Source organism: Garra rufa, chromosome 13, assembly GCF_049309525.1.
Source record: "Garra rufa chromosome 13, GarRuf1.0, whole genome shotgun sequence".
Lineage (NCBI taxonomy): Eukaryota > Metazoa > Chordata > Actinopteri > Cypriniformes > Cyprinidae > Garra > Garra rufa.
The window spans coordinates 4606086-4678174 of NC_133373.1; the positions used below are offsets into that span (position 1 = coordinate 4606086).

The window sequence follows — 72089 nt, forward strand, 5'->3', positions numbered from 1 at the left end:
TATGCTAAAAGTGATATCGCCAGAACAGGAGAACGGCTGAATGGATTTCAAAATGATAAAACTCAACTTATTAACTTGGGGGGAGTTGGAGAATGAATGAGAATTTCCAAAAAAAAAAGTGGAGTGTTCCTTTAAATAAGCCATCATTTTAGTTTTCATTGCGCACAAAATGTGTTGTTGTAGCTTTATAAAATTAAAGTTGAACCACTGATGTCACACTGACTATTTTTAACTAGGGCTGAATACTGGTTATGGAATCAATAGGATTCAATTCCTCACTGTTGTTTTCAACTCTTTTTCGATTCTTGTTTTTTAGATTGGAGGAACCTAATTTTGCCATGACTGCAGGATATAAAGGTCTTAGAAAGTAGCCTTTTCATAATATGAATCTTTTTGAAAAAAATTACGATGTCTGTATTTTGAATTGTAATTTTGTCAGCATTGCCCATTATATTAGTCACTGTAAAAAATGACAGTGAATTTAACAGTAAAAAAACTGTTAAATGGTTAACAGTAAGTTCCCCTACTATATGGTGAAAAACTGTATTGGATATTGCATGTAATTTTACGGTAGTATACCATTTTCGGAAGTGAAAAAGAATATAAAATTTACAGTAAATAACCATAAATTGACATTCCCAGAATTCCCCGTATTACAGTTTTTACATTTTATGTTTGTTTTTTTTTTTTTTTTTTTGTTTTTTGGTTGGTGGTGGTGTTGTTGTTTAAATAACTGTTTCTTCTTAGTTTTTGTTATCAGTTTTGTACATTATGGTTGTATGTCACATCTAATGTTGTTTTATTAACCAATGATAGAGTTTAGTGTTTGTGTGAATGACACTATGCACCTTCTATATATGTTAATATTTTAATGTTAATGTTAATGTTAATGTTTAAATATTAAAAGCTTGTGATGGGGTTTGGTTCATCATATGACTTTCCCATCACCGCCTGCTTTTGGCGGTTATCAGTGTATTACAAAGGTAAAAAACAGATTTCAGTACTTCAATAGGTTGGTACATTAACATTATATCAGTTATAAAATTACGGTATTAAAACTGTAAAACTTAAAACATTGCTACCGTATTTTTTATGATACATTTCTGGCAACTACAGCTGCTGTTTTTATGGTAAATTTTACTGATTTTTTTTACAGTGTAGCCCAAAGCTCAGCAGTGGACATGCGTTTTGCATGAATGGAACAAGACATGAAGTGTCTAAAATACATGTGCACAGTTGCACTTTGACAAACTGTCTACTGAAAAAGATTAGCCAGAACATTAACAACAACACTGATATGTGTGGTTTATCTGTCAATCAGATGTGCTCTTGGTGTTTACTTTCAGAATCATCATTGGCTAAAAGAAAGGTTAAAAAACTAGTATTTTATTTAAGATGGAAAAAAGACCAAGACCTTTGATGACATTATGATCTATTCTGTTGTGCAGTGCTCAAAATTGTGGACAACATAAGCCAGTTCCACTCTAAAATAACTGAATCTGAAAACTGAAAAAGACATGATTAATGGAAATGAATCAGACTTCTAATCAATATTAGCGAGTAAGAGACAAATAAAAAGGTGCATAACAGAAGACTGCAACCTCAAACTCAGACAAGCTCAGTACAACACTCATTTTCATTCCTTCAGTTGTTGTGAATCAACGTTAAGCGATGTTTGATGACGTAGCAGCTGAGATATGCAGCCTTTTGTTTGAAAGGCACCTATAGATAATCTTTGTTCAACTGAAAACAGCTCTGAATGAGGAGTCGATTCCCCTTGATGGGATCGATTCCAACCTTTTTTCCAATTCTTTTTGGAATCAACTCCCAGCCCTAATTTTAACAATGTCCTTACTACTTTTCTAGGCCTTGAACTGGATAGTTGTGTTGCTGTCAGGGTCAGAAAGCTCTTAGATTCCATCAAAAATGTCTTAATTTGTGTTCCAAAGATGAATGAAGGTCTTACGTTCTGGCACTACTTACACTTCAAAGTGTCATAAAGTATTGCCAAAGTAAGCAAAATGTGACAAAGAAACCTGGTTCATACCAGTCTGAAAGAACAGTCTGGCATCGATCCACAGATGAGGTGAGGTGAAAAGTGACAGCAATCACACTGAGTCAGATGAATTTTTGTTTTGTCCAGAAAAATGTAAAAAGAATCCTACATAATTCAGCTCTTTCATCAGTAACCAGTGACCATTTTTGTGCACAAAATGTATTGTCACAGCTTCGTAAAATTAAAGTTGAACCATTGATATCACATGGACTGTTTTAACTAAGGCTTTTGGAATCGAGTCCGATTCCGATTGCTGGTTTTAGAATCGATGAGATTTGATTCCTCACTGTTGTTTTTGATTCTTTTTCAATTCTTGTTTTTTAGATTGGAGGAATCTAATTTTGCCATGACTGCAGGATATAAAGCTCTTAAAAAGTAGCTTTTTCATAATATGAAGCTTTATTCGTTGAAATTGCGATATATTTCTGTATTTTAAATTCTAATTTTGTCCGCATTGCCCATGAAATAAGTCATAGCCCCTAGCTCAGCAGTGGACATGCATTGATGCATGAATAAAACAAGACATGAAGTGTTTAAAATATGGTTTATTTTAACTGTATGATTTGCACAAAATGAACAAACTGTACACTGAAACAAAATAACCAGAACATTAACAACAACATTGATATGTGTTTATCAGTCAATCAGATGCACTATCAGCCACTAATTTGTGCTCTTGTCATTTTCTTTCAGAATCATCATTGGCTGATAGAAAGGTTAAAAAAAAGCATTTTTTTAAAGATGAAAATTAGATCAAGACCCTGGGTCACATCATAATCTATTCTGTCAGGCAGTGCTCAAAATTGTGGACAACATAAGCCAGTTACACCAAAAAATAACTTCTGAATCTTTATTAAAATGATCTATCCAAAAAGGGCATGATTAATGGAAACGAACCAGACTTCTTATCACTATTAGCAAGCAAGAGGCAAATTAAAAGGTGCTTAATGGAAGACTGCATCCTCAAACTCAATACCAACTCGTTTTCATTCACTAAATTGTTGTGAATTGACGTTCAGCGATGTTTGATGATGTAGCGGCAGAGATATGCAGCCTTTCGTTTGAAAGGCACCCATAGATAGTCTTTGTTGAACTGAAAACGACTTTAAATGAGATGATTCCCCTTGATGGGATCGATTCCCAGCAATTCTAACAATGTCCTTACTACTTTTCTGGGCCTTGAACAGGATAGCTGTGTTGCTGTCTATGCAGGCTCAGAAAGCTCTCGGATTTTTTTCAAAAATATCTTAATTTGTGTTCCAAAGATGAATGAAGATCAAAGTGTCATATAGTGTTGCTGAAGTGTGCAAAATGTGACAAAGAAACCTGGTTCATACCAGTCTGAAAGAACAGTCTGGCATCTGTCCACACACATATCCAGTCTGCCCACAGCTCGATCTCTGTTAGAGAGAGATGAGGTGAAATGTGTGTATATGTCTGACAGCCATCCACTGAGTGAGATGAATTTTTGTTTTGTCCTGAGAAATGTAAAAAGGATCCTACATAATTCAGCTCTTTGTTCCGTCAATGACCTGGAGAAGGTCAGAAAGTGTTCTTCTCCATTTACCAGCAGACTTCAAAGGGCTTGTGTGTGTTTGACAGAGAATATGTAAAACTGTGGGTTGAACTGGATGAAAGCGATCATCATTCATGTGAGAGAAACACAAAGGGACAGATAGAAGGAGAGCGAGCAGGAAAGAAGGAAGTATGTTTCTCTATTAGAGACAGTGAGAGAGTTTATTTATGCGATGCCTGGTCCAAGCTGGTTTGCACTAGCTCAGTGCTGGCGTAGCTAGTGAACAATGTCTTTCTGATTTATTTTTCTGATGAAACTGGATGACAAAGTATACCAACATCTTATGCTGTAGCATCTAAAGCAACAAAAGAGCTTGTTTAAACACTTGTTGTGGCACCCCTTGATGAAGGGTAGTAGTTTTTCACTGCTGTGTTATCCAAACACATCTTGTCATTCCCCTCTGAAAAATGTCCAAGTCGTTTGGCCCTGGAACCCTTTTCCTCAGGAACAGTTCTCTCTGCCAAAAAAACAAAAAACATGTAGCTCTGCCTGGATGTGGCCTGTACTGTCCAACCCTGAACCACATTTCACATCTGGGTCACATCAGAGTATCAAGACGTAGACCTGGCAGACGGCCGGCTGGCAGTCTGTTCAGATTCAATCGCATTCCTGTGAGTATGGCTCAAATCTTAAATCCCTCCATCCATGGCACAAGCCAAAAATAGATCACAATGTTCTTGTTTGGGTTTAAATTTCACAGGGTTGGAACCAAAACACATTCTGTGTTGTTTGTGGTTCTTGCACATGGACTCTTCTGATAATACAAATAAAATACAGAACTAGATTACTCTTGACAGATATCACTGCACTTAATGGCACCACAAGAGCCTGATTCCTGAATGAATGTCTCTAATGACACACAACTATCAGTGTAGGTACTGACTGATTGTTTACATGGCACTGAAAAAGAAAATCATGGCCAGTGTTAGGTATGCTACTCTAAAAAAGTAATTAATTACTAGTTATTAAGTACATACAAAATCCAAAATGTAATTAATTAGGGGCCAAGCATCAAATCTGTTGGCGTTCTTATTAATCTTCTTCCGCTTTTTCTTCTTCCGTTTCTTCCACTATTGAGTCTATGGTATCCAATAGAACCGCTTGCGGGAAAGGTGTGTAATTTGGCACACTGATAGAGGACAGTCTCAACATTAACCATAGCAAGTTTGGAGTCTCTATCTCAAACTCTCTAGCGCCACCACTTGTCCGAATTTTCACTCATGTTTATGCTAATAACTTTTGAACCGTAAGGCACAGAAGGAAATTTTTTCTCAATCCTCCGAGTCAAATTAAACAATTTTTTGCCATTTTTAATGGCAGACGGTTTGTCTGATTTTTTACCAAAATTGTCTCAGATCATCTTCAGACCATGCTGGTAAAAAGTTATGGAATTTAAAATTGATTTGATTAGTCAAACCGTTCTCGGAAAAACGGGCAAACAAATTCTACAAAAAGCGCACAAAAATGGATGTAAGGACACAACGGTTAGGCATATTGACACCAAACTTGGTGTGTGTGTTATAACAAGGTACCTAAGGCTACCTGCAGTGTTTCGGCAGGAGATATGAAAAATTGCTATTTTTGCTTACTTGTGAATTGTTTGGCCAAAAATCACAAAACTGGTCTCTTTAGATTTGATGCATCATGTTGAGTCGAACCATACCCAATTTTCCCATATCAGCCATTTTGGGCATCACCATTTTGAATTTTGCCAAAAAAAACAAAACAAAAAAAAAAGCTTTATTTTACGAACATATAGGCGCATCATTACGAAACTTGGGATGTGTCTTTGGCACCATGCCCTGGCAGTACTCAAAAAGTTTTGGGGCAGTGCCACCTTGTGGTCAAAAGTTATAAAGAAATTTCCAAAAATACTAATAACATTTAAATAAATTGGGCTATTGTAATAAAATTGGTCTCAGTATATTCTTTAAGTCATGCTGAGAACATTGATACCACTTCCTGTCCGCCAGTTTGATTTATGTTGAAAAACTACTTTTTCCAGACCATTTGTCTGATTTTCACCGAATTTTGATTGCATTAGCCTATTGTAATGATCTCAAAATATTCCTTGGGTCATGCGACGACATAGATACCAATTGTGCCAAAATTGGCTGAACTTCCTGTCCGCCAGTTTGATTTATATTGAAAACCAACTTTTTCGAATTCCTCCTAGACCGTTTGTCCGAATTTGATTTGGATCATCTTCAGACCATGCTGGCCAAAAGTTATGGATTTCGTGTCAATATACAAAACGGTTTTAATTTAGACCATCAACGAATTTGGTGGTGAAATGGCAAACTGCATCTGAGGCTGTATTGTGCAAAGCTTTGACATACTGACACCGTACTTTATATGTGCTATTTTCGTCTCACACTGACTACGCCACATAAATTTGGTAACAGCGCCACCTATTGGTCAAAAGTAATAAATAATCTATTAACCATTAATAATAACATTTCCAAAAATGTTAATTACTTTTTATTGCTTTAGCCTATTGTAATGATCTCAAAATATTCCTTGGGTCATGCCGAAAACATAGACACCAATTATGCCATAGTTGGCCAAACTTCATGCGCCTTTTTGATTTATGTTGAAAACCTTTTTTCAAACTCCTCCATGACCATTTGTCTGATTTTCACAGAAATCGAGTCAGATCATCTTCATACTTTGCTGACAAAAAGTTATTTTAGATTAGGGTCCAATTCTCTAGTTAATAGTGAGAATTAAGTAAATTAAGTATTAAGTTCTATTATAAAAAAAATAACTAATTAAATTACAGAAAAAATAAGAGTAATCCCTTTCTTTACTTTTTCAAGGGAAAACCTAATTAAATTACAGCAACTAATTACTTAATTGCATTTATTTATTTTTTATTATTTAATTTCTTATTATTAAAGTTATTTGTATTTTCAAATATGTATAGAAGTAGTAAAAGATTTGTTAATAGACATCAAGGAAATCGAATTCTCTTCCTCGTGTTAGTGAAGAGCTGAAGTGGCTAAATAATTAATAGAGCTGCGTTCACAATGTTTAGAAGAACAAAATCCACAATGGTTTATAATTAAGGTCCATTACTCAATCGAGCCAATTGAAAACAACATGTACTCAGACACAGTGTTTCCAGACTTTCCATCTTGTTTGTGTTATTTTTAAAGTGATTCACAAGTAGCCCACAGCAAGTGAAAACCTGCCAATCATGTCATGCTTAAAGACCATTGGATCATTCTGTAACATCCAACATTAGCCACATCTGCCCATCACTAACCCTCTGTGGCAAGAAATTCAAAATGTTAGTATCATTTTTTTTATATAATGAAAGATGCCTTACTCTTAGAATAGTTGTCTTCCTGTGTGGAGACATGCTGAATCTTCATGTATTTGTTTAAAAAAAAAAAAGCCATTGTTCTCTCCCTTTTTAAAATTAAGTAATCTCCATTAGCATTCATTTTTTAAATGTAATTTTCTCTTCCTCCTGTCTATTCCCTCAATCTCAAAGAAATTCTTAAAGCATAATTGTAAAAGAACCTGTCTGTGTAATTGAACCATTAATCACTTCTGTGCCCATAAATTGCACTTAATTCTGCGTGTTAGATAACCAAACTAGTGTGTCATTCAGTTATGCAGCCATCAGTCCATTCTGTGTCGTTAGTCATAGCTTCCTCTAGAAAACGTGCGTCAACACAGAATGAAGCATGCATATAAATACATTATGTTGGCTCTGTAATCAAATTCATTGAGAATGAATAATGTTATTTAACATGATGGCCCTTGTTTTCTAGAATTGTACTATAGTTGGAAAAAGCCCCCAAAACCAGTCTTAAGTAGCACCGGTATATTTGTAGGAATAGCCAAAATACATTGTATGGGTCAAAATTATTTTTCTTTATGGCTAAAATCAATAGGATATTAATAGATCATGTCCTATTAAGATATTTTGTACACTTCCTACTGTAAATATATCAAAACTCATTTTCTGATTTGTAATATGCATAGCTAAAAACACCATCTGGACAACTTTAAAGGTGATTTTCTCAATATTTAGAATTCTTTTTTTTGCACCCTCAAAATTCAGATTTTCAAATAGTATCTCAGCTAAATATGTTCCTAACAAATGATACATCAGTGGAAGGCTTATTCAGCTTTCAGATGGTGAATAAATCTCAAATAAAAATTTAAAAAATTTGATTTTTTACAACTGGTTTTGTGGTCCAGGGCCACATATGGTTTGTGCAGTCCACTATTAGCAGCTTTTTTTAATGGTGCCAGTTACTGCTACATTAAGCCTGACCCCAAAACAATTGAACAGGTGCAAAAGCCAAACATGTTATCTCTGCATATTGGGTCTAGATTACAAAATTTAATAGAACAGAAAAACAAGTGAGTATCTTTCTTTATTGCCCACAATCAATGCATAATTCTCAAAACACAATACATAAACATGGTTTACAAACAGAAACCCCACCACTCATTTCAGATGTTCTCCAAGCATGGCAATAACATTAGATCTACTCAAGTTGCATCACTGCTGAGGAACAAGCCACTATTCACAGAATACGTGCACTCCAAAATGAAGCCATCATTGGAATCTGTTAAGAGAGAGGAAAAACCTTAATTCACTTGAAATTTAGACAAAACAGGTAACATGTTACTTAAACACTGCCGACAAGATACAGGCACAGAAAAAAGACTGCTGACCAAAGTTTTAGCAAGAGTAGCCCTCTTTACCCCCTAATATGGCCACTAGAAACACTGTTTCTCCCGACAGGATCCGAAGCACAGATTAAGCCAATACTTCAGGTTTTTGAGAGAATTCATCTACCCCTCTCCTTTGATCGTTCAAGACATGGTAGGACTTGAACGTGCACTAAAGGGGCTGACAAAACTAGAAAAATACTTTGCAAAAGCAGCTCACTTTACAGTCCCTCCAGGATTTCACGATTTTTTTTTGTGATTTTTGCGATGAAAATTATAAATTTTGTGGTGGCAAGTCCTAGAAATTTGCGAAAAATTTTGCGATTTATTTAATTATTTAATTTATTTATTAATAATTAGGACATCACATTTACCATATTAGGTATTATGTTAGAGGCTCAATTATCATTATTATTATTATTATTATTATGTATGATCCTTTTTAAGAGCTGCACAAGTAAAATGAACAGAATGAGTGGGGTTGGACAATGTAAGGTAGAATTTTAGGTCATAAAATGACATGATTTATAATTCAGATACAGATTCACACAAAAACAATATCTTATACAATGGCATTTCAGCCTTTATACCATTAAAAGGGATAAATAAAGTATATAATTTATCATATTTATTTAAAACATAAATATTACTGTCTTAATTGTTTAGATTTTTTAGAAGGCACATTAAAAACCCTATGTGTTTGCTGCATAAAAATAAACAGCTGAAAAATGTATTGGAAAAAATTCTAAAAAATTAAAATTAAAATTCTGTCACAAGGGGGCGCTTTAGGAGCGCTGAAATATTATCGTTTCCCTAGTAATGGCTGTATACAAATCAGCATTAACGCTGTTTTATCAGGCATGAAATGAAAATGCCAACGACACGTTTCTGAGGACAGTCGGTTCTACTCAGATACATTCATTTAAAGACATCAGTGCTGCGTTTTGACTTTGAAATGTGCAGGGCTCATATTTATTCAATGACATCATTGCCTTTAGATTCGTCTTTCCGTCCCTAGCTGACTTTTAAAATTATAATTAAGACTTTTCTTATACTATTTAACAAATTCAAAACTTTTATGGCGTTCCATTTGCAACAACAGAAGCCCTCTACTTTACGATAGCGGGTCGGCTGGCCAGTGAAACATTTTGGTAGCTCGACTGAAAAACACAATAGCCCACGGGACATCGATCTTGCGAGCCCTGCAGACAGACACATCACGTGAGCAGCGTCTTTATCAACATGAGATATATATATATATATATATATATATATATATATATATTAAAATCTTTTTATTATTGAAATATTTGAATAACCATTTTTTGCGATTATTTTGCGGTTAAATGACAAATTATGCAGGATCGCAAAAAAATGCGACATTTTGTTGATTTTGCATTAAATTCAGCGATCGCAGAATCGCGAAAAACTGGAGGGACTGACTTTAGCCCCCTACTATGGCCACTAGAAACACCAATGGCCTTCAGTAGGCAAAGCATAGGAAGACTCAGACTTTGTGATCGAGTTACTCACCTCATGACTGTAGTTCTTACATTCTCTGGCTTTAGCTGCAAAATACAAATTTAGACTGATTAGCGATTATCTTAAAATCTAATTGACGAGGCCAACAATACAAAAATTGTTTCTCCCGACAGGATCCGAAGCAAGGAATATTAGGCCAATACTTCAGGTTTTTGAGAGAATTCATCTACCCCTCTCCTTTGATCATTCAAGACATAGTAGGACTTGAATGTGCACTAAAGGGGCTGATAAAACTAGAAAAATACTTTGCTAAGCAAAGGTAGCTCACTTTACCCTGTTGATATGCCTACTAAAAACACCAAAAGCCTCCACTGGGTAAAGCATAGGTGGAAACATGTCTAGAACAGACTAGTTGTATGAAAAAGCATTAACATGATCGAGTTACTCACCTCATGACTGTAGTTCTTGCATTCTCTGGCTTTAGCTGCAAAATACAAATTTAGACTGATTAGCAATCATCTTTAAATGCAATTGGCAAGGCTAACCATTACAAAATTGTTTCTCCCGACAGGATCCGAAGCAAGGAATATTAAGCCAATACTTCAGGTTTTTGAGAGAATTCATCTACCCCTCCCGTGTCGATCATGCAAGACATAGTAGGACTTGGATGTGCAATAAAAGGGGCTGACAAAACTAGAAAAATACTTTAAGCAAAAGTAGCTCACTTTTGAGTAGACTGTAGTTTATGAAATTAGCTGCATCACTGCTGAGGAACAAGTCACCAGTCAACGAATGCATGCACTCCTAAATGAAGCCATCAATGGAAACTGTAAAGAGAGAGGAACAACCATAATTCACTTGAAATTTAAACAAAACAGGTAACATGTTACTTAAACACTGCTCAGAAGATCCAGGCACAGAAAAAAAAGAGACCGCTGACCATGGTTTTAGCAAGAGTAGCCCTCTTTACCCCCTAATATGGCCACTAGAAACACTGTTTCTCCCGACAGGATCCGAAGCAAGGATTAAGCCAATACTTCAGGTTTTTGAGAGAATTCATCTACCCCTCCCGTGTCGATCATTCAAGACATGGTAAGACTTGGATGTGCAATAAAAGGGGCTGACAAAACTAGAAAAATACTTTGCTAACCAAAAGTAGCTCACTTTACCCCCCAGATCTGGCCATTAGAAAACCCAACAGGTTGTATGAAAAAGCATTGATATGACCAAGTTACTCACCTAATGACTGTAGTTCTTACATTCTCTGGCTTTAGCTGCAAAATAAAAATTGACTGATTAGCAATTATTGTAAAATGCAATTGGCGAGGCTAACCATTACAGAAATTGTTTCTCCCGACAGGATCCGAAACAAGGAATATTAAACCAATATTTCAGGTTTTTGAGAGAATTCATCTACCCCTCCCGTGTCGATCATTCAAGACATGGTAGGACATGAATGTGCAATAAAAGGGGCTGACAACTAGAAAAATATTTAGTCAAGCAAAGGTAGCTCACTTTGACCCCCTGATTTGGCTACGAAAAACAGCAAAAGCCTCCACTGGGGGAAGCATAGGTGTAAACATAAGACTAGACATATGAAAAAGCATTGATATGACTCAGTTACTCACCTCATGACTGTAGTTCTTGCATTCTCTGGCTTTAGCTGCAAAATACAAATTTAAACTGATTAGCAATTATCTTAAAATGCAATTGACAAGGCTAACTATTACAAAAATTGTTTCTCCCGACAGGATCCGAAGCAAGGAATATTAAAACAATACTTCAGGTTTTTGAGAGAATTCATCTACCCCTCCCGTGTCGATCATTCAAGACATGGTAGGACTTGAATGTGCAATAAAAGGGGCTGACAACTAGAAAAATATTTTGTTAAGCCAAAGTAGCCATTTTTACCCCCCTGATTTGGCCACTAAAAACACAGAAAGCCTCCACTGGGGGAAGCATAGGTGGAAACATGAGACTAGATCAGACTGGTCGTATGAAAAAGCATAGATATGACGAAGTTACTCACCTAATAACTGTAGTATGAAATTAGCTGCATCACTGCTGAGGAACAAGTCACCAGTCACAGAATATGTGCACCCCAAAATGAAGCCATCAATAGAATCTGTTAAGACAGAGGAAAAACCTTCATTCACTTGAAATTTAGACAAACCAGGTAACATGTTACTTAAACACTGCCGACAAGATCCAGGCACAGAAAAGAGACCGCTGACCATAGATTTAGCAAGAGTAGCCCACTTTACTCCTGACATGGCCACTAGAAACACCAACAAAAACTGTTTCTCCCGACAGGATCCGAAGCAAGGATTAAGCCAATACTTCAGGTTTTTGAGAGAATTCATCTACCCCTCCCGTGTCGATCATTCAAGACATAGTAGGACTTGAATGTGCAATAAAAGGGGCTGGCAAAACTAAAAAAATACTTTCCTAAGCAAAACAAGCTCACTTTACCCCCCCCCCCCAGATCTGACCACTAGAAAACCCAACAGGTTGTATGAAAAAACACTGATATGACCGAGTTACTCACCTAATGACTGTAGTTCTTGCATTCTCTGGCTTTAGCTGCAAAATACAAATTTAAACTGATTAGCAATTATCTTAAAATGCAATTGACAAGGCTAACTATTACAAAAATTGTTTCTCCCGACAGGATCCGAAGCAAGGAATATTAAACCAATACTTCAGGTTTTTGAGAGAATTCATCTACCCCTCCCGTGTCGATCATTCAAGACATGGTAGGACTTGAATGTGCAATAAAAGGGGCTGACAACTAGAAAACCCAACAGGTTGTATGAAAAAACACTGATATGACCGAGTTACTCACCTAATGACTGTAGTTCTTACATTCTCTGGCTTTAGCTGCAAAATACAAATTTAGACTAATTAGCAATTATTGTAAAATGCAATACAAGGCTAACTATTACAAAAAATTGTTTCTCCCGACAGGATCCGAAGCAAGGAATATTGAGCCAATACTTCAGGTTTTTGAGAGAATTAATCTACCCTTCCCGTGTCGATCATTCAAGACATAGTAGAACTTGAATGTGCAATAAAAAGGGCTGACTAGAAAACTAGAAAAATACTTTATAAACTACTTACCAAGTAATGGTTAGAGAAGGATTCTTCAGCACAACTGTGACTTAAGGACCAATCCAAAATATGAGTCTAGACATGAAGACTTAAAAAAAAAAGAGAGACAATTAATTAAAATATACACAAACATATGCTTATCTTGCTGCTTCAGAGCTGAGCTTTCCTTTAAACAAGACTTAGAGTAAAAGCAAATAATTTCTCCACCCTCATTTGTTACTTAATGAGCATCTTAAGATAATAAACGCTTCCTTACCTTTATATCCAAGACATCATAGAAACTGTCAAGTTTCTCTTCAGTCAGGGGGTTCAGGTGGACAATCTATTTATAAAAAATAACAAATAAAAAGATGCAATCAACATCTCCAGACATACAGGCCGCACATTCCTCACGTGGGTTCTCGAGCCACACGTGGCCTTTCTTCACAACTTAATATTTCGAGAATATAATCATGACTTGGAAGCAAGCTATATATCATGTTTTACCAAACATCTTTTAGTTTGGTCTAAGAACTATTTTGCCATCTTCCTATACACTTATAAAGTTCACTGTAACTGTTCTGGTAAACTAAACTCGCCGTTTTACGTTGCTTGTGCATATTTTCCTGTATGTATAAATGTAAAATGAAGCATAGCTTCAAGTATATAAGAAATTAAACAAGTGCACAAATACCTTAATAAAACCACACTCACCAACACCCATAGTGTGTGCATTCATGCTGTCTCCAACCGATCTGCGAACTCTGTACAAGACGCAAAGAGGCACGTGTGAGGTGTGACCGGTGCGAGGAATCATGGGATATTTAAAGAGACCACCTTCAGTTAATTTCAGCAAATCGGCTGTTTCAAACAGTTCATTGAAAATAAAAACGACTTCTAAAAACGCTCAGAGAGTTTCGGAAGAGATACAACTCAAAAGAACTATTACTGACTAATGGAAAAAAAGACACTATTTATATATTATTGTTATGCATAAATGTATGAAATGCACAGAAATACTTTAGGTTAACAGAAAATGTGTTGTTTCTCATTATAGTGTTCTCAGACTTCATTTAAACTTCATTTAGGCTTTGAATGCACGGTTGTGGACTGTGCATTGGAACAACCTTTTGGTCTCGCACTCTCTAAAACAAATTCTATTGGCCACAAGGAAAATTCGAACGCATGTTTTCGGGCATTCATTGGTGATTTAATCTGTCAATCAACCGAGCAGCGTTTCGTGTCGTAAGAGCAAATGCACCAATCGCGTCCGAGTGGGCGGGGTTTGACCGCTAATCCAGGATGTGAATGTTTCGTTCAGTCCGTGCAATTGGCAAAGATGTTTACAATAAATGTATCCCGCATTTGTAGTCTTAGTTGCAGTGACCATGAAGAAAACAACTAGATGAAAGCCGTAGACGTTTATCTGTCGCTTTGTTTGCTCTTGGCATGAGCAGTGGGGATTGAATGGTCACTGATTGCTGTCCTCGGTTGGGATTGCAGCTTGGCCTGTCAGTGTACTGCTGTTACAATCATGTTTATTTCATAAAGATGGCAACCAGGGGCACATTATAAACTAAATGACTGTCAGAAACATCGCCTCCATTTGTAATATGGTGAGTAGAAGTGTGTGGATAGCATGCTGGCTAGCTCTTACGTAATGATGATGGTTGAATGGTTTTCCTCACAATCAGGTGCATGACCTCATTTATGAGCTGATGTATGCATTGATCACCACTGTCATAACTAGACATATTTACATGCTGCTTTAAAGGAAAATATAACAGAATAAGTGATGTCCTCTTTATGTTCAGATATGTTGAGCATTTGTGTTGTTACTCTTGCATTTTTAAAGCATAAAACAGTCTCAGTGATAAAGAAGTTGGCTAATTTGTGTTTAAGGGTTCTCTCTGTAAATTTGTGTCTTTTTAAGATGTAAATGAGTGAATGTGTGCTTTGCATAGACGTTTGTGACCCTGGACCACAAATCCAGTCTTGAGTAGGCAAAAATACACTGTAATGCTCAAAATGATCGATTTTACTTTTATGCCAAAAATGACTAGGAAATTAAGTAAAGGTCATGTTCAATGAAGATATTTTGTACATTTCCTATTGTAAATATATCAAAACTTATTTTTTGATTAGTTCTATGCATTCCTAAGAACTTAAATTTGTTTCACCCTCAGATTCCAGGTTTTCAAAGAGTTGTATCTCGGCAAAATATTCTCCTATCCTAACAAACCATACATCAATGGAAAACCTATTTGTTCAGCTTTCAGATATATAAATATTATTTTTTTTAAATGTACCCTTATGACTGGTTTTTGTAGTCCAGGGTCGCATTTACTGTCTCTGTCTCATTTATTGCTCTGTTGTAAGCTTATCTAAAAATGTAACCTGTTAAAAGATTGTCTAATATGGAGCTGCTCTTAAAGGGATAGTTAACCCAAAATGAAAATTCTGTCATTAATTACTCACCCTAATGTTGTTTCAAACCTTTAAGACCTTCGTTCATCTTAGAAACACAAATTAAGATATTTTTGATGAAATCCAAAAGCTTTCTGACCCTGCATAGACCGCAACCTCACATTCAAGGCCCAGAAAGGTAATAAGGATATTGTTAAAATAATGCATGTGATATCAAGCTACGAGAATGCTTTTTGTCCACAAAGTTCATTTTTGGCTGAACTATCCGTTTAATAATGTAGATCCCACAAAATGAACATTGTTGTAAAGGAGGTTGCTTCTTTTTATGCAGTTCAAATGAATGTGGACTGGATCTTTAAAACTTCATAAAAGATTAAACAACACCAAGAAAGTAGCCAGTATAGTCTTGTATGCTAATACAGCTTTGTAAACTGCTGGAATGGGATTGAGTTGAACATAGAAACTGGGCAAGTCTTTTTTTATTCTTGCTTTTGTGAACTACACATGTTATTTTGAGTGTTATTTATATACTACTGTAGTATTTATTCATATTTAGAATTAGGTTTTACTTTTATATTTTCAGTTTATTTTCACTGTTCTTCATTTTTAGGGTTGCAAAAGTGTGGGAAATTTCCAGTAAATTTTGGAAACTTTCCAGATTTTTTTGGAATCTTCCTGAGATTTTTGGAAGGTTTCCGGAAATTTACTGTAAATTTTCCACCCCTTTGCAACCTTAGTAATTTTTTAGTAATTTGTCAAGTGCTTTTGTCATTTTTATTACTGAGGTTTTGTGACTTTTATTAGTTTTTGTTTTTTTTCCTATATTTTTTCTATAATATAAAATATTATTCATATTATAGAAATATATATTAGTGCATCAACTTGCACTTTATTTAGCAAGGCATCATTTGTTCATCATTTTCATCTAACATTTGCAGAAAATGCATAATTTTTTAAAAATAATTTTAGTTAACCATAGCAACAGACTTAAAGGATTAGTTCACTTTCAGAACAAAAATTTACAGATAATGTACTCACCCCCTTGTCATCCAAGACTTTTGTGTCTTTCTTTCTTCAGTCGTAAAGAAATAGTTTTTTGTTTTTTTGTTTTTTTTTGAGGAAAACATTTCAGAATTTCTCTCCGTATAGTGGACTTCTATGGTGCCCCTGAGTTTGAACTTCCAAAATGCATTTTAAATGCAGCTTCAATGGGATCTAAATGATCCCAGCCGAGGAAGAAGGGTCTTATCTAGCGAAACAATCAATTGTTTTCTTTTTTAAAAATGGACAATTTATATACTTTTTAACCTCAAATGCATGTCTTGTCTAGCTCTTTGTGAAGTCTGTGTGTTCCAGTTAAAGACAAAGAAGATGCAAAGATCAAACGGCCTTTACAAAAATGGTAAAACAGAGATGTAGGACGATTTTGAAGTTGGAGGAGAAAATGAGATGGGAGTTTTTCGACATACCCTAACTGTTATCAACCAAAATACACAGTTTACGCAGAGCTAGACAAGACAAGCAATTGAGGTTAAAAAGTATATGAATTGTAAAAAAATTTTTTGAAAATAACAGATTGTTTCACTAGATAAGACATTATTTGAAGGCCCGTTGAAGCTGAATTTAAACAGCATTTTTGGAAACTTTGGGGCACCATAGAAGTCCATTATATGGAGAGAATTCCTAATATGTTTTCCTCAAAAAACATAATTTCTTTGCAACTGAAGAAAGACATGAACATCTTGGATGACAAGGGGGTGAGTACATTATCGAAATTTTTGTTCTGGAAGAGAACTACTCCTTTAACCGGTTCATTAAATGCATGTTTAAAGTACGAATTGTTCATGAGCGTGACATTAGTGGATGTCAAGACTGAACAATGTCCTAAATTCAGTCCAAGTTCACCACAAAAAACTAAGGAGACTTGTAATATCACCATTACTGTAATTACATTACTTTGCAGCAAGAAAGTTCCTACAATTTTGCACTTACTCTCTCTATAGTCCTTTTCTTTAGCTGTTTTAAAAGTTTTAAGATGGCTAGTGGGAGCAGAGCCCATTGTTTTATGTAATGCTGTAGTTTCTGTGGGATTTCTGACATTGCCTGAATATTTTAGTGCCAGAAACCAGCCTCGACCCACTGTCAATTGCTCATTCTTAGATAACTGCAGGTATTGTGTCAGTCTGAGCTAGATGTGGTTAGGAACACAAAACAGTGAATTATTGCCAGCATGAAGGGGCACAGACTTAACGTCTGACTGCTGTTTAGTGCTAGTTATGTAACCAATGACCGGACAGGGTTCATTTGTTCATTGGCTTGTTTTTTGGGGCCACATCTTAGTGGCTCATTGACCACGGATACAAGGCAAGCTAATGAAATGTTCTCTTTTACGTCTTCCATGTTCAGTCCCGCCTAAATGGCCTTCAATAGTGTGTTTCGTGCGCACAACTGCAAACCTGTCCCTTTAGTTTAAAAACATGGCTCAATTAACTGTACTTTAATTTGAGAACATGGCATCCATCACATGTGCTTCTGTCTTGCCTTATTATGTGTTTTTGTGTTTGCGTACGTGCTCATTTATGTGCTTTATGGACGGTTTCTAAGCAGAAACATAGCTGACAACTAGAAAATGCCCCCTATTTATAGTCAAATGTTGGCTGAAGTATCTTTACATTGTTTAGCCAACATAATGCCACTTCATTTTTCAAAGCCTTTGAGCTCAGCGGATTCGATAGCCCTCATGAGCAAATGCAGCCCATTACTTGCTTGTTGTTAATTATTATGGCCTAAAAATATTCAAGATCTTAAGTCTGTCCTGCACAATGCCGTATTTATATTTCAGTAGGCAATGGAGATCTATTAGTGCTGGAATTGAGGGTCTTCGTGGATTCATATTTCCTACAGATAAAAGGTTGCTGTCTTGTTTGGGTTAATAACACAAAACTAGACAATGCACAGAAACAGAGAGCGGCTATTTCCCATCTTTCAACTGTCAATCATGGTCTTGACTTCATTGGTGTATGACTTTGATCTCTGGATCTGATTGTGGTGTTTAGTCATTACCTGATCTGCTTATTCATAGTCATCTAGATATACTCAGGTTATAAAGATATGTTGGGATACAAAAGAGCGATCATATACACCGTTTGGGGTCAGTAAGTTATTTTATGTTTCTGAAAGAAGTCTTTTATGCTGACCACAGCTGCATATATTTGATTCAAAATATAGTAGAAACTAAATAACTGTGTTCTATTTTAATATATTTGAAATGTCGTTTAGTGTAAGCTGAATTTCCAGCAGAGTTACTAAATCAAGTTATTAAGGTATTATCATCATTAATGCTGAAAACAGTTTCTCTTTATATTTGTATGGAAACTGTGATACTTTATTGCTTGATTGATAAAAAGTTCAAAAATGCTGCGTTTTTCTTTTAAATAGAAATCTTTTGTAACAATATACATGTCTTTATTGTCAATTAATCAATTTAATGCATCCCTGCTAAATAAAAAATATTAATTTCTTAAACTTTCGAACTGTAGTGCAATATTTGTCCCCTGAAATAGCCACCTTTTTAAGATTTTTAAGGGGAATTAAAGTTTTTATGATTATTATGTTATTAAAAATTTGTATAGCTATGTAAAATTACACTATTTCAATTAAACTTCATTGTTAATATGAATTATGTTGAGCAATAAAATAAAACATCAAAATTGAAATTTAAGTAATTAATGAACAAGGCATTATTAAACAATTATAGGAGCGTTTTTGTGTTTTTTTTTTTTTTTGGTTTTGTTTTTTTAAGATGTTATATTAAATGGAATAACATTTTCCCTAATCATTTAGCATTAAATAAGCATTAAAGTTGGGCTACTGTTAATGTCAGAACTTTAAAATCCTTCCTATTTATTGAAACTGATCCACGAAATGGCTAATGTCTGATGCCAAAGCATGCTAAAATATGATAAGATATTTACATATAAATAATAACTATATACAGTGTTGGGAAGGTTACCTTGGAAATGTAATTGGTTGCAGATTACAAGTTACCATATTTAAAATGTAATAGGTATTTCAATTACTTTAGTAAAGTAACTGATTACTTTTTGATTACTTAAAAAAAAAAAATTCCTAAACTGTTAATTTTCAAACATTTAAATCAGTTAAGGTTAACCTTACACTAGTACTTAACACTGATTACTCTCAGACTTTCATCCTTCATCACTTGAATTAAGATTATAATAATTTATTTTAAAGCACAACCACCACAAAATCAGACTGTTTTGAGGTGAAATACTGGTTTAAAATCATAAAAACATAAAAGTTTAATAGTTATGATGCTGTTTTTGAAATAAAGCTTTTGCATAGCTATGTGACAAGAAACACTGGCATCTAACAATGCCTTGGAAAAAAAGTTAAACGTAAATAGATTATATATACAAACCTAAATAGGAAGTTATCCTATCCTAAACTCCTGAAATCATTGGTGTCTCATATTCAAGATCTGTCAATGCAATATTGGTAAGAGATCAATTCTAAACTGCATGTGTGTAATTGAACATTTTCAGATGTAACCACCTTTTGTACATATGCAAAAGTAATTGCTCAATTTTCTCAGTAAATGTAACAGATCACAGTTACTTTTTTTGTAAATAAATTGTGTATTATTATGTGAATATGTTACATTCAGTGACATTTCTGGCCCTGTTCTAGGTTCAAAGAATAAAGAGTGAAAACTTGTAATACATAGATGTGGCTGGTACCTTATGAATAGTGAATTTATCTCTTGTACACTCTAAAAAATAAAGGTTCTTCACAATGCCATAGAAGAACCTTTTGTCTAAATGGTTCCATAAAAAACCTTAAACATCTGAAGAACCTTTCTTTTTCACAAAAGGTTTTTCATTGCAAAAGAAGGTTCTTCAGATTCTAAAAAGGTAAGAAAGAGATGGTTCTTTAAAGAACCTTTAACTGAATGGATCTTTATGGAATCAAAAATGGTTCTTCTATGGCGTCGCTTGAGGAACATTTTAAAGTACCTTTATTTTTAAGAGTGTAGTCTGTCACTGGTTTTAGTGTTACAAGAAGAGAAAATATTCAGATGTAACTCTCTTTTTTACATATGCATAAGTAACTAATTTAATTGCACATTTTTTCCTCAGTAACTGTAACAGATTACAGTTACGTTTATTTTGTAAATAAATTACGGAATTCTGTTACATGTAACTAGTTACATCCATAAAATCACTTACTACTTTGTTACATTCAGTGACATTTCTGGCCTTGTTCTAGGTAAAAGTTCAAAGAATAAAGAGTGAAAACTTGTAATACAGCTGTGGCTGGTACCTTATGAACAGTGAATTTATCTCTTGTACACTCTAAAAAATAAAGGTTCTTCACAATGCCATAGAAGAACCTTTTGTCTAAATGGTTCCATAAAAAACCTTAAACATCTGAAGAACCTTTCTTCTTCACAAAAGGTTTTTCATTGCAAAAGAAGGTTCTTCAGATTCTAAAAAGGTAAGAAAGAGATGGTTCTTTAAAGAACCTTTAACTGAATGGATCTTTACGGAATCAAAAATGGTTCTTCTATGGCATCGCTTGAGGAACCTTTTAAAGCACCTTTATTTTTAAGAGTGTAGTGTGTCACTGCAGTGTTACAAGAAGAGAAAACGTCCGTTCGGAGGCCAAAGTGAAACTCAGATTCAGTTACATTCTCTCAGGGATTCTTATCCAGCATCACTTCCTGCTTAGTTGTTCTATCCATTATTAAGGCTTTGTGTAGCGTGTGTATTACAACTTCAATTTCACGTCACTCAGTTGCAGATAAATTGTAACGTTGCAACACTTGATCTTGGATCTTAGATTTCTAAAAAGCATATACCTAACTGAATGTTAAAAAGCAAATAAGCGTAGGTTTGATTTGCATTATCATATACGAGATGAGTCATTCTCCAGCTGAAAGTACATCGTTTTTTTTTTTCCGGCATATTTCCATTTTGGTGGCTTAATGTCACATCATTGAGTTTTAGAGAAAGAAAACTTCAGAAATAAATGCCTTTAAATTATAGCTGTGAGTTTTAAAATGTGATGTATGAGAATGAATATTCAGTGTAAAGCTAAAGTGTAATTGCAGAGTCTTACTTTTCCTCTCTCTTTCTGTCGTTTCAGGGCACCAATGCCTCTGCTCTGGAGAAAGACATTGGTCCAGAGCAGTTCCCTATTAATGAACACTACTTTGGTTTGGTCAATGTAAGTATTACAGAGTGCCAGACTAACCCTTAAACAGACACATGGCTTTCCATGTGAGCCAGTGGGAGCAAAAAAATATTGCACATGCACATGGTAACAGTTTGCATATTTGTTGAGTGAAACATTGAGTAGCTTGGTTTTCTCATTTTTGTTCATGTTATCATGCCTAACAACATCAATTTAAGGAACGCCACAGCGTCGAAACAAAACGGCCAGTGAAAAAGCGCAGTTCACAACCTTGGCTAATCATTTTATTTGTTATTTATTTTCAAGAGACGTGAGTGGTTTATTTGTACTCTTCTGCAAAATATATTAGCACTTGATTTTCACTGCGGAACATGTCAGCTTGACTTTATTCGTGCTGCCGTTAATGAACGTGTTACTGTTCAGTCTTAAAGCTGAATCTTTCAGGTCAAGCTGCCTCTTTTGTTTTGGCAGTACAGTTAATTCAGTAATTCATAGAATCGTCAGGAGATCCAATGAAATCAGGTCACAGTTGTTGTTTTTCTTACTGTCACTTATTTAGATTAGGAAAAAGTCCACATAAATTAGGTCAGAGTTATTGTTGTTTATTTTTCTTTATTAAGATTCATCTGAGTATTTTTTAGTCTGGTCTAATGAGAATTGCTTTAATTTTAATTTAGAATTTACTGGCATCATGATGTGATGATAAAACAAAGCAATTAACTTGAGAGACTTGATTAGTGTGATACCACCAACATTATGTGTCTGACTATATATGTGACCCTGGACCACAAAACCAGTCTCAAGTCGCTGGGGTATATTTGTAGCAATAGCCAAAAATACATGGTATGGGTCAAAATTATATTTTTTTCTTTTATGCCAAAAATCATTAGGGAATTAAGTAAAGATCATGTTCAATCAAGATTTTTTGTAAAATTCCTATCGCAAATATATCAAAATGTAATATGCATTGTTAAGAGCTTAATTTGGACAACTTTAAAGGTGATTTTCTCAGTATTTTGATTTTTTTTGCACCCTCAGATTCCAGATTTTCAAATAGTTGTATCTCAGCCAAATATTGTCCTATCCTAAAAAAACATACATCAATAGAAAGCTTATTTATTGAGCTTTCATATGATGTATACATCTCAGTTTTGTAAAATTTTACCTTATGACTGGTTTTGTGGTCCACATATTAGAATTACGCACAGAAAACTGTGGAATTCCTGCAGACAAGTTTATATCTGCATCCTTAAATTTAAGCATCAGGGTTAAATATGTAACATTGTAAACAAAGGCGAGATTTTCTTTTGAGTAAACTCTGTGTACACAAACAATGTTCTCAATGCTCGAGTTCATGTGTAGAGACCCAGGCGATACTTCGAGCAAAGTTTCATGGTGTGTCGAGCCTTCTAAGTGTTGTAAAAATATCGATTTTGATGCGCTCAAAGTTATGCCCCTAGTACTCCCATTCACCGGCCATTGACCACAAAACGAAATCACGGTCAATCTCAAAAAGGGCTCGTTTGTCGTAAATTATGTTTTTCTATAAGTTTTTCTCGTTTACAGTAAAGCAAACAGCCCAGGTTGCATTTTGGCAATAGTTATCCTTTAATTTGGACCACTTTAAAAGCAATTTTCTTAATATTTAGATTTTGCATCCTCAGATTCCAGATTTACAAATAGTTGTATCTCGGCCAGATATTGTCCATCAATGGAAAGCCTATTTATTCAGCTTTCAGATAATATATAAATCTCAATTTCTAAATATAACATTATTGGGGTCGCTTTAACCCACAGACGTGAAAAACAACCCACGGCAACAGTTTTAAAGAAGCCAAATTCTGTGGATTTGGCAACACTGATTGTTGGCATACTAGGCAACATTTGTATGCAAACACCATCTAAAAGTGAATTGTGCATCCGATGTCCACTTTAACAGTTAAACTATTTTAATTCTAAACACACTGTTACCAAGAAAAATGTAACACTGCAAAATATGATGTTAACCTGAAAATACTTGTAATAAGACCACACAGTGTTAAGGTTCAGCACATTTGCCTATAATCAAAAGTGAGAAGTGTTTTTGTTTATTTTGTTTTCATGTTCAGTCAATTTCAATCTCAATCTCAACCCTGTTCTTGTGCCCTCCTCTTATTCGGTAATTTTCTGTCATCCCTCTGCTTTCGCTGTCAATTAAAATGCCAAAAAGCCCCTAAATCAACTCCATTGTCAGTGTGAACGAACAGGAAGGGTTTTTGGAAGGGAAACAATGCTTTGTTGTCACAGTAACAGCAAGTGCTGCTCTTTCAGCCTGTGCAGGTCATGTTTATAAAGAGCTTTTGCTTCCACCATGAATTTTATTCAGCCCTTTCATTTGCTTTTAGTGGTGAGCAGGGAGTTTTTCTTCGTCTTTCTTGATTGTAAATGTCTCCACATGCAGATCCACATTTGGTCGGGATCTTTGCGTTTGACCCGTGTGTGTTTCTTCCCTGGCACGTTTCCAGCATGCACCGTTCCAGATTTTATCTCTCGGTTTCATAGATCAGATTTAATTGCATCCCAAGTGTCCTTTGTTTGTTTCCCGCTCAGGGATTGATTAGCTCAGCCTGAATGAATTCCTGTCTCTGTCTTTTTCTCTAGTTTGGGAACACATGCTACTGTAACTCAGTGTTGCAGGCTCTGTATTTCTGCCGGCCGTTCAGGGAGAATGTGTTGGCGTATAAAGTCCAGCAGAAGAAGAAGGAGAACCTTCTCACCTGTCTGGCCGACCTCTTCCACAGCATCGCCACGCAGAAGAAGAAGGTGGGCGTGATACCTCCCAAGAAGTTCATCTCACGTCTGCGGAAGGAGAACGGTGAGGGTTTGAGGTTTGGCTGGTTAACATGGCCTAGTTAAACACTCACAAGTTATTGAGGCCAAAAAAACATCTTTCTCCATTGACGTCCATTTAAAAGTAGCTGTGTGTTTGGATCAAAAAGATCATTTTGCAATATCTAATGTTATATATAAATATGTGACCCTGGACCACAAAATGAGTCTTAAGTAGCACAGGTGTATTTGTAGCAATAGCTAAAAATACATTGTACAGGTCAAAATTATGGATTTTTCTTTTATGCCAAAAATCGTTAGGATATTAGGTAAAGATATTTTGTAAATTTCTTACTGTAAATATTTTTTTAGCATTTTTGATTAGTAAAATGCATTGCTAAGACTTTCATTTGGACAACTTTAAATGTGACTATCTTCTGTGATTTTTTTTTGATTTTTTATTTATTTTGCATCTTCAGATTCCAGATTTTTATCTTGGCCAAATATTTTCCTATCCAAAAAATTGACCTTTAGTTTTTTTTATTACATTTTCATTCAATAAGAATATGTTAAATTGGTCAAAAGTAAAAGCAAATCCTTTTACATTTTTACAAAAAAAATAAAATAAATAATCAATGATGAGAAATCATCAAAGAATCCTGAAAAGAAATGGGAATCTTGTCACATTGAAGACTGCAGGAATAAATTAAATTTAAAAATGTATTCAAATAAATGACAGTATATTTAAATTGTAATAAAATGTTAGAATATCTTACTTTATTTTTAAAAAAGGAAAAGAAAGAAAAGATTAAATAAATTCAATAAACTGATGAGCATAAGATATTCTTTCCCCCAAAACTTTAATAGCATTGAATAGATGTCACAGTAAAAGTTTTTTTTCTAAATTCCTATTTTCATTGTATTTTTTCTGTATTCTATTTTAATAAAATTTTATTAATCCATGTCTAATCAATTTTTATAAATGTTTTATCATTATTAATGATAAATCATTAGAACTGTGCTAATCAAATGAATTCATAAAAAAATTATAATGTAATTTTTTTCAAATTTGCATTAGTTCCTGTGATGCCATCAGCCAATCATCATTATCAAGACATCATTTTTCTGAAGCACCATAATTATTAATCACAATGCCTTTACGGCTCAAATAATTGTCTTAAAATTTAAATCAGCAACTGAGTGCCTATAAACAAATTGACAGATTTCAAATTATTGTGGAGCCTTCATGAATGGTAACGAATTGCTCAGAAATGTGTGGAACAACATGTTTTCAATGTCACTGAATGAGTGACACATTCACAAAAGTAACACATTGAACACACTGTATTTCTTTCCCATTTATCCTTCAGATAATGTTCAGTACAATGTCTGCTCTGACTAAGCCATCTGTTTACTGTTATTTTGTCATGCCAGAATCACACAATACTGCCAAAATGTTTTTAGATATATTTGGTTGACAATTTGTTAAATATATACAGAAAAACATGTTTATTTAAAATCTGCTTGTGTATCCAATATATGCAAAGATTGATGATAAAGATGTTAACATAAGTTTGTAGGCAACTACTAGAGCAGTAGCTAGGGTTCAGACAGGAGACTGTAAAAAATCAAACCTGTCTAAACCTGTAAGAAGTAAAGTCGGAATTCCGAGGGAAAAATCTGAAGTGTAAAATATAAACTCGGAATTCGGTGAAATCTGATTAGCAAGAAGTAAACTCGGAATTCAGAGGGAAAAAATCTGAAGTGTAAGTAAACTCGGAATTCAGAGGGGAAAAATCTGAAGTGTAAGAAGTAAACTCGGAATTCCAAGGGAAAAAATCTGAATTGCAAAAGGTAAACTCGGAATTCAGAGGGAAAAAATCTGAAGTGTAAAATATAAACTCGGAATTCAGTGAAATCTGATTAGCAAGAAGTAAACTCGGAATTCAGAGGAAAAAATCTGAAGTGTAAGAAGTAAACTCGGAATTCCAAGGAAAAAAATCTGAATTGCAAAAAGTAAACTCGGAATTCAGAGGGAAAAAATCTGAAGTGTAAGAAGTAAACTCGGAATTCAGTGAAATCTGATTAGTAAGAAGTAAACTAATATAAATTGTAAGATATTAACTCGGAATTCTGAGGAAAAAAAAAATCTGAATTGCAAAAAGTAAACTCGGAATTCAGAGGGAAAAAATCTGAAGTGTAAAATATAAACTCGGAATTCAGTGAAATCTGATTAGTAAGAAGTAAACTCGGAATTCAGAGGGAAAAAATCTGAAGTGTAAAATATAAACTCGGAATTCAGTGAAATCTGATTAGTAAGAAGTAAACTCGGAATTCCAAGGAAAAAAATCTGAATTGCAAAAAGTAAACTCGGAATTCAGAGGGAAAAAATCTGAAGTGTAAGAAGTAAACTCGGAATTCAGTGAAATCTGATTAGCAAGAAGTAAACTAATATAAATTGTAAGATATTAACTCGGAATTCTAAGGAAAAAAAAATCTGAATTGCAAAAAGTAAACTCGGAATTCAGAGGGAAAAAATCTGAAGTGTAAGAAGTAAACTCGGAATTCCAAGGAAAAAAATCTGAATTGCAAAAAGTAAACTCGGAATTCAGAGGGAAAAAATCTGAAGTGTAAAATATAAACTCGGAATTCAGTGAAATCTGATTAGCAAGAAGTAAACTCGGAATTCAGAGGGAAAAAATCTGAAGTGTAAGAAGTAAACTCGGAATTCAGTGAAATCTGATTAGTAAGAAGTAAACTAATATAAATTGTAAGATATTAACTCGGAATTCTGAGGAAAAAAAAATCTGAATTGCAAGAAGTTAAATTGGAATTCCAAGAAAAAAAGTAAACTCAGAATTCAGAGAGGGGGGAATTGAATTGCAAGTAATCTCGTAATTCCGAGGAAAAAAACATCTGAAGTGCAACAAGTAAACTCGGAATTCAAAGTAAAAAAAATGGCAATTGCAAGAAGTAAACTTGGAATTTAGAGGGAAAAAATCTGAAATATAAAATATAAATTCAGAATTCAGTCAAATCTGTAATTGCAAGAAGTACACTGTAATATAAATTGTAACGTATAAACTCGGAATTCCGAAGAAAAAAAAATCTGAATTGCAAGAAGTAAACTCAGAATTCAGAGAGGGGGGGGGGGGCTGAATTGCAAGTAATCTCGGAATTCCAAGGAAAAAACATCTGAAGTGCAAGTTGTAAACTTGGAAATCAAATGAGTAAAAAATCTGAATTGCAAGAAGTAAGCTCATAATTCAGAGGGGAGAAAATCTGGATTGCAAGAAGTCGAAATTTAGTGGAAAAAAAAATCTGAGTTGTAAGATATAAACTCGGAATTCCGAGAAAAAAAAAATCAGAATAGCAAGAAGTAAACTTGGAATTTAGCTTGTGTTCAGACAGGAGACTGAAAAATCAAACCTGTCCTTGCTAACAGTAAGCCTCTGTGTGAAATGCTGAAGAAGAAGCAGGTGTAACAGATCAGGTGTGTGTGTTTTGAGGCAGAAGGGAGGGATAATATGTAGTATAAAAGAGGATTTGTTCTTCAGTCTCATTCCAGAAAATGCCCTCGCTATGAATTAACAATACAGAGTAGACCTCTTTCAGAGAGACATCACTTCAGCAGCTATGCACACACACACACACTTACACACACAAAGTTAGCTTTATGATTGCACATGCTAGACAAGAGTTAATGACCTTTTTAATATAATTAACTGAAACAGCCTGGTTTTTAACATGATTTGTGCTATAAAAGCAAAGATTACGAAACCATGTCAGATGATTTGAAACATGCTATTGAAACTTAATCTTGTCAAACACTTTTGAAGATAATAGTTTAATATATCTTTGTACGCCTCTTCCAAATTGTGATGTACAGTGAAACAGATTATCTGAAAGAAAAAGAAAAAACTAAGGCAAGGACTTGATTCTGTTATCAGATATTGATTGGATTGAGGCAGATCTGAATGCGATTTTATTGTCATTTATGGAATTGCCAGCTAATTTTTTTGCTCTCTGGCTCTTCCTGTAGACCTGTTTGATAACTACATGCAGCAAGATGCCCATGAGTTCCTGAACTACCTGTTGAACACGGTGGCTGACATCCTGCAGGAGGAGAAGAAACAGGAGAAACAGAATGGACTATTAAAGAAAAACGGCACTGCCATCGCCACGGACACAGAGCCAGAACAGAACAAGGCTGAGCCCACCTGGGTTCACGATATCTTCCAAGGCACGCTGACCAATGAGACGCGCTGTCTCAACTGTGAGACGGTATGAGTGTTGCTATGTTTAGTGTTTGCTTTATACACAAATGCTAATGTTGGCAGTTCTGCACTTCAGTTTACAACCCTGGCAGAATCTGCAAGATAATGAACAAAATATTTATCTCATTATTAATTGGTTTGAATTTTATTGTTTTATTTATTGAATTATTTTGTTTTTATTTAATACTGAGAGAATTCAGAGGGGGGGAAAATCAGAATTGCAAGAAGTAAACCCGGAATTCTGAGGAAAAAAAGAAATCTGAATTGCAAGAAGTAAATTCAGAATTCAAAGGAAAAAAATCAGAATAGCAAGAAGTAAGCTCAGAATTCAGGGGGAAAAAATCAGAATTGCAAAAAGTAAACTTGGAATTCAAAGGAAAAAATCTGAATTGCAAGAAGTAAATTCGGAATTCAGAATTCTGAAGAAATCTGAATTGTAAAAAGTAAACTCGGAATTCAGAATTCCAAAAAAAATCTGAATTGTAAGATATAAACTTTAATATAAGTGGTAAGATATAAAAAAATCAGAAATGTGAGAAGTAAACTCAGAATTCAGAGAAAAAATCAGAATGTAAGAAGCTCAGAATTCAGAGAAAAAAAATCTGAATGGCAAGAAGTAAACTGTTGTATAAATTGTAAGATATAAACTCAGGATTCCGAGGGTAAAAAAACTGAATTGCAAGAAGTAAACTCGGAATTCTGAGAAAAAAAAAAAGAGAATTGTAAGATATAAATTCAGAATTCAGAGGAAAAAAAAAATCTGAAATGTGAGAATCAAAATTGGAATGTAGAGGAAAAAATCTAAATTGTAAGAAACTCAAAATTCAGAGAATAATATCTGAATTGCAAGAAGTAATATCGGAATTTTGAAAAAAAAAAAAAAAAGACAGAATTGCAAGAAGTAAGCTTGGAATTCCGAGAGAAAAAAAAATCTGAATTGCAAAAAGTAATCTCGGAATTCTGAGGAAAAAATCTGAATTGTAAGATATAAACTGAATTCCGAGTTTATATCTTACAATTTATATTACAGTTTATATCTTACAATTCAGATTTTTTCCTCAGAATTCCGAGTTTATATCTTACAATTTATATTACAGAGGAAAAAATCATTTGGAATGCTGAGAAAAAATGTCCAAATTCTGATTTTATATCTTGTAATTCTGTGTTTATTAAAAAAAAAAAAGTCTGAGATATATAGCAATATATAGAATTGGGAGGGGAAAAAAAGTTTTTTTTTTAATTAAACATTATTATTTTTGCAGAATATACAAAAATATGTTTTGCAAATCTGCAAGGGATTTGTAAATGTATGAGCAAAGCTGTATTTCATTTTTCAGTAATATTGGAGTACTCTTCTGTCAGACAGACAAAAAGGACTGTTAGATTTTTTTTTTTTTCTGTGTGGTCTTACACAACATTAATCATTTGAACTTTACAGCCTATGGAAAGAAACTACCATCTCTCTACTGTGTGGCCCACTTTTCAATCTTTTCTCTTGATTAACCTACTTTTCTTTTACATTAACACTACAGTTGAGTGCTAACACATCACCACACGCCAGAGTTTTAACACATCCGCACTCATGTCTTTCTGCAATAAGTGCAAGCCAACAGGAGACAATCAGGTCAATAAAGCGCAACCCGTTCACCTTAACCAACTGAAACTGTTCGTAGAAAAGGGACGAAAAAATGGAAAAAATGCTTGACAACTAATATTGTCTCTGTGGGTGGCGAGATCAGTTTCTCAGCATATAAGTGCTTTGTGAACTCACATGCTCCCTTTGTTTTTACAGGTCAGTAGCAAGGATGAAGACTTTTTGGATTTGTCTGTAGATGTTGAGCAGAACACTTCAATAACACACTGTCTCAGGTAAACATAAATGCACATTGACTATAAAATACACTATATTGCCAAAAGTATTTAGACACCCCCTTGTAATGAACTGGTTTGACTACTTTAGTCATTTTCATGTGTGCAAATCTTTTAAGTACAAAATTATATTCTAAGGAATTGTGTTTTTATAGCAATTGATTGAAATGATTGATTCAGTCAGTGTGGAAGAACTTGACTGGTCTGAATGAAGCAAAGTCCTAATCCCAGCTAAACACCTCTGGAGTGACTCTAAATGCAGATCTTGAGCCAAAGACTCATCACCAAACACCAATGACTTGTACATATGGGTACACCCATTTTAGACACTTCCAAAACAGAGAAAGAAAAAAAAAAAAAAAAAATGTAATGCATGAATTATGTTTCCATCTTTGTTGCCACAGTTTTCAAAGTGCCTTTTTCTGTTCTAAAGAAGGGAGTGTCCCAATACTTTTGTCCATAAAGTGTATGTACAAGTCATTGGTTTTGGAGGTTTTGGCTCAAGGTCTGCATTTAAAGTCACACCAGAGGTATTCAGCCGAGATTAGGACTTTCCTTTCCTTTTCCTTTCTTAATAATGTGCTTGTTGGCAAGTTTCGCTGATAAACACGGCTAAAGTAAACATTACAGCTCGTAATCCCTCAGCAGAGAGGGACGGGGCGAGCAGAGCTCATTTGCAATTAAATGTCCCATGCAATAAAATGAGCTGATATTTTGCAGAGCTGATTTTGACAAGGTAAAAGGGTGTGTGTTTTTTTTACACTACTATTGAGAATTTTTAACCAAAGTATTTTATAGGCCTTTCATGTGACCCTAAAGGTCACATGAACTTCTGGAAAATGGGCATCCGATGACCCCTTTAAGATTTATACTGATGGAAATTACTAAAGTAGTCAAACCTGTTCATTGAAAGGGGGTGTCCCAACACTTTTGGCAATATAGTGTATGTACAAGTCATTGGTTTTTGGTTTTGGAGCTTTTGGCGCAAGGTCTGCATTTAAAGTCACACCAGAGGTGTTCAGCTGAGATTAGGACTTTGCTTTCTTCAGAGCAATCAGGTTCTTCCACACTGACTGAATCAATCATTTCTTTTTGAACCTTGCCTTATACACAGAAGCATGGTCCTGTTCGAATAGAAAAGTGTCCCATCCAAATGATTGCTACAAAATTAGAAGCACACAATCCCCTAGAATATAATTATATGCTTAAACATTAAGATTTATACTGATGGAAATTACTAAAGTAGTCAAACCTGTTCATTGAAATACTTTTGGCAACAGTAAACACACATGCAAATGTACACAACCAGTTGTTGTTTTTTCAGTTTTTAAGCTCTTTAATAGATGTTTTGTCTGATGGCTTTTACAGGGACTTCAGTAATACAGAGACCCTGTGCAGTGAGTATAAATACTACTGTGAGATGTGCTGTAGCAAACAAGAGGCACAGAAACGGTAAGCATCAGTGTGCAGGAAGTGTATTGATATACTTCAAGACAATGTTGCTTAATACACTGTCATGTGATTGTGTGTATGTTGCAGTATGCGTGTGAAGAAGCTTCCCATGATCCTGGCTCTTCATCTGAAGCGCTTTAAGTACATGGAGCAGCTGCATCGGTACACTAAACTGAGCTATCGCGTGGTCTTTCCACTGGAGCTCCGCCTCTTCAACACCTCCGTAGACGCCGTCAACCTCGACCGCATGTACGACCTCGTCGCTGTGGTGGTCCACTGTGGCAGGTATGGGAACTGTCAAACATGTGCGTCTGCAGTATATAAAAACAAACTGTCTTGACACAGTCTGCCATGTAGGTACATTAAGTCATATATTTTAAATACTAACCATATAAGCAGTTGGTAGTCTCAACAAGCTATGGTGTAAATATATTTGCCATAGTGTGAAAGTACACTGTAATGGTGATGTTTTTCTTTAAGAATAAAGCAGAATAAATTATATGGAAGCCTGTTTCTGCCACTGAATAATAAACTTTTTTTTTTTTTTAGAATTGCGTGATATAAACTTGATGCGAGTATAAAGTTAATTGCAATTCTGAGAAAAAAAAAATCAGGATTGTAAGTATATATCTTGCAATTCAGACTTTACCAGAATTGTAACTTTATTTCTCAGAAATGACACTTTTCTCACTAATGCGAAATTGTACCTTGCGATTCTGACCCATTTCTTGCAATTGCGAGTTTATATCTCACAATTCTGACTTTTTTCTCAGAATTGTGAGATATAAACTCTCAATTGCATGTTATAAAGTCAGACTTGTGAGATAAATGCAGAATTCTAAAGAAAAAAATCTGAATTCTGAGTTTATATTGACTTTATTTCTCAGAATTGTATAACTTTATAACTCACAATTGAGTTTATATGACACAATTCTGACTGCATTTCCCAGATTGTGCTTTGTATCTCCCAATTATGACTTTTCTTGCGGTTACAAGTTATGACTTTTTTCTCAGAATTGCAAGATAGAAACTCGCAATTGCTTGTTATATAGTCAGTTTATATTTCTTAATTCTGACTTTATTTCTCAGAATTGTGTGCTTTATATCTTGCAATTATGACTTTTTTCTCAGAATTGTGAGATAGAAACTCGCAGTTGCATGTTATAAATTTAGAATTGCAAGATAAATGTGCAATTCTAAGAAACAATTCTGAATTGTGAGTTTATTTCAAATGTATTTCTCACAATTGTGACTTTATTTCTATATTATTTTATAACTATAACTCACAATTGCAAATTTATATTATGCAATTCTGTCTGCATTTCAGAGATTGTGCTTTGTGTCTCCCAGTTATGACTTTTCTTGCAATTGCCAGATATATTTAGCAATTTTGACTTTTTTCTCAGAATTGTAAGATAGAAACTCGCAATTGCGTGTTATATAGTCAGTTTATATCTCTTAATTCTGACTTTTTTCTCAGAATTGCAACTTTATTTTCTGAATTGCAATGACGCAATTTCCTTTTTATTTTTTTTTATTCAGTGGCTGAAATGGAGTTCCGTTAAATGAATTAGAAAAAAAGGTTTTAATGTCTTGTTGCATATTTTATGGTAGAATAAAAAAAAATATCCATTGTCTAAGTATTAAAAAAGTAAGTTGATTTCCTTCAAAAGCTAAAACACTTCCTTTGTAAATGTGTGTGTTAGTGGACCAAACAGAGGGCATTACATCACCATTGTGAAGAGTCACGGCTTCTGGCTGCTGTTTGATGATGACATTGTTGAGGTATGAATCTTACATACTTATATTTATACATATCTATTCAAAAAAATGAGGTCAGTCGGATTTTTTGGAAAATAAGTTATTACTTTTTGCAAGAATGGTTCTAAATTGATTAAAAGTGACAGTGAAGAAATGAAGTTACAAAAGATTTCTAGTTCAAGTAAATCCTGTTCTTTTGAGCTTTATATCCATTAAAGAATCCTGACAGAAATGCTTTACAGTTTTCATCATTGATAATAATAAGAAATGTTTCTTGAGCAGCAAATCAGCATATTAGAATGATTTCTGAATCATGTGACACTGAAGACTGGAGTAATGATGCTGACAATTCAGCTTTGCATCACAGGAATAAATTACATTTTAAGATATTTAAATAGAAAAGAGTTATTTGACATTTATACTGTATTTTTGATCAAGAAATTGTGCCTTAGTGAACATAAGAGACTTACAAAAACATAAAAACCCTAAACTTTTGAATGTCAGTATATAAACCCTAATGCATGCTTTTTCTCACCTCATCTTTTTTTCTCTATCTATTCCTCTCCATTTCTCTCACAGAAAATTGATGCACAGGCGATAGAGGAGTTCTATGGTTTGACTTCTGACATTTCCAAGAACTCTGAGTCAGGATACATCCTGTTCTATCAGTCTAGAGAATGAAGGAGCAAAGGGGGAACAAATAAAAAGCAGAGAAGGAACGCAAGAAGAGATCAAAAGGAAGGGTACATGTGAAGACGACATCCGCTAGAATCCTTTTCCACATCCCTCTCCTTTTTCCTCATCTCATACTCAGGGTCTCCAGCTGAGACTGAGTGCCAAAAGCCCTCTGTAAACCCATTTGCCAATATGACATTTCCCAGAAGTCCCATTCTCGCTGCACTCTGGGGGGGGAACAAAGACAAAACAAAAAACACATCTTCAAATCTGACCCTCAAGTCAGTCACCTGCATCTGGAAGGCACTTTATAAACAAAAACGACAATAAGTAGAACACAAAAGCAACACAACAACAAAAATCACAACATATTCAACTACAATACTTGTGAAAACTTGAAGGAATCAAAAAGCTACAAAAGGAGCAACGAGTCCTGGTACTCTAGCAAGAGTCACTGCTTCTGTTCGTTCAGTGTCCAGGAAAGTGCCTCTCATCCTGGGTATCTGAAACCAGGAGGAGGGTTTCTCTCTCCATCTCTGGCTTAAGGTCACTTTAGATGTTCCATACTGTGATGCCCACTCATCAGTCCTCCTTCGTACAACTTTTAACCAATAGCTGATGAATCTGCACATCCTAGTTCAGTCCTGGTCATCGGAGAGGCTGTTTGCACTGTGTGACAATTTGTTTTGGATTTTGGCATGTGTTGGAATGATTAGGATTAGGATTCTGAGCGGTCTGTTACGTGTGTGTGTGTGTGTGTGTGTGTGTGTGTGTGTGTGTGTGTGTGTGTGTGTGTGTGTGTGTGTGTGTGTGTGTGTGTGTCTTTAGTCATTGCTTTTCATCCAGAAATAGCTGCAGTCTTGTTACCTGGAGAGTTTTTTAAAACTTCTCCTATTGAATTCTTTACTCTCCTCCAGTAACAAAGAAAAAAGGGCAGAATTGCAAGGCTGAAATGCTGCTTTAGTCTCCCTTGCATTCTTGTATAACATTTTGTTGTTACCTAACTTTTATTATAGGTAATGGCCTTACATAGACAACCTTGTAGTCAGCGCTTGTTGTTAAGGTCACCCAAATCTGACGGTCCTGACTTCATCCCACAAAGCAGTCAGCGTCACCCTCACCTTTAGTTCCTGCTTTAGTTCCTCCAGTTGAGTTGAATCCATCTTTTTACTCTTGAATAGATGTCGTAACTTGGTCCCTGGTCATTTTTTTTAAACAACATGATGTGGCATTTCATGTTATCATTACTTTGAGGTGTTAAAGGAATAGTTCACCCAAAAATGAACATTTACTCAGGCCATCTACACTCTGTGCTTAAAAGGTTCTTCACAGCGATGCCATAGAAGAACCATTTTTGGTTCCACAAAGAGCCATTCAGTCAAAAGCTCTTTAAAGAACCATCTCTTTCTTAGCTTTTTATAATCTGCAGAACACAAAAGAACCTTTTGTGAAACAGAAAGGTTCATCAGATGTTAAAGATTCTTTATGTAACCATTCAGAGAGAAAAAAGGGTTATTCTATGGCATCGTGAAGCACCTTTATTTTTAGTGTAAGATTGTTTCTTCATCAAAACAGATTTGGAGATTTTAAAAATTACATCACTTTCTTACTAATGGATCCTTTGCAGTGAATAAGTGCTGGTAGAGTGAGAGTTAAAAGAGATGATAAAAACATCACAAGTAATCCACATGACTGTTAATGACTTGTGAAGAGATGCAAGTTAGTAAAAACCAATTCATCAAGATGTTTTTCAAACCATTGCTTCCAGCTAAAATGTCTGTAATATTGCTTTCTCCAGTGATAAAGTTTGTCTCGTCTGAATCAGGTGAGAAATATGAACTGATCAAGCATTCAAAACAAATATGAACAAATATGTCGATGAATTTTGATGTCAGAGGATAGCAGGAGATGGAAGCATTGTTATAAAATAAGGACTTGTATTTAATCTAAAAGCAATGGTTTGAGTTTAAAACATCATTCTAATGAATTTATTACAGACATGCAGCTTTTCACCTTCATAAGACATTACTTTTGGATTTTGATTACTTGTGAATTATTGTTTTTTAGCGGCTGTTTAGACTCTCATTCTGACGGCACCCATTCACTGCAGAGTATCCGTTGGTGAGCAAGTGATGTAATGCTACATTTCTCCAAATCTGATGATGAAACAAACTTAAATGCCTCTGCACCTTGGATGGCACAATGGTGAGCATATTTTCATTTTAGGGTAAACCTTTACTTTTAGGCATGAAAGTGTTGCACAAAGTTGTGTATGGAAGCCCGTTTTCTCCGCTAAAAAAAAAAAGTTATTACGACGTATCGCACAATTCTGACTTTTTTTTTTTTTAGAATTGCATGATACAAACTCGAAACTCTGACTTTTTTTCAGAATTGTGAGATATAAACTTGCAATTCCGAGAAATAAAGTCAAACTTGCACAATATAAACTTGCAATTGCAAGTTATAAAATCAGAATTGCATGATATAAACTCGCAATTCTAAGAAATAGTCTCAATTGCGTGATATAAACTCCCAATTGCAAGTTATAGTCAGAATTGTGAGATATAAACTCGCAATTCTGAGAAATGAAGTCAGAATTGTTAGATATAAACATGCAATTCTGTGAACATCAGTCTTTTTTTTCCTCAGAACTGGACTTTATAACTCTCAATTGCAAGTTTATATCTCACAATTCTGAGAAAGAAAGATAATTGCAAGATACAAACTCGCAATTACGAGAAAAAAAGTTAGAATTGTGAGTTTATATCCTGCAATTTTGACTATAACTCGCAATTGTTCATTTATATCTTACAATTATACGAAAAAAGACAGAATTGCGTGATACAAACTCGCAATTGTGAGAAAAAATCTGAATTGCGTGATACAAACTCACAATTGCAAGAAAAAAAATCTGAATTGCGTGATACAAACTCGAAATTGTGAGAAAAAAATCTGAATTGCGTGATACAAACTCACAATTGTGAGAAAAAAATCTGAATTGCGTGATACAAACTCACAATTGCAAGAAAAAAAATCTGAATTGCGTGATACAAACTCGAAATTGTGAGAAAAAAAATCTGAATTGCGTGATACAAACTCACAATTGCAAGAAAAAAATCTGAATTGCGTGATACAAACTCACAATTGCAAGAAAAAAAATCTGAATTGCGTGATACAAACTCAAAATTGTGAGAAAAAAATCTGAATTGCGTGATACAAACTCGAAATTGTGAGAAAAAAATCTGAATTGCGTGATACAAACTCACAATTGTGAGAAAAAAAATCTGAATTGCGTGATACAAACTCGAAATTGTGAGAAAAAAAATCTGAATTGCGTGATACAAACTCACAATTGCAAGAAAAAAATCTGAATTGCGTGATACAAACTCACAATTGCGAGAAAAAAATCTGAATTGCGTGATACAAACTCACAATTGTGAGAAAAAAATCTGAATTGCGTGATACAAACTCGAAATTGTGAGAAAAAAAATCTGAATTGCGTGATAAAAACTCACAATTGCAAGAAAAGAAATCTGAATTGCGTGATACAAACTCACAATTGTGAGAAAAAAATCTGAATTGCGTGATACAAACTCACAATTGTGAGAAAAAAATCTGAATTGCGTGATACAAACTCACAATTGCAAGAAAAAAAATCTGAATTGCGTGATACAAACTCACAATTGTGAGAAAAAAAATCTGAATTGCGTGATACAAACTCGAAATTGTGAGAAAAAAAATCTGAATTGCGTGATACAAACTCACAATTGCAAGAAAAAAATCTGAATTGCGTGATACAAACTCACAATTGCGAGAAAAAAATCTGAATTGCGTGATACAAACTCACAATTGTGAGAAAAAAATCTGAATTGCGTGATACAAACTCGAAATTGTGAGAAAAAAAATCTGAATTGCGTGATAAAAACTCACAATTGCAAGAAAAGAAATCTGAATTGCGTGATACAAACTCACAATTGTGAGAAAAAAATCTGAATTGCGTGATACAAACTCGAAATTGTGAGAAAAACAATCTGAATTGCGTGATACAAACTCACAATTGCAAGAAAAAAAGTCAGAATTGCGTGATACAAACTCGAAATTCTGGCTTTTTTTTGTGAGAAATGAACTCGCAATTGCAAGAAAGTCAGAGTTGCAAGATACAGTACAAACTCACAATTGCGAGAAAGAAACAGGCTTCCATAGATGTGAGATCAGTGCTAGAACCAACTTCAAATGCACCAGTCTTGCATTTACTGTAATACAGTTTAGGTTTAGATCTTCTCGAAGTATCTGATAGGTCGTCGCTGTTACAATGAGAGGCATTTATATGAGAGAGGGCTTTTACTATTTAATATATACGTTGTACTGTCAAGAGAGAATCTGACTAGTTAAATAGGAAACATAGTCTGATAATCGTGATTTTTAACATTTAATTTTGTGTATAAATGGGAGAGATTGACATCAGATGATCACCGAAAGGGAAACAAAGTGCAATACAGTGACAAGATAAACATTCCATACTCATTTTTAACATTAACATTACTACTTTTAGTTTTTGTTATAAACTAAGCTTAGAAAAACTCTAACAACTGATCAGTACTTTTGTTTGTTTAGTGTGTAGCTTTTTTAGGCAAATGTATTTAAATAATTTACCATTTTATTCATTTGGAAATACTGCTAAAATGTTTGAAATAGTTGCCCCAGACTGAAACACATGATTTATTTGGCTTTTAATTGATTAGGGAAAAAAGGTGAATAGGTTTAGTGGTGTTGATTCATCCATGTCTGAGGTACCTGTATTTTCACACTCCTCAAGCAACGTTATAATGTGTAATTCTATATTAAAGCCACAGTACATGCAATATAGATGTACGAACACTGTGTAAAAACACAATGTGAGATTGACTATGCAGTGTTTGTGTTTGTCCTGTTGTTTCCTGAGGCTGACTGATTATTTAGACGGTTGTTCTTTCCTTTGCAATTTCCCGGTGACGCCAGCAATGTGTTGTTTCTCAAAAAAAGGGGCGTATGTTGTTATTTGAAGATGTTTTATTGGCACTAAGACTTTTGTGTTTTTCTTCCATGCTTGTTTGTTTGGTTTGTTAGTGATCAAAATGAACAGAAATGTGCCAAAATTGCGTTGAACTGGAAAATGAAATGATATTTCTGTACATAGATATTATGTAGACCTATTGGTTAGGCATAAATTATATTTTTTTAAACTAGATAATTCTATTCAAATGGGCGTATTATTCGCATGGGCTGACGAGCGTTTGTCAGAGATGGTATGATTTCAATCAGGTCCCTTATGGTGACCTGGATCCTTTTGAAGTTTCTGTAGAGTAGCCTAAACTAAAAGTACTGTAGCTGCTTAATACTGTGGATTGAATCCCCACACACACATCTGAATATGTTGAGAACTTATTAGACTGTCACTTTTCACAGTTACACACCTTGTATGCAAAAACACACCTGTCTGTTTTGTCCTCCTTTGATGTGTGTGTTTTTATAGGTCCAGAAAAAGAGACGTACAATGTGTGTGTTTGTGTGTCTGAGAGAGAGAGAAATACCAGGACTCAAACTCTAATGGAAAGTGTGATAACTGTAAGTGCACTTTATCATAGCAGAACCAAAAAGGTTTCTCGTAGGAACTGGAATCCTGACTGAGATTCTTTTGGTTTATTTTCCTTTCCTCAATAAATGAAACACAACTTTACCAGCTGTGGCTCAGCGCTGATTTTTATTAATTTGTTTGTTTGTTCTCTGTGTTCCCTTTAATTATTCTCCTGCTCTTTGTGGCTGACACACTTCTTTTTATTTTCCTCTTCGGGGTGACTAAAAAGACAGAACGTGGCAATTTTGTACAAAGACACAAAAGGCCTTGGGCAGAGAACAGAAGGGAGAGGGAGTAAAGAATAGACTCATCGAACGATTGAAATGACGAGAAATGAAAAGCTCATTTACGGAAAGTCCTTTATGTGCTTAAAATGCTGATGCATCAACAGCGACAAACATTTTAGGGTTTCCTGAGGGAGGTGTGTGACTTCCTCTGTGTGTGCAAAAGCAAGGAGCATGTTTGACGTCTTTACACGCATAAAATAAAAGAACACCTGCAACAGAGAGTAAAGAGTCATGTTCTTCTAGATAATCAATTTCTTTTGTTTTTATGTGTGTGTTTGTGTGTTGTAATGTGTGAACACCCATGCATCACAGTATGTGCGTCACATGCTGATCAGTATGACGACTGGTTGGTGTGTGTTTGTTTCTTTTATACATCCGTTTGTTTGTGAAACATAACCTGGTTTAATCGAGCAACGCTTTTTCATATTCCTGTTTGATGGAGGGATGTGCTTTTGTTGTCCAGAATGATAGATACAGACAGGGTTGCCAGGTTTTCACAATAAAAAAACAGGGTTCCCCTGGTAAAATTCACATTCCAGGGGCTAAATATCACGTTACTGGGGTTGCTTTAGCCCACATACATGGAAAAACAACCTACCTGGTCTCATGACAAAAATGTACCTGTGGGAACTTTTTCACAAGAAGTGGCATGGAATTGAACTTAGGATGCGGAATCCTTGGGTATAAAGGGGTGTAAGGGTCTGTACATGTGCAATTCAGTCCTCAACCTCCAAAATAATGGAAATAGTCAGGGTTGCCAGGTTTTCACAATAAAACCCACCCAATTGCTACTCAAAACTACCCAAATGTACCTCTGTTTCACAAGAGATAATAAATAATGATGATCACACTGGGTCTGTACATGCATAATTCATTCCTCAACCTCCTTCCAAAGTAATGGATACAGTCAGGGTTGCCAGATTTCCACAATAAAACCCTCCCAATTGATATTTTTTGGCAATTGAAAAGTTTTTTTTGGCAGGGTTCTCCTGGTAAAATTCACATTCCAGGGGCTAAATATCACGTTATTGGGGTTGCTTAAGCCCACATACATGAAAAACAACCTACCTGGTCTCTTGACAAAAATTTACCTGTGGAAACTTTTTCACAAGAAGTGGCATGGAATTGAACTTAGGATGCGGAATCCTTGGGTATAAAGGGGTGTAAGGGTCTGTACATGTGCAATTCAGTCCTCAACCTCCAAAATAATGGAAATAGTCAGGGTTGCCAGGTTTTCACAATAAAACCCACCCAATTGCTACTCAAAACTAGCCAAATGTACCTCTGTTTCACAAGAGATAATAAATAATGATGATCACACTGGGTCTGTACATGCATAATTCATTCCTCAACCTCCTTCCAAAGTAATGGATACAGTCAGGGTTGCCAGATTTCCACAATAAAACCCACCCAATTGATATTTTTTGGCAATTGAAAAGTTTTTTTTGGCAGGGTTCTCCTGGTAAAATTCACATTCCAGGGGCTAAATATCACGTTATTGGGGTTGCTTTAGCCCACATACATGAAAAGTAACCTACCTGGTCTCATGACAAAATGTACCTGTGGGAACTTTTTAACCTGAAATACAATACCTACCAAGAAGTGACATGGAATTGAACTTAGGATGTGGAATCCTTGTAGAATAGAGGGATGTGCTTGTACAGTGCGCTAATGGTGACCGCACTGGGTCTGTACATGTGCAATTCAGTCCTGAACCTCCTTCCAAAATAATAGATATGAGGGTTGCCAGGTTTTCACAATAAAATCCACCCCAATTGATATTCAAAACTAGCCCAATCACATTCCGGGGGTAAAATACTTTTTGAACTTGAATTGAACTTAGGATGTGGAATCCTTGGGTATAGAGGGATGTGCTTGTACAGTGCGCTAATCATGAGACCAGGTTAAAATCAACCTATGGCAAGCATGTTAAAGTAGCCCAATTTCGCTGAAAAACTGCAGACTTGGCAACACTGAATAGAGTTTTTTTGTGGTCCTTTTTTGGCAAAATTATGCACTATTTTAAACAATAACATGAGTTTATTCTGTTCTGAGTTTATATTTGGGCACAAATTATTATTTTTTTTATGAATGGAACTACTACTGTTTATTTTTATTTAAATTTATTGTATAAATTATTGTTTTCATCTATGTTTTTATGTTTTATAGCAATCTTCATGGAAATGTTTATTAAAATTACCATATATTTATTTGTGTTTATTTCATGTTTATTACAAAGCTTTTGTTTTGCTGTTTTAAATGTTTTGTTTTGTTTTGTTTGCTTGCTTGCTGTTAAAGCCTATCCTTTATCATTTGTATTAAGTAGATATGGCAAATTTGTTTAAGGGCATTTTGTCTTGACCAGCATCAGTTTATCGTAATTGTTCACATTATAGATGGTTTTCATTTAAAGTGATCACATAGCAACACTAAAATTATGCAGCATGAATGTTATGAATGTAACTTTGACCTTCATAATGTCTAGGTTAATTGCGTCAGACTCGTTTTTTCTTTCCTTTCCTCTGCTGATTAATGATTTTGTTCTATCCTCAGATGATCTCGCTTCATTCATTCATGTCGTCTTCAGAATCTCATCCAGAAACCTTGTAAGTTTTGTTATATTGTTACTCAGAAGTTAAGTTGCCTGTTTTGAACTTCCTGTTAGCACAGGAAATGTCACAGCATTGAGTTAATGATGCCCCTCTGACCTTTACCGGCTAATTGAGAAAATGCATTTTCAAGAACTAAAGCAAACTGAATAAGGCAGTTCCTCAGAAAATAAACATCATTCCTTCCCAGCGCGAAGTTGGCCTGGATTCTGGCATGTGAGTTTGCATCTGTGACCCTGCCATTTTAGGCTGTTATGTCTCTCCAGGACAGCTGTGTGATTCAGTGAGTGTCATGACTCAATGCAGTTGCATTTTCCTCTTAGTAATCACACTCCCGCAATCAAACTTATCATTTCAATAATCCTCATTTGAAATTTAGGCCAATCAAAGTACCGAAAGAATATTTATAGAAGCACGTGCTGTTAAGCAAAGATCTTTGCAAGGAAATAAGGAATTAGGTTTAATAATAAGGAAATTCCTTTGAATCAGAGGCCTGTGTTTTCAGACAGATGTCCAAGCAGCACAGGAGTTCAGTAAGAGTCCAGTAAACATTTGTAATTGCTGTGATTATGCATAATTAGCTGCATAGGCTGCAGTTTGTGGTTTTTAGGTGTGTCTGCGATCTGTTTTGAGGGGACCACCGTGATGTGCGAGTTTTAGACAGATTTCACAAAGGTGTGTTGATCTTGTCCATCAACTGTAAAAGCATTTGTGACCCTGGACCACAAAACCATTCATAAGGACATGAATAAATAAGCTTTCCATTGATGTATGGTTTGTTAAGATAGGACCATATTTGGCCCGAGATACAACTATTTGAAAATCTAGAATCTAAGGGTGCAAAAAAAATCTAAATTGGGGAAATTGCCTTTAAATTTGTCCAAATTAAGTTCTGAGCAATGCATATTGCTAATCAAAAATTAAGTTTTGATATTACAGTAGGAAATTTACAAAATATCCTCATGGAACATAATCTTTACTTAATATCCTAATGATTTTTGACCCGTACAATGTATTGTTGGCTATTGCTACAAATATACCCATGCTACTTAACTACATTAAAAAAAAATCTGAATAATGAACTAATTTACCTTACTGTACAAGATAAATTTCAAAAAGACAGTTTAGAAAAAAAAGGAAGAAAGTATTAATTACATAAACTAACTTACTGCAAAATACTGACAAAATAGTTAAAGGGATAGTTTACCCAAAAATGAAAGTTTTGTCATTAATTACTCACCCTCATGTCGCTCCAAACCTGTAATGGCCACCAAAAGCGAATAAAAAATTTTTACGCAAGTAGATTACAAACCAAGTCAATGCAAAGACACAAATAGATGGGTGACGCGATGATTCCGTGCAAATTAAAAAATGTCAACTATTTCAATTTCAATATCGCAATGTGAATATCCACTTTGAGTTTGGTGTGTACATAGGATAAGACCTTCATTTATCTTCGGAACTCAAATTAAAGGCTTAGTTTACCCAAAAATGAAAATTCTGTCATTAATTACTCACCCTCATGTTGTTCTAAAACCGTAAGACCATCGTTCATCTTTGGAACCCAATTAAAGATATTTTTGATGAAATCCGAGAGTTCTCTGACTCCCATGGACAGCAAGGGTACTACCATGTTCAAACCTGTAATTTTATGACGCTAAAACAATGCCCATTTTCCAAAAGTTGATATGATTCTTTAGGGTCTTAATAAGAAAAAAGTCTATAACATGCTTTGGTTAAAATTCCTCAATGGTAGTGTAAAAAACACCCTTTTTACCTTGTCAAAATCAGCTCTTTTTCTAGTGGATGTTGCTTTTAATGCTAATGAGCTCTGCTCGCCCCCACCCCTCTTTTCTCTCTGTGAAGTTATGAGCCTGTTTACTTTTTTTTTTTTTTTTTAAACTAAAGATAACGAAAAAATAATGAAAGTTTATTGTTGCCATTAGTTTTCCCTCCAGTGGGCGTAGTACTCAGAGTAATAAGACACATTGTGCTCTACTTGTCCTTAAACACAATTTTTTAGGTCGACAGCTTATAAAAATGTAGTTCTGTGTTCTTTAGCTTGTTTACTGTACACCTTGTCACATAGCAGCTTTTAGACATTGGTCTGTTTTTTGTTATAAGTCAGAAATGACAAGGAGGCAGCTTCCCGCAATACAAAGTCAATAGGGAGCGTTGGATTTTTTTCTCCCAGTGGGCGTGGTTTTCAGATTATGATGCGTGTCGCTCTGTTTCTACTCCATTTACAAACAAAAGTCATCCACTTCGTCTTCAGCAGCTCAGATATCAGGAGTAAATGATGACTACTATGTTCATTATTACATCCAATAACAGAACACCTCAATCGCTTAGGAGCCATTCTTGTCTACGTCCCTGTTCTGGCATCGAAACAATGGCTATTGGACAATTACAGCTCATTCAAGGCGGGTCTAAGGTAAGACGGCCATGTCAATCAATCTATTGTGGGAGTGGCCTATGTCGGTATGACATCACACCATCAAGATGCTGAGAATGGCTTGATTTGAAAAAGGAGAAATTATTTTTACAATTTAAATAAAAACACTGGGTGGATTGTTATCATTAAAGGGTGTTTGTGTGCACACTACCAACACACATTTACAGTGCCTTGCGAACTTATTCATACCCCTTCATTTTTTTTTTCACATTTTGTTATGTTGCTGCCTTATGTTAAACTACTTTAAATTACTTTTTCCCATATCAATCTACATTCCCTTCTCTATAATGGCAAAGCAAAAAATAGGTTTGTAACATTTGTGCAAATTTATTAAAAATAAAAAACTGAAAAGATCCCATTGCATAAGTATTCATACCCTTTTCTGGGACACTCGAAATTTAGCTCAGGAGCATTCATATTGCTTCTAGATGTTACTACACTTCGAGTTAAACTGTGGCAAATTCATTTGAATGAGTATGATTTAGAAAAGCACACACCTCTCAGAAAAGGTCTAACAGCTGATAATGCATATCAGAGCAAAAAACAAGTCCTGAGGTCAAGATAGCTGCCTGTGGAGCTCAGTGACAGACTTGCGTTAAGGCAATGATCTAGGGAAGAGTTCAGAAAAAAAATCTGCCTCATTGAAGTTTCACAGAATCATGTAGCCTCCATTATCCATAATGGAAGACTAGAACAACTAGGACTCTAGAAAATGTCTGCCAGCCCCCATCCAAGCTGACAGAGCTTGAGAGGTGAAAAGATGAGGCGAAGAATGGCAGATAATTGCCAAATGCAGATGTGCAAAGCTTGTCACATCAGACCCAAAAAGACTTGAGGCTGTAAAGTTGCTTCAACTATGTACTGAGTTAAGGGTATGAATACTTACGCAACGTACTTTTTTCAGTGTTTTATTTTTAATACATTTGTAAAATTTGCAAATCTGGTTTTTGCTTTGTCATTATTATGGTGTATGGAGTGTATATTGATGTGGGGAAAAACTAATTTAAAGCAGTTTAACAATGCTGCAACAAAACTAACTGAAAAAAAAGAATACTTTTGCAAGGCACTGTATGTTCAAACAACATGTATAAGTGAACTTTGCATCCAAAGACCCCTTTAAGATATTTTGAATGACATCTAAGAGCTTTTCCTACCCTGCATGCAACATTTAAGGCCTCGAAAGGCAGTAAGGACATTGCTAAAACAGTCCATGTGGCATCAGTGGCTGCAACCTTAACTTTATAAAGCTATGAGAGTACATATAGTGCGCTAGGAATCATAAAAAAATTGATTGTTTCCTTTATTTATTGTCAATTACCATAGAGACCAGTTTTGACAAACTTCCATATTCCAATTTCCATATGTGTGCTATTACCAGGATATTTACAGATAAATTTAATAGCTCAAAAAGGTTGGTATAATAACACTGTGATGTACTGATGTATGTGGTATCCCATAATTGCAGTATTTTCTGCGAATTTCCTTCCTGAAGTTTCCATTCAAAACGACCATGGGTGTTTTCTGATAGATAAAGTCGAGTCAGATGAATGAATGGAGAAATACTTATTATGTGATCTTCCGGAGCAATCCTCTTCCTCCTCCTCAGTTACGGATGAAAGAAACAGAGCGAAGCAGAATAATTCAATTCAGTCTCAAGGCTGTGAGCAGCAAGACATGCGTCACGCTGAGAGCAGTGATGGTGGAATGAATGAAAGACAGAGAGACAGAGTGATGTTTGATCAGAGAAAAGGTCTGGGGTTGCCTGAGTGCAGATGGAGGAACTGCACACTTTAAAGAAGCAGTTACATGTTATCCAGCTTCTAAAATCACTGATACTATCGTTCGAGGTGGAAGTGCCATATTTGCAGCCTCAAGTCAATTCATCACACACATGCGTCAGAAACCAAGATCAGAGAGCTGTTACAGGTGCATTCTGCATCAGACATTAAAAACCTCATTATGAATGCTAATGCGTGTAGTCTTTGAACTGTAATTTCATAGTAGCACTGCACTGATAAGCAATCAGTGTCTTGACCTGAAACATGTGCCTTGTAGGAAGCACTGCACTTTCCAGTAATACTTTGGCATTTGTTGTCCTAGTTCCCAGAACTGCACACAAAAAAAGGAATTGGCTTTTATACTTTACAAAGTGCATTTTTGTGAGGACTCTTTGGTCCAGAGTAGCAGCCCTGCCTGTTTACTGAGGGAAACTTAACTGTAAAAAGCTTCAGTTTCCAAGCTTCTCTCTGTGTTCAAAAACCTTCCACAAATCACAAAAGCAAATCTGTTTATTTGGAGTCATAAAAGTATGCTTTGTTGTGTAAGAAGGGTAAAAGACTTCTAAATAAAATGCATTATCATTGTTTTTAATTTGCTTTTTTCTTGTATGAATAAGTCTGAAGAAAAACAATGTGTGTGATGCTTTGACCACTATTATGTAATTTTAATTTTCATGCAGTTTTATTGTTTTTCTCTAAAGCAATCATCTCTACAAATCGATTTAATCAATCCTTGTATTTTGTAAATAACCTTTTATCATTTTTGTTTATTTGAGCATGCAATTTCTCGTCACAGTATTGAAAAGTCACTGTTGGATTAGGGTGCAATCGTGGTTTTATTTGTCTTTGTATGTTTAAGATTATCATCTTGCAATACTGTTATTTGTAAAAATGTATTTGTTATTTGTAACCCTGGACCACAAAACCAGTCTAAAGTAGCACAGGTAAATTTGTAACAATAGCCAAAAATACATTGTATGGGTCAAAATTATGAAATTTTATTTTATGGCAAAAATCATTAGGATATTAAGTAAAGATCATGTTGCATGAAAATATTTTGTAACATCCTACCGCAAGTAATATGCATTGCTGAGAACTTCATTTGGACAAGCGATTTTCTCAATATTTCAATTTTTTTTTGCACCCTTAGATTCCAGATTTTCAAATAGTTGTATCTCAGCCACATATTGTCCTATCCTAACAAACCATGCATCAAAGGAAAGCTTATTTATTCAGCTTTCAGATTTGTATAGCATCTCAATTACCTTCTCAAAACCCTTATGACTGGTTTTGTGGTCCAGAGTCACATTTGTTCACATCGGCTCTCATTAAATAAATGGTTGTTCCAAGGTGGCCTTATTTTTATGTGTGCCTGTGGCCTTATTATGGTCACAAGGTAATGACATCTTGTCACAGGAATGTTCAGGCCTCCTCTGTATTTATTTTTAATCTGCAGTTCTTCAGGTGTCTGCTCAGTGAAACACCTCAGAGCTGCTTCACACATCCAGTCATCTCTGCATGTGCAAGGCAGATATGTGGCACTAATGAGCCGCTGGGTGTCTGAGCCTCTAATGAATAACAATTAGTGTCGTCTGCTGAAATGAACGGCAAGTGCAAGGACTTGTTCATCTGATTTTGAACTTTATGATTCAGGGCATGAAAATAATTGGTCAGTGTCTTATAATGAAGATGTCTTATAAGCCCATGTGGGCTGGGCACAAATTCTGTGCATGACACTCAAATAAAATAAAATGTTCAATGTTCAATAGGCTAAGTAAAGATGACAACAGGTAACCTATAGATTGAGAGAGAGAGATTTAATATAAAAATAAACGTGCATGTCATTTTGGTCAGTCTTAAGCATATAAATGCAAGGATCCATTTACTAAATGTGTCCAACCTGTTAGGTTTTCTGACTTAGCAGGACATTAAAACAGTGGACGTTTTGACCTAAAATCAGCCATTACACTAAGTTTGAGAATAGAAATGCTAACACAGAAGGTCTGTCAAATAAATAATTGAATGTTTTTTTAAAAAAGATACTTTTACAAATAAGAATTTTTATTTATTTTTTTTTTTTTTTCATTTTCCCTTTAACAGAGTGGACATGTTGAAGCTGACCACATCAAATTGGAAAGAAAATAAGTAAAGACAGACAATTAACAAAACAGAGGCTCTCTCTTAGTTGTTTTCCCTCTAATGAAATTATGTAATTTCTTTTTTCCAATTTTCATTTAAAGGGCCAGTCGTCGAATATAACAGGGTATTTTGAGAGACAAGCTAAAACCTTTATTCATTTTAAAAAGAAAAAACAAACAAACAAAAAAAATTGTATTTATCTTCAAAATGGTAGACACAGCCCTGGGGACATAGGAAAAAATTATGATATTTAGTTGTTTAAAATGCTGAAAAATTTTTATTATTAAAAAAAAAAACTTAAATATGCTTACCCTGTTGAAAAAAAAAAACAGCATGCTGGTTAGGTAGGTTTTGATGCTGGTTTTAGCTGGTTAATGCTGGTCCGTAGCTGGTTTATGCTGGTACTTAGCTGGTCTAAACTGGACCTTAGCTGGTTTATGCTGGTCTTTTGCTGGTCTAAACTGGTCCTTAGCTGGTCTAAGCTGGACCTTAGCTGGTTTATGCTGGTCTTTTGCTGGTCTAAGCTGGTCCTTAGCTGGTTTATATTGGTCTTTTGCTGGTCTAAGCAGGTCCTTAGCTGGTCTAAACTGGACCTTAGCTGGTTTATATTGGTCTTTTGCTGGTCTAAGCAGGTCCTTAGCTGGTCTAAACTGGACCTTAGCTGGTTTATATTGGTCTTTTGCTGGTCTAAGCTGGTCCTTAGCTGGTTTATATTGGTCTTTTGCTGGTCTAAGCAGGTCCTTAGCTGGTCTAAACTGGACCTTAGCTGGTTTATGCTGGTCTTTTGCTGGTCTAAGCTGGTCCTTAGCTGGTCTAAACTGGACCTTAGCTGGTTTATGCTGGTCTTTTGCTGGTCTAAACTGGACCTTAGCTGGTCTAAACTGGACCTTAGCTGGTTTATGCTGGTCTTTTGCTGGTCTAAGCTGGTCCTTAGCTGGTCTAAACTGGACCTTAGCTGGTTTATGCTGGTCTTTTGCTGGTCTAAGCTGGTCCTTAGCTGGTCTAAACTGGACCTTAGCTGGTTTATGCTGGTCTTTTGCTGGTCTAAACTGGACCTTAGCTGGTTTATGCTGGTCTTTTGCTGGTCTAAGCTGGTCCTTAGCTGGTCTAAGATGAACCTTAGCTGGTTTATATTGGTCTTTTGCTGGTCTAAGCTGGTCCTTAGCTGGTTTATATTGGTCTTTTGCTGGTCTAAGCAGGTCCTTAGCTGGTCTAAACTGGACCTTAGCTGGTTTATGCTGGTCTTTTGCTGGTCTAAACTGGACCTTAGCTGGTTTATATTGGTCTTTTGCTGGTCTAAGCAGGTCCTTAGCTGGTCTAAGATGAACCTTAGCTGGTTTATATTGGTCTTTTGCTGGTCTAAGCTGGTCCTTAGCTGGTTTATATTGGTCTTTTGCTGGTCTAAGCAGGTCCTTAGCTGGTCTAAACTGGACCTTAGCTGGTTTATGCTGGTCTTTTGCTGGTCTAAACTGGACCTTAGCTGGTTTATATTGGTCTTTTGCTGGTCTAAGCAGGTCCTTAGCTGGTCTAAGATGAACCTTAGCTGGTTTATATTGGTCTTTTGCTGGTCTAAGCTGGTCCTTAGCTGGTCTAAACTGGACCTTAGCTGGTTTATGCTGGTCTTTTGCTGGTCTAAACTGGACCTTAGCTGGTTTATGCTGGTCTTTTGCTGGTCTAAGCTGGTCCTTAGCTGGTCTAAGATGAACCTTAGCTGGTTTATATTGGTCTTTTGCTGGTCTAAGCTGGTCCTTAGCTGGTTTATATTGGTCTTTTGCTGGTCTAAGCAGGTCCTTAGCTGGTCTAAACTGGACCTTAGCTGGTTTATGCTGGTCTTTTGCTGGTCTAAACTGGACCTTAGCTGGTTTATATTGGTCTTTTGCTGGTCTAAGCAGGTCCTTAGCTGGTCTAAACTGGACCTTAGCTGATTTATGCTGGTCTTTTGCTGGTCTAAGCTGGTCCTTAGCTGGTCTAAACTGGACCTTAGCTGGTTTATATTGGTCTTTTGCTGGTCTAAACTGGTCCTTAGCTGGTTTATATTGGTCTTTTGCTGGTCTAAGCAGGTCCTTAGCTGGTCTAAGCTGGACCTTAGCTGGTTTATGCTGGTCTTTTGCTGGTCTAAACTGGTCCTTAGCTGGTCTAAGCTGGACCTTAGCTGGTTTATATTTGTCTTTTGCTGGTCTAAGCTGGTCCTTAGCTGGTTTATATTGGTCTTTTGCTGGTCTAAGCAGGTCCTTAGCTGGTCTAAACTGGACCTTAGCTGGTTTATGCTGGTCTTTTGCTGGTCTAAGCTGGTCCTTAGCTGGTCTAAACTGGAGATTAGCTGGTTTATGCTGGTCTTTTGCTGGTCTAAGCTGGTCCTTAGCTGGTCTAAGCTGGACCTTAACTGGTTTATATTGGTCTTTTGCTGGTCTAAACTGGTCCTTAGCTGGTTTATATTGGTCTTTTGCTGGTCTAAGCAGGTCCTTAGCTGGTCTAAACTGGACCTTAGCTGGTTTATGCTGGTCTTTTGCTGGTCTAAACTGGACCTTAGCTGGTTTATATTGGTCTTTTGCTGGTCTAAGCAGGTCCTTAGCTGGTCTAAACTGGACCTTAGCTGGTTTATGCTGGTCTTTTGCTGGTCTAAGCTGGTCCTTAGCTGGTCTAAACTGGACCTTAGCTGGTTTATGCTGGTCTTTTGCTGGTCTAAACTGGACCTTAGCTGGTTTATGCTGGTCTTTTGCTGGTCTAAGCTGGTCCTTAGCTGGTCTAAGATGAACCTTAGCTGGTTTATATTGGTCTTTTGCTGGTCTAAGCAGGTCCTTAGCTGGTCTAAACTGGACCTTAGCTGGTTTATGCTGGTCTTTTGCTGGTCTAAACTGGACCTTAGCTGGTTTATATTGGTCTTTTGCTGGTCTAAGCAGGTCCTTAGCTGGTCTAAACTGGACCTTAGCTGATTTATGCTGGTCTTTTGCTGGTCTAAGCTGGTCCTTAGCTGGTCTAAACTGGACCTTAGCTGGTTTATATTGGTCTTTTGCTGGTCTAAACTGGTCCTTAGCTGGTTTATATTGGTCTTTTGCTGGTCTAAGCAGGTCCTTAGCTGGTCTAAGCTGGACCTTAGCTGGTTTATGCTGGTCTTTTGCTGGTCTAAACTGGTCCTTAGCTGGTCTAAGCTGGACCTTAGCTGGTTTATATTTGTCTTTTGCTGGTCTAAGCTGGTCCTTAGCTGGTTTATATTGGTCTTTTGCTGGTCTAAGCAGGTCCTTAGCTGGTCTAAACTGGACCTTAGCTGGTTTATGCTGGTCTTTTGCTGGTCTAAGCTGGTCCTTAGCTGGTCTAAACTGGAGATTAGCTGGTTTATGCTGGTCTTTTGCTGGTCTAAGCTGGTCCTTAGCTGGTCTAAGCTGGACCTTAGCTGGTTTATATTGGTCTTTTGCTGGTCTAAACTGGTCCTTAGCTGGTTTATATTGGTCTTTTGCTGGTCTAAGCAGGTCCTTAGCTGGTCTAAACTGGACCTTAGCTGGTTTATGCTGGTCTTTTGCTGGTCTAAACTGGACCTTAGCTGGTTTATATTGGTCTTTTGCTGGTCTAAGCTGGTCCTTAGCTGGTCTAAGCTGGACCTTAGCTGGTTTATATTGGTCTTTTGCTGGTCTAAACTGGTCCTTAGCTGGTTTATATTGGTCTTTTGCTGGTCTAAGCAGGTCCTTAGCTGGTCTAAACTGGACCTTAGCTGGTTTATGCTGGTCTTTTGCTGGTCTAAGCTGGTCCTTAGCTGGTCTAAACTGGACCTTAGCTGGTTTATGCTGGTCTTTTGCTGGTCTAAACTGGACCTTAGCTGGTTTATGCTGGTCTTTTGCTGGTCTAAGCTGGTCCTTAGCTGGTCTAAGCTGGACCTTAGCTGGTTTATGCTGGTCTTTTGCTGGTCTAAACTGGTCCTTAGCTGGTCTAAGCTGGACCTTAGCTGGTTTATATTGGTCTTTTGCTGGTCTAAGCTGGTCCTTAGCTGGTTTATGCTGGTCTTTTGCTGGTCTAAACTGGTCCTTAGCTGGTCTAAACTGGACCTTAGCTGGTTTATGCTGGTCTTTTGCTGGTCTAAACTGGTCCTTAGCTGGTCTAAACTGGTCCTTAGCTGGTCTAAGCATGTCCTTAGCTGGTTTATGCTGGTCTTTTGCTGGTCTAAGCTGGTGCTTTGCTGGTCTAAGCTGGTCCTTAGCTAGTTTATGCTGGTCCTTTGCTGGTCTAAGCTGGTTTATGCTGGTCTTTTGCTCGTTTATGCTGGTATTTAGCTGGTCTAAGCTGGTCTTTAGCTGGTTTATGCTGGTCTTTTGCTGGTCTAAACTGGTCCTTAGCTGGTCTAAGCTGGACCTTAGCTGGTTTATATTGGTCTTTTGCTGGTCTAAGCTGGTCCTTTGATGGTCTAAACTGGTCCTTAGCTCGTCTAAGCTGGACCTTAGCTGGTTTATACTGGTATTTTGCTGGTCTAAGCTGGTCCTTTGATGGTCTAAACTGGTCCTTAGCTGCTGTTTGCTGGTCCTTTGCTGGTCTAAGCTGGTTTATGCTTTTCTTTTGCTGGTTTATGCTGGTCCTTTACTGGTCTAAGCTGGTCTTTTGCTGGTCTAAACTGGTCCTTAGCTGGGTTATGCTGGTCTTTTGATGGTTTATACTGGTCATAACCAGCATAAACCAGCTCAGGACCAGCATAAACCAGCTTAGACCAGCATCCCAGCATCACAACCTACCTAACCAACATATGCAGTTTTTTCAACAAGGTCAAAAGGTGTTATTTATGTCAAAGAAAACTTTAAAATTGATGCTGATGAAAATTTTAAGGCAACAATATCATTATAATTATTATTATTATACAGAAAAGGCACTGAATCCCAGGACTGACCCATATATTTATTCACAAGCATCATAAAGCAATAATGAATGACTTGGCTATGACTAATTTTGCATTGCTTGTGTTGGATGTGTCAGACATTTACTATGCTAAAAAATACAGTGTGTCAAAAAGTTACCACAAATGTTTTTCTATGAACCTCTAATTAAATTTAAGTTATGAATGAAACGCTGTAAATAAGTGTTCAGTGTCAATGAATCACACACATTGCAGAATACATTCCAGTAACACAGGCTACCAGCTCTTCACTGAATGAGCACACATACTATTTTAAGGCAGTGTGATGATTTGTGCCACACATTATGATCGCAATAGTCATATATCTCTTATCTCGCCACCTTCTATGGAATGTTCAGCTCCATCAAGCAAGCTTCAGTCTTGACTCATAGCTATTTCTGTGCCACTCAGATATACACAAACAGAACCCAGGACTCTGCAGTGATGCAAGGCTATAAATGGCTCAAACTAGTTGGCTAGAAATTCTCCTGAACTTCCCCTGAGCACATACTACTGGGAATGTTTACTCCACGACTGTTATTTCCGACTGCCCTCAAGCGCTCAACCTGCTCTTGTCCAGTGAATCTTGGCTCATGCGCGCCCTCTAAAGGACAAACTATGCACTTAACTTTAAATATTTACATTATGCCGTTGCATTAAACTATTGAATTTGATTATATATTATCATATTTGAGTCTAAAGAATGTGCATTATCACATCTGGCCCTTTTTCCTCACCAAATCTACCTTTGACACACAGAGGTGTGAATGTGTTTATAGCTAACTGTGGGGTGGTCTATATGTGGGTCATTTCTACATGGGTCCCACTTTACATTACACTCTTAAAAAAAAACACATATATGTATTTTTTAAAAATATAAGTACAATATAAAAACATTAAAAGTTATGATCAGTATGACTTTCAGTCATTTTTTTAAAGAAGTCTCTTTTGCTCATCAAGGCTGCATGTATTTGATCAAAAATACAGAAAAACTGTAATATTGCAAAATGTTATTACAATATAAAATAATGTTTTTTTATTTTAATATATTTTAAAATTTAATTGATTCCTTTGATGCAAAGCTGAATTTTTATCTGCTGTTACTTTATTCTTAAATGCCCATCCTTCAGAAATCATTCTAAAAAAAATCATTTTTTTGGAACATGTGATTCTTTTTATTTTATTTTTTTAAGATTCTTTGATGAATAACAAGTTAAAAAGAATACTAGCAGTTATTCAAAATATAAATCTTTTCTAACAAAGTAAATTTATGCTATCACTTTTTTCTAATTTAACACATTTTTGGTGTCTTAAAAAAGAAAGAATAACAATTTACTGTACCCCAAATTTTGAACAGTAGTGTATATTGTTAGAAAAAAATTCTATTGTAAATAAATGCTGTTCTTTTTAACCTTTTATTGATCAAATAATTCTGAAAAAAGTATCACAGGTTCCAAAAAAAAAATGTTTTCAACGTTGATAATCAGCATATTATGATTTTAATTTAATTTTGATTTTAAATTATACTCATATAGAAAATGGTTATTTTAAATTGAAACAATATTTCACAATATTAAAGCTTTTTCTGTATTTTTGATCAAATAAATGCAGCCTTGTTAAGCATAAGAAATGTCTTTAAAAACCATTAATAATCATTCTGATCCCAAACTTTTGAGCTGTAGTGTATGTACAGAATAAGTACATTGTATCAAATGATTAATTGAAATGCAAGTACAGTACATAATAGTTAAGGCCAACTAATTTAAAGTGTCTCCATCAACCATTTTAGAAGAAAATTGTTATTTCTTGGAAATATTGTGTTAATTGATAATCAATTATGGTTTCCCGTGCTCTTAATTTTGTTTTCCATCCTGTTAGTCATTTGCAATATCCCTTTAACTAAACAAAGCTATATCCTTAATGACATCATCCTCCAGGATGTGACATCATTTTGGTGTTTTCGGTCATATTGGCAGCACTAAACCTAAACAATGCTGAACCAAATTGAAACTTGCATATTTGGCTGATTATTGCTGCTGAAAATGGTTAATTATTGTCATGTTTTGATCTGGACTAATCAAGGGGACCGGAAAAAACATTTGGAGTACTATAAACTGCCAAAAGTTAGAATAAATCATGGAGAAGAGTGCAAAAAAAAACTGTCTTCTTTGAATTGCGTTTTTTCATGTTTTGTGAGTGTTTTATTTTTATTATGCTGTTTTTATCGCCCTCTATTGATTTTAGATCATCAGTGCAGCTGATGTTGATGTAAATTTACATCTAGATTATTATTCTGTATTTAAAATGTTTTAGGGAGATACTGACTGACAAGAAAATAATTAAGAAAGCGGTGTGAGGAATACATTCAGTCAGGGAAGTTGAGTCACACTGTCATCTCCATTATCATTATCATTAGATGTCATGTGCTTCACTGCAGAGAGAACAGGATGTTTGTCAGTAATCTAGTCCTTTAACAGGCTTAATTCGTTAAACAAATAGTTCTCCACAAACTTTAGTCACTATTTGTTTTCAATTTTTCATGCTGCACAGAAAAAAAAAAGTAGATGGGTTTGGAACGTCATGGTAGTGAGAAAATAATGAGAGAATTTTTTGGGGGTGTCTAACTATCCTTTTAAGCTGGAACAGAAAGCCACACATAAAGTGCAGCTTTGAGAACAGATTTTATCCCTATGTGTTCTTAGTTCTAAATTAAATATTACATAGTGCACCAAAATGAAAATTCTTGGCCGAAGCCAAAGCCGAACCAAATAACACACTGGGCCGAAGGCTCATTACCGGACACGGTTTTTGTTTTTTTTTTCCCCCATGTATTTTGCCAATTTTTTTCACCATTGCATAAATTAAATAGCCAAAATGTGCTTTTTACAGTTTTGTCTTGCTTTTCCAAAAAAAAAAAAAAAAAAAAAAAACAGTTTAAAAATATTTACTTAACACTGAACATTTTTAACATTCTAGCAGACATTATAGCCTACCAAAAAAGTGCAACTTAAAATGAATAAGTTAGTAAAATAATATTCTTTGGCCATTTTTAAGACCCCCTTCTTGAATCAGGCATGTGTTTTTAATGTACAAATAAATGCAGCCTTGCTGCGCAAAGGAGAACCTTATTATAAATGTATTAATAGAGCTGTTTATCATTATTTTTGTCTTTTTATTTTGTTTTACAGAACAACAGTAAAATTACAATGCTAACATTTATGAATGTTGACTTTTATTTTGGCAGAAATCCACAAGAAGACCTCAGTACTATTTTTTGCTGACAGCAGTAGATTTATGAATGATTCTCATCACAGATTTTCCTCACGCTTTGACCTTTGAACCCTGGCTAAGGATCTCGTGCAGCGCTGTCAGAATAAATACAATTTGTGCGTGTAGACAACATAACGTTCTGTAGTTTATTTACTAATGGTTTAAGGCCATTTTGTGATTTCAGTCATCATACAGTAACCAGCAACAACCAGCCCTTTCTCTTCTCATGGAAGACATGCAATGCGGTACTAAACAGTTTCTCGCTGTCGGTGCTTGGAATGATTTTTGCGTCCTTCTCGGACAGTTTTAAATGCTTCCACACTGCCGACATGTTTGCTGCATTAGTACGCGCCACTATTTGATTGCTTCATGTCAATGTTCAGTATAATTTATTCTGCCTTTTTGCTTATTTTGCTAAGAGCTTTTTTTGCTATTTTCGGCCAAATAATTTTAGATGCCGAACATTCGGTGCATCCCTAAGTCATTTTCAGAGGAGCAGACTCTAGATGAAAAAATTATGTAGAATAGAGGTAATACAGTGTTCCAGCGCACTGAAACGGAATTATCTGCCAATTCAAGTTAAACTTACAGGAAATGGATGTGACCCTGAAGTAGGTCGAGGAAATACACAGAGAGCCATAAAACAGCCCTAAAGTTAATAAGGAAGGTTTTCAGTCACTGCAGTCATTGCATTTCTAACTGTATGTGTGTGTTTGTGTTTTACTGATGAACAAAGACTCCAATGTGAATAATTTCTTGGATATTAACAATCCCTGATGCTTGATATTTACTGAAAACAGGCAAACTGCATTTTAACCTTTTAAGGTCTCTGTTGCCAGAATTTGGGTTTTGGGTCGTCATAGCAACTGGGTTTTGCAGCCTCGCAGGTGTTTTGTGTAGTTCTGAACTCTGGTTTTATTCTGTCCTGCAGCGGGCCAGAGAAAACAGGACCCACCCATCAGGGTGTTTGTGTTCAGGCCCAAGACCTGCTGTTGCACTGAAGCACAGGGTCACAATCTGATCTGGGATCAGATACAGTCCAATGAACTTTAAGACCCTCTTTATGCAATGAGCTCATGTGACCAGAATGCAATAATCCATCTTTTCAAAAACATATTGTGTTCTTGTCATGAGTTGTATGGCAAGCAGGGTCCAAAATTATGTTAAGACGTCCATGCTTTATAAAATGTACAAAAGTGATTTTATGTCCATAGAAAGCACATTAAATGTAAGTAAAGTGTTTACTTTTAGGGTTTCAAATAAGTTTTTGGAGAATAAAATGTCAAACTTTGTTTGAATTAATGTTACAGTGTCATTCAGTTTTTCAGTTGAAAAAAATTCAAACAACATGCTTATTCTAAATTGTGCATATTAAAATATATAAATGAATAAGGGAGCATATACAATTTTATTGTGTTATAAATTAGTAATTAGTAAAAATATTACTGACAACTGGGCAAAACCTAGGATAGTGCCAAATTTTAATAATGCAGAATTACAACTAATTAGTATTTGGGGTGAAAGTATTTTGTCTTTTAATGCATAATAAATTGATTTTTGTCGTAAATATGCCTGACAAGACTGTTACACTGAATGACATTTTAGTGGGTTTCTTCTGTAAATGAGGGAAAATGTATGATATTTATTTTTGGGTCAGAAAAACAAAAACAAAAATGCAATGAAATTAAATGGAAACCTTTTTAATATTTTATTGGAAAAACAACAATTTAAAGCAGTATTACACTTCTTGTTTTTTTATGCTTGCGCCCTTTTCCGTCTTTGACCCATAGATCATTTTATGCAATTATGTATGACAGGTGTTAATTTTGGACTCAGATTGCAGGTCAGAAGCCAATGCGACAAGCTAATTACATAAAAAAGACAGGCTGCCATTTTTGTTAAAATCAGTCCTTGAATATTGATGTTAAATACTGGACACAAGCATTACTAATGCCAATGCTCTGTTGAGTTCATAGAAAATATGATGGTAAATCAGTGCAGATGAACAGGAAGTATAACTTATTTATACTTATTTTATACTTTATAGTTTTGCTAAACTTAAAGTTGACTGTGAAGCTGTGTGCGTCAGCACCTATGTGATTGTGTTGACATTCAGTGCTTAAGAGCATTAATAAACCATCAAATTAAAATCCATGTTGATTGAGATTGTGCAGACAAAGACTCGAGGACCATTTCTATAGTGGTTTCTCTAGTCGTCACTGCACGTTAAGTAAGGAATAATTGATGACGGGCTGTTGAATTCTTAGAAAATAATGCACACCTGAGGTGGTGATGCAGCCACGACGCATAACTGAAATCATGTGGTGAAGTGATTTAGACATGTAATGCAGTTAATGTTGCATAGAACTACATTCGCCGTGCATTTCCCTGAAAACAATGCACACCATTAGAACGTTCGTCAGCCAATCAGATTCAAGCATTCAACGGCCCCATATTATAAGTTGCTCTAAAGGTTTGGATTGCATTACAATGCACTTAGTGTACATTTATCTTGTACTTTGAATAGTAGACTAGACAGTCTTTTAACCTTGCATGGCATTTAGATGGTTCGCACTTACATCACGGTTTGGTCAGTTATCCAGATGCATGGCCATATTGGAAATACTCAGATGTAACGACAGCATGGATTGATTGCATGATTAATGCACTACTGAATACGTGGTTCTGCTAATTTATGCTGTCTAAAGCAAAATATGTTTGGAAGCTGTTTGGAAGCTGCTAAATCATATAGAGAAGGACTTATTAAGCAGGAAAAAGGCACAATATTTTGACTAACCGTGGTAAAGATACGTGCACACAGTATTAATTAAGATATTGCCCTAATATTTCACCTACCTCACTGGAAATTCTAAGAATAAACACGAATGTTGTCAAGATTATGGAAATCCTGATTTAGTTTGGCCAACCACAAACGTCTTTTGTTCCTCAGACACTTTTTTGCACTCTTCTCCTTGATTTGTTTAGATTTTGATTAACTTTTGTCAGTCAATACTCCAAAATGTATTTTCCAGTCTGACCGATTAGTACAGCCCAAAACATGACAATAATTGACCATTTTTAGTAGCAGTAACAGCAAAATAAACAGGTTTCGTCTGATTTAGTGGCATTGTTTATATTCCATGCCGCCAATATGGCCAACTGATGACACGTTCTGAAAATACTCTATTGGTAGCATGATTTATGGTCAAACTTTTTTCAGTTGGTCAGAACAAAACTGGCAGACGTGTTACTTCAGTGTTCAGATGACATTTTCCAGTGAAACTTCCTATTTAGGCCTAGGACATTCTTCCAAGACATAATATATGTACTTCTGAAGTACAGTGAATTTCCACACTGGTGCATTGACTGACAGCTCACACATACACCTCAAAACAGTGCACAACCAACTTACAGAAAATCATTCCGCAAATAACGGCAATTGCAGGTTTCAAACAGAGATGGCGACAAAGAGGCAAAACAATGTTCTGTTCTGTTTCCTTTTTCATTCTGCAGTGTTATAACACTAGAGAAATTCTTTCAAACCTTTTTTCCCTGCCCTGTACAGCAGTTTCTAAACCTTAAAAACCATCATCAACACGCATAATCTCACACACATGGAAACACATATGCAGAGGTGCCAGCACAAAACTCAGCTAACCACATGAACACACTGAATAGGCCATTCATCTTGGTGACAAGCACACACATGGATTTTGCAGCTATGAAAACACCAGCAACATGTCTATGTCTGCTCATGCAATCTGTCAATATTTTGTTAACCAGAAAAGTTTAATGAATTCGAGTAAGACTTTAAAGCAGTTTCTCTTGTTTTTTCACTTTTAGGTCTATCCAAAAACAGACTGAACCTCCATATCATGCCTTACAAGCCTTAAGAGTTCCAATGAAAGGCAGACTATCGGTGAGTTGAAAACTATCCAAGCACACACAGACAAACAAACATGATAATAATATGTATTTTCACTACTTGGCTCTTTGTATCTCAAACAAAGTGTTCCTCAGGTTTCACACAGAAACAGCCTCTATGGAAACTGTTTCTAAACAACATACAAACACATTCTTTACTCTTTATTGTGGCCTTCACAAACCCACAACCATTCTGATCTCTAAAACAGTTCTCCAAAATGGCAATAGGTTTCCTGTCAAAGGCCTGACCATGAGCACTGACCGGGATCTCCTAGTCTAGAGACCATTAGCGGAAGCCATGTTATCAGAAACATTTGTCTTTCTGTTCCTCTGGGAGTGCTGGACACCACGACAAACCTACAAGCGATCTTTGCCTCCAAATGCTTTAAAACTCTTCTATTTTCTGCACTATAGCTCTTATGGGCTGTTGGTCTAAAGGCTAACTTTCAAGCAGCTACGTGAGCCAAAAACAATCCCACACTAAGGTCGCGAGGACGCTCGATACTGTACTTACCATCTCAAAATATTCATTAAGGTGTCACAGCAGCCCTCCATTACAAACACACGGCTTCCAAAGTGTTCATTTGCAGTTACATATTTAGTCTTCCAGTGGATACATAGTGTAGAGGGCTGTATTTATGATTGTGATCTGGTTGTGCGTTTAAGACTGGAGGCCAGACACATGAAGTAATACTGATTTTGGATCAGGTTGCTTTAAATGAGCAGTATAAAAACTGATTTTAGATCAGAATGGAGAATGGAACTCAAACAGACATGTTGATGAGTTTTTGCTCTTAAAAGTAAAGCTGCTTCACGATGCCATAGAAGAACCTTTTTTGTCTAATTGGTTCCATAAAGAACCTTTAACATCTGAAGAAACTTTTTGTTTCACAAAAGGTTCTTTGTGGCGAAAGAAAGTTCTTCAGATTATAAAAAGGTAAGATAGAGATGGTTCTTTAAAGAAACTTTGACTAAATGATTCTTTGTGGAACCAAAAATGGTTCTTCTATGTCATCGCTGTGAAGAACCTTTCAAAGCACCTTTGTTTTTAAGAGCGTAGATCACCTTAGTTTTCATGTCCGAGCAATCGTTTGACTTCTGGATGTAGTTGTAACAGGGGTTACAACTGGAGTTGTTTTGATGGAGCCAAGCAGAAAACAGTCCTTGTTTCACACGGGAGAGAGCAAGGATTTATAACCCTATTCTTTATGTTTAACTGCAGATGTTTTGTGTGTGTGCATGCGTGTGAGATAGAAAAGATATTATCCTTTCCTTAGATTGTATCACGATTTTGTAATCTTACAGCATAACAATCTGATGACATCTGTTGTATTGTGTATCTGTAGTGCAGAACACTGTGAGGTTTTAAAGAGACAGTTGACTAAAAATTATATCATCACTTAATCACCCTTTTGTTGTTACAAGCAAAAGAAGATATTTTAAAGAATGTTTTTGTCCATACAATGGAAGTCAATGGGGTCCAAAACATCACAGAAAAAGAAATTGTATTGAATGTATATGTGTAATAATTTAATATTAAAGTTTTAATAATTGCAACTTCATGAATACAAATGTGCATTTGCAAATATATTTAAATTAGGGCTGTCAGTTTAACACATAAATGAATTAGTTATGAATATAAAAATAACGCGATAAATGCAGTTATGCCCTAAAAATCAAGAAAATCTTGCACAAAATGCCCCTGAATGAGTTTTTGTCTCATATTTATATCATAAGCAATATCACACGAGTGCTGATTTTGTTCCGAATATCACAAGTTTAAATGTGATTTTATTCAACAGTTCAGTAAATAAGAAGTTGATATTGTGTTCTATTTTAAACGAATGAATCGAATGAATGACTCATAAAGACATTTACAGATTTAGTTTTTTATTTAGAGGATCATTTCATTAAATAATAATAGTAGTAGTAATAATAATAATAAAACATTAAAAGGATAGTTCACCCAAAAATCGGTTACAAATGACTTTCATTGCATGAACAAAAAATACTGAGATGTTTCTCAAATGTGACCCTGGACCAAAAACAAGTAGCACGGGTATAATTGTAGCAATAGCCAAAAATACATTGTATGGGTCAAAATTATCAATTTCTTTAATGCCAAAAATCATTAGGATATTAAGTAAAGATTATGTTCCATGAGGATATTTTGTCAATATCATCAATGGAAAGCTCTATTCACCTTTCAGATGATGTATAAATCTCATTTTCGAAAAATTTACACTTATGACTGATTTTGTGGTCCATGGTCACAAATTATCTTCTTTTATGTTCCATAGTTTATGTTAGGCTGTTGTAGCCTAAATGTTTATGTATAATACATTTTATGTTAATCAAATATTTTTTTTTTCTTTTTTAAAGCTACAGTTTGTAATGTCTACTTGATACTTTCTCATTTAACACAAAAATAGCTTTAAATAAATTTTTTATGGGTATTTTCAGTCAAATTTATTTTTAATTACATAAGACATTATGTAATTAATTGAATGGCAGCCCTAATTTAAATACATGACTAGTTAGTGTACAAGTTTCAGCAGAAAATTAAATTAAGTATATTTAATAATAAATGCTTGTCAGTGCATTCAGCAGTACAGTTTAACCATATTTTATCATATAAAATATAATATTTTATACATTTACTATAATATATTTTCCTTTATTTGTAAATAACATGAACAACCTTTGGTTTCTGAAGCAATTTTATTTATTTATTTATTTATTTATTTTTTACTTCTTTTTAAACCGATTCCTACCCGATAATGCCATCTTTTCTTAGAAAATCAATTTCAGACCAAGACGATGTTAGATCTAGGCAAAGGAAATTAGTTTTGACCTAATTTTGTACTCCCTCCAGATTGTTGCCATGGCGGCCACTCATGCTAGATTATTCAAACTCATTCAAAGCATTAGTAATCATCAGCTGGTTTTGCTGACAATAAAACATATCCCCCTCTGTGAATCTGTAGAAAGTCTTTCTAGGGTCTTTGGTGACTCACTTTGATCTGTTTAGTCAGAAGCTGTAATTGTATTTGACAGGAAATGACATAGGAAATGTCGTAGATGTGGTTTAATGCCTCTGCTTGCTATTTATCAATAGTTAAACAGATTCATTACCATGAATATAAAAACCTGATGCGTATCCGGCTGCTTTCTGGGAACTTCGCCGTGTTTATCAGCCAGAAAATAGCTCATGTTTGAGTTCTCCAAAAGAAGTGTCAGGAGATACAATGACAACACAGAGAGAAATGACACAGGAGAGGCGTTTATCACATTTACTGGTGAGATATTATATGGCAGGTTTCCACAAGCAGTGTGCTTGTCTCAGTTCTTAAGCAGATGCATGGCGACTCTGTCATGGAGTTACACTGCCATCAAGTGTTGAAGTTTGAAGCTGGAGTGCAATATGCAAATGTTAACAGTTCTGTGCAAATCCAGAGTGGAAACATTTCTCAAGCGTCCCTCTAAAGCTCCCCGGACGCCCTGCTCACGCTCCACAGTGGGACATAAATAACCTCACAGATAGGCTCCCAGTCCTGCTGTAAGGAAATGCCTTTAGTTTGATTCTGCTCCAGACAACTCACTGTCTGAATGTGTTTGTGTCTGATTGAGTGAGTGAGTGCAACTGAAAGCGTTTTCAAGAATGAGCAATGGAACTAGTGTAATCATGTTTGCTAGTGGAACATCTGAGTTAGGAACTTTCTTTACTGACTGTGCCTGCACTAACTTAGTGTTAAATGTACGCTTTTAGTGCACTGTAAGACTGTACAAAATGTAAACAACAGCATGGATTGTACTGTTATTGTGAACAGTGTTGGGGAAAGTTACTTTTAAAAGTAATGCATTACAATATTGAGTTACCCCCATAAAAAAGTAATAATAAAATGAGTTTATTTAACTTGTGAGTTGAAACAAAGACTATAGAATACCAAAGACATGTCACTCGTGTAGTTTTGAATGGGGAAAAATGAAACGGTCATCATGGCCGCGAAGCTCCGCCTTCTTAGTGAAAGAGCCAATCGTTGATTAGTAAAGTCAGCGCGTCACTGCAGCTGCAGTTAGAAGTCCCGGTTGCTATAGAAACAGTCGGCGCTCGAAGACGTGCGTTCAGTACTGAGCATGCGCACTGGCTCATCTAGCCGGAAAAATAAGCGTTTTTTAACGCCATTAAAGCACAAGGAACTATATTTATGAGGCAGTTCTTGTTGGACTTCTTTGGAGATTTCAAATATGAAATTTAATCGTAAATTTGGCGAACAGTTTTGGAGAATTTGATGTTTCCCCATTCAAACAGATAGGAGCTGCACTTGTATGCCCGAGAGGCGTTTCAAAGATGGCCGCCGAGTGACATGACTTGTCTTAAAAGGACTTTGGTTGAAATGACTTAAGTTGATTTAACTTAGCTGCTAAACTTACATTTTTAAGTTGAAATTGGTGAAAACTTTTTACAGTGTACACCTTAACCAACCCGATACTATAAATAAAAGGGAATGGGATGTAAAAATGCAATAGCAAGCATGCGGCTTTAACTTGTTTTTTGATCTCTCATCTTTTAGCTCTTTCATCGTGAGTCATGTTTTTAACAGGATTTGTACCAAGGATTACGCATCCTAAGTCTAATTCTATGCCGGCTGTGCTACCAAGCAAGCTAGTTATGTTCAGAGAGCAAAACATATGGACCTGTAATCATATATGGGTACGAAAATGTACGTTTTTGTCATGAGACCAGTCAGTTAAATTAATATTTTATTGACAGGTGCATAGGCCAAATGACCAAAAAATCTAAAATCAAGACAAAAACTAATCATGCACACTATCAGTACTTTCAAATTACATTTATTCACCATGTTTCAGTCCCATAACCTTCATCAGACATAGGATCTTATGGATCCTAATTAGCAAATGGTGTGCACGCAAACATGGCCATTGTTTCAGTGTGACTCATACTCTCTCTCTCCATCTCCTACTGGTTCTTTGCTGTGGTCAGTGTAAATGAAAGCTAGTAATCTCTAAACTATAACAAGCAAAACCAAAACAATTTGACTCATTCTCACAGACCCGGATCTAATGCTGGGAAAAATGGACTCGAAACAAACCACGACCCCTAAAATTAGCATCAGCTGCCACAACATGGAGACTTAGTACCCTAAATTTAATAGGGATGTTTATTGTGAGGCCGTAAAGCTTTTGAGTGCCTCGAATTGTCATCTGTAATACATGTTGTGTGTGGTTTGCTGTGGCTAGAGCGAGAGCATTACCATTAAGATCCTTTGATTCTTTCATGTGGAAGACCAAAAAACAACCAAGAACATGAAATAAACAGAAAGTCAACAAACACTTGCTTACTGACTTACTGTCACTCTTTTGTCCTGTTTATAATATCTGATTAGTCATGTGGTTTCCGTATGATTTTAGCAAACTTTTTTTTCCACAGTGTAGTGTTTAATATGCTCAATTATATGCGCTTAATTCCAATAAAATTTACAAGTGTTATTTAATCTGTGTGAAGCTTTATACAGTTATACAGAATTCATTGTAGATTGTTTTCTTATTTATTTTTTTATTTTTTTATTCTCTGCTGCTAAACACGTTTACTTTATTTTTGGAAAAATACTATACCTTTATCATTTCTTTATACATTTAAAGGGATAGTACATCAAAAAATTAAAATTCTGTCATTAATTACTCACCTTCGTGTCGTTCGGTTATCTTCAAAACACAAATTAAGATATTTTTGATGAAATCCAAGTGCATTCTGATCCTGCATAGATGCAACTACCACGTTCAAGGCCCAGAAATGTAGTAAGGACATTGATAAAATAGTCCATGCGACATCTGTGGCCCAACCATAATTTTATAAAGCTAAGAGAATACGTTTTGTCCACAAAGAAAACAAAAATACAACTTTATTCAACCATTTCTTCTCTTTCTAGTCAGTCTTCAATGCACATGCAATACCTCGTTCTAAAGATTAACAGCTTTGGAATGACATGAGGGTGAGTAAATAATGACAGAATTTTCATTTTTGGGTAAAATAACCCTGTAAGTGTGCAATTATTGTTGTATGTGTATATGTGTTTAATTCTGAGTAAATGCTATTGCAGCTGGCCCATAAAGTCATGTTGCTGTAACTCTGTCAGTGGCTCTGACTGCGGCCTTATGAATATAAATGCGATGTCTGTCTCCCCTCCTCAGTGACCACATTCGCCACTAAATCTGCATAATCTTTACCCACGTTCGGTAACCCTTAAAAAAACTTCTTCTCTTTTCTTTTTATCATCATTCTCAGAGTGTGAGCCATTTTTCAGAAATGTAATTGGTATTAGAGAGGGATTTGGAGTGCACTAACAGAGCTTTGTCTTGCTTTCCGTGCAAGGATCAAATCAGCCTGTTCTCTAAAAAGTCTCCTGAGCGCTGTAAAGTAGAGAGACTCGCACCTGGATGATTGCACTCGCCCTCCCCACTGCAGCATGGCTCACTAAAGCACCACTGTTTTTCCCATCATCATAATTCTCCATATGTTTCTTATAAGGGCAGCGGTGAGGGGCCAGTGCTAACTGCTATCATGTGCAACAAGTTGTGTTTGGTCAGCGGCTCTAGCTGGGTTACCTACCTCGACGTGCCCCGCTGATAACCAAATAAGCTGAGAGCAGTCAAAATTAAATCATTTAGAGCTACCAACAGTTACCTTCTATGTTTCATTTTATTTCAATTTACATGCAGATGTAACTAATTTATATGTAAAGAGATCCAAAAATCTGAGACCACATGGAAACCTTTTAATTTTCATTTATATATTTTGAACAATGTTGGAAACAGATATCCATTGATATCCACCGATATCTTAAACAATGTTGTTGAACAAAAAGTTTATGTTAGCTATTGACTTCCATCATTTTTTTCTATACTATGGAGATCAATGGCTACTGTCAACCGATATTTTGAAGAAATGTTGGTAACCAAGTTGACGGTAGCCATTGACTTCCATAGTATTTTTTCCATATTATGGAATTCAATAGCTACCATTAATTGATATTTTGAAAAAATGTTGGTAACCAAGTTGACGGTAGCCATTGACTTCCATAGTATTTTTTCCATACTATGGGGGTCAATGGCTACTATCTACCAATATCTTGAACAATGTGGTTGACCAAAAAGTTGATGTTAGCTATTGACTTCCATAATTTTTTTCTATTCTGTGGAGAACTATGGCTACTGTCAACCGATATTTTGAAGAAATGTTGGTAACCAAGTTGACGGTAGCCATTGACTTCCATAGTATTTTTTCCATATTATGGAATTCAGTGGCTACAGTTAATTGATATTTTGAAGAAATGTTGGTAACCAAGTTGACGGTAGCCATTGACTTCCATAGCATTTTTTCCATACTATGGGGGTCAATGGCTACTGTCAACTGATATTTTGAAGAAATGTTGATAACCAAACAGTTGACGATAGCCATTGACTTCCATAGTATTTTTTCCATACTATGGAAGTCAATGGCTACCATCAACTTATATTTTGAACAACGTTGGTAACCAAGTTGACAGTAGCCATTGGCTTCCATAGCGTTTTTTCTATTCTCTGGAAACCATCAACCGATATTTTTGAACAATGTTGGTAACCAAACAGTTGATGGTAACATTGACTTCCATAGTATATTTTCCATTCTATGAAAGTCAATGGCTACAGTCATCTTGGTTACCAGCATTGTTCAAATTATCAATGCATGGCAGCCATTGACTCCATAGTATTTTTTTGATAATATGGAAGTCAATAGCTACCATTTATTCACATTTTGAACAACGTTGGCAACCAAGTTTGACAGTAGCCATTGACTTCCATGATATTTTTTCTATACTATGGAGGTCAATGGCTATTGTCAAACTTGGTTACCAACATTGTACCAACAATATTTTAAAGAAATGATGGCAACCAAACAGCTGACGGAAACCATTGACTTCCATAGCATTTTTTTCATACTATGGAAGTCAATGGCTATCATACCAATATTATAAACAATGTTGGTAACCAAACAGTTGACACTATTGACTAGTATCTTTTTCCATTCCTTGAAAGTCAGTGGCTACTGTCAACTTGGTTACCAACATTGTTCAAAATATCAATACATGGTAGCCATTGACATCCATAGTACAGAAAAAAATACTATGGAAGTCAATGGCTACCGTCAACTGTTTGGTTACCAATATTATTCAAAATATCGGTTGACAGTACCCATTGATTCCATAGTGGAGTTTTTTTCCATACTATGGAGGTCGATGGCTACCATCTACTGAGATTTTGAACAATGTTGGTAAATTAAACAGTTGACAACAGCCATTGACTTCCATATAATTTTTTTATACTGTCAACTACTTTTTTGTGTTTAACAGATGAAAAAACTATAAGCTCAAAATGTAAGTTTTAGAATTTTTAAAAATTGTCATACTAATAATGTATTAGTTATTAAATTAGTAAATTAGAAAATGATATTAAAAATTTAGTTTAAAAGTGCTTGCTTGCTCTTCTGTTAAAATAAAATTACCACAATTAATCAGATTAATATACACAACCATAAATCCACCCAATCTATAAAATGCAGAATGAAAACTGAAACAAATTCATCAAACATATATGTATGTAAAATCACTTGAAAAAAACGCATATACTGTACAGTTTATTTCTTAAGTTGCCATTGACATAGCTAAAAAATAAATTTTGTATAATCTTTTTTTCTTTCAAATTTTCTGTGGGCCCCGACAAATTTCTTGCAGCCCCCCTGGGGCCCTAAAAACCTCTGGTCTAAAGCACTACACATGTAGCTTTCCCATTGAAGCATGCCCTGTCTGAGGCCTCATGCGGTGCTCTGGCCATAATTTTTTGTTTGTCTGTTACGAAACATTACTATTTCACCATTTTGATTTTTTAACGACGTGTAAAAAACAGGCTTGTGAAAATCATGGCCCCCCTCTCTTGCTTTACTATGTGGCATAAATATTCAATGCCGCTTAAATTCAAAATATTTATTTTAGTGATTTCACAGCTCTGGTCCAAAAACGTTTTACTTCTTCCTTTTTTTCCCTTGTCTTCACAGTTGAAGCCAAGCTGGTTCGCACCGTATCTACTTTTTTGAGTGCATAATAAGGGCACTTTGAGGTGTGACAAATGGAAAGAAGAAACATTTCTATAAAAGTCACAGCTCTGACAGATCTTTTTTTGTTACAGCCCCTTTTCAAGTTAATAGAAAGTCCAGCAGCCTCAAAGCTTTCAGCTAATGAGCAACTGGTTGGGCATTTTCATGAGTAAAAAAGGTGGTTGAATTAACACTATAACCTTGTGAAAACTAGCAGATGTGAAATGACTACAAAACATGACTGGTCCATGAGGACCAGTGTGACCTTTTGAATATTTTATGAAAGATATTGACCTATGTTTAGAGGAAATAAGCTAATGTCTCAGTGGAGGGGTTGGACCATGACATTGTTGGACCGGACAGTTGTAATGTCACGGCTAATAGGGCTTTTTTCACTGGGACAACTTGTCTTGCATTAATAATGTAAGCTAAGATATCTTGGCTGATGTTTGATATAACCTCATGGCCTCGTGGTTGTCAATTCTCCTGCTAGTCATAAACTGTAGTTCAGTGGTCACTCAGTAGAACTGCAGCAGATGGATTTAACAGGCCTGAGGAGCTTGAGGGACTTTGTTCGATGTGTTAGTGGGAATATGTATTTGTGATTGAGCTAAGCATTACCTCAGTTCGGAATAGTATGCCAAGATATAGGTAACACTCAAAAGTGTCTCATAAACGTCTCTCTAAATACTATTACATGGGCTAAAGCAAATTACATTATACATAGGTTTGTGCTTGTTTGTGAGTTTGAAAGAGGAGAAAGTGATTGAATTGTTGAAACTGAGGATCTCAATGCAGTGCAGATGCAATGATAAAAGGACCCGCCATGGATTAAAATTTCAGTTCAACAGCTGAGCCAAAGTCTCTGTTGCTAATTCGAAAACGTCACTTTAGAACTAGAAATGAAGGTACATTGATTTGCTTCATTAAAAGCTTATTGTATTACTATATTAAAAGCTCACTGTATTATGAGAGAGAGATGGCCTGAACAAGTGTGATTGCCTGCATCTGATACAGCATTCATTCTTCAGCTTAATTTCATATTCACAATAAAACATTAGTTTGAATGTCCGGTGAGGAAAGCGATATCTTTGTCGTACTATGCTTTCATCTGTTAATGGTGATATTCGATGATGGCATTGCTCAGTGTATTTGTTGGCTGCGTTTTACAAGATGTTGTTGAAAGTAAAAATAACTTCCTTGTTTAGAACCATTTTAGTTTCTTTCAATATAAAGTCTTTACTGCTGAATCACTCATAATAACGGTCTCTTGTCGCCATTTAATGGCGGAATAATGTAACTAAAATCACTATCACAAACACACACACCATTTCCCAATACTAAATACAATTAGTAAATACTACTATTGTTTATATAAAATATTATTTATTGAATACTAATATTTAATAAACAACAACTGCCATCATAAAAGCTGCTAGGCAATTTAGTCAAAAGTACAAAGGCAGAGCTCTGATATACAGCATTAAATTTATATAAAATATAACGTTATGAGATTTTACCCTAAATCAATACTATTTGCTCTGGAACAAATAAATATTTAATTAGACCAAAGATTTACCCAAAACTAATTATATCCCATGTTTA

At 35.5% G+C, this 72089-nt stretch overlaps 1 protein-coding gene, 1 long non-coding RNA gene and 9 other non-coding genes across 11 annotated transcripts; 1 reads left to right on the plus strand and 10 right to left on the minus strand.

The window, feature by feature from the left end:
- Positions 1-8008: 8008 nt before the first annotated feature.
- Positions 8009-13661, minus strand: LOC141283691 (uncharacterized). The gene is made up of 12 exons (XR_012338193.1): positions 13614-13661; positions 13177-13242; positions 12930-13008; positions 12655-12689; positions 12358-12392; positions 11839-11934; positions 11438-11472; positions 11049-11083; positions 10535-10636; positions 10259-10293; positions 9861-9895; positions 8009-8221 (listed from the first exon to the last, which is right to left on the minus strand). It is a non-coding gene; the product is annotated as an uncharacterized lncRNA (long non-coding RNA).
- LOC141283936 (small nucleolar RNA SNORA26) lies at positions 8383-8500 on the minus strand. The gene has a single exon (XR_012338302.1). It is a non-coding gene; the product is annotated as a small nucleolar RNA SNORA26 (small nucleolar RNA).
- LOC141283933 (small nucleolar RNA SNORA26) lies at positions 9965-10085 on the minus strand. The gene has a single exon (XR_012338300.1). It is a non-coding gene; the product is annotated as a small nucleolar RNA SNORA26 (small nucleolar RNA).
- On the minus strand, positions 10363-10484 carry LOC141283929 (small nucleolar RNA SNORA26). Its single transcript, XR_012338295.1, has one exon. It is a non-coding gene; the product is annotated as a small nucleolar RNA SNORA26 (small nucleolar RNA).
- LOC141283925 (small nucleolar RNA SNORA26) lies at positions 10802-10920 on the minus strand. The gene has a single exon (XR_012338291.1). It is a non-coding gene; the product is annotated as a small nucleolar RNA SNORA26 (small nucleolar RNA).
- Positions 11152-11273, minus strand: LOC141283931 (small nucleolar RNA SNORA26). The gene has a single exon (XR_012338298.1). It is a non-coding gene; the product is annotated as a small nucleolar RNA SNORA26 (small nucleolar RNA).
- LOC141283926 (small nucleolar RNA SNORA26) lies at positions 11543-11664 on the minus strand. Its single transcript, XR_012338292.1, has one exon. It is a non-coding gene; the product is annotated as a small nucleolar RNA SNORA26 (small nucleolar RNA).
- Positions 12105-12223, minus strand: LOC141283920 (small nucleolar RNA SNORA26). The gene has a single exon (XR_012338287.1). It is a non-coding gene; the product is annotated as a small nucleolar RNA SNORA26 (small nucleolar RNA).
- LOC141283922 (small nucleolar RNA SNORA26) lies at positions 12463-12584 on the minus strand. The gene has a single exon (XR_012338289.1). It is a non-coding gene; the product is annotated as a small nucleolar RNA SNORA26 (small nucleolar RNA).
- On the minus strand, positions 12759-12880 carry LOC141283919 (small nucleolar RNA SNORA26). Its single transcript, XR_012338286.1, has one exon. It is a non-coding gene; the product is annotated as a small nucleolar RNA SNORA26 (small nucleolar RNA).
- Positions 13662-14473: 812 nt separating the features above from the next.
- Positions 14474-40100, plus strand: LOC141283095 (ubiquitin carboxyl-terminal hydrolase 46). The gene is made up of 9 exons (XM_073816372.1): positions 14474-14515; positions 21495-21575; positions 24183-24396; positions 28393-28634; positions 30420-30496; positions 31865-31948; positions 32036-32233; positions 33655-33733; positions 34289-40100. The coding sequence occupies exons 1-9, from the start codon at positions 14480-14482 to the stop codon at positions 34388-34390; spliced, it is 1113 nt and encodes a 370-aa protein (XP_073672473.1). The 5' UTR covers positions 14474-14479; the 3' UTR covers positions 34391-40100.
- Positions 40101-72089: the final 31989 nt, after the last annotated feature.

What these genes read in the sequence shown, in the direction of transcription:
- LOC141283095 (XM_073816372.1), top strand. Translation starts at nt 14,480, where the DNA reads ATGACTGTCAGAAACATCGCCTCCATTTGTAATATG. An exon ending in ACGTCTGCGGAAGGAGAACG is followed by an intron (nt 24,397 to 28,392) that starts GTGAGGGTTTGA and finishes CTCTTCCTGTAG; the next exon opens with ACCTGTTTGATAACTACATG. An exon ending in AAACAAGAGGCACAGAAACG is followed by an intron (nt 31,949 to 32,035) that starts GTAAGCATCAGT and finishes TGTATGTTGCAG; the next exon opens with TATGCGTGTGAAGAAGCTTC.